General features: G+C 39.8%; 2 protein-coding genes across 3 annotated transcripts; both read right to left on the reverse strand.

Annotated features, from left to right (window-relative positions):
• Nucleotides 1-21,381: 21,381 nt before the first annotated feature.
• LOC107808828 (desmethyl-deoxy-podophyllotoxin synthase-like) lies at nt 21,382-33,093 on the reverse strand. Of its 2 annotated transcripts, XM_075246925.1 has the most exons (4): nt 31,775-33,093; nt 30,867-31,043; nt 22,528-22,596; nt 21,382-21,615 (listed from the first exon to the last, which is right to left on the reverse strand). In XM_075246925.1, the coding sequence occupies exons 1-3, from the start codon at nt 32,696-32,698 to the stop codon at nt 22,552-22,554; spliced, it is 1,146 nt and encodes a 381-aa protein (XP_075103026.1). In that variant the 5' UTR covers nt 32,699-33,093; the 3' UTR covers nt 21,382-21,615; nt 22,528-22,551. The 2 variants fall into 2 exon arrangements, with proteins under 2 accessions (XP_075103026.1, XP_016488877.2); XM_016633391.2 differs by lacking the exons at nt 21,382-21,615; nt 22,528-22,596 and having other exon boundaries at nt 30,109-31,043; nt 31,775-33,090.
• A 17,605-nt stretch (nt 33,094-50,698) lies between these two features.
• LOC107808827 (cis-abienol synthase, chloroplastic-like) lies at nt 50,699-60,287 on the reverse strand. The gene is made up of 15 exons (XM_075246627.1): nt 60,153-60,287; nt 59,940-60,005; nt 59,757-59,818; nt 59,358-59,646; nt 59,057-59,237; nt 58,715-58,929; nt 58,238-58,358; nt 58,058-58,155; nt 57,755-57,972; nt 57,475-57,584; nt 52,420-52,518; nt 52,096-52,311; nt 51,839-51,980; nt 51,508-51,753; nt 50,699-51,262 (listed from the first exon to the last, which is right to left on the reverse strand). The coding sequence occupies exons 2-15, from the start codon at nt 59,998-60,000 to the stop codon at nt 50,945-50,947; spliced, it is 2,376 nt and encodes a 791-aa protein (XP_075102728.1). The 5' UTR covers nt 60,001-60,005; nt 60,153-60,287; the 3' UTR covers nt 50,699-50,944.
• Nucleotides 60,288-60,948: the final 661 nt, after the last annotated feature.

Here is a 60,948-nt window from a genome sequence, read left to right on the forward strand (position 1 = left end):
TTTCTGTCTAGATTGGGCTGTACCAGGGCATCCTGAACCAAGTCTGTACCCAATAGCCTAGCCTCGCTCGGTTCGAACCAACCCACTGGAGACCGGCACTGCCTACCATACAAGGCCTCATACGGAGCCATCTGAATTCTTGACTGGTAACTATTGTTGTAAGCAAACTCCGCAAGTGGTAAGAACTGATCCCAAGCACCCCCAAAATCTATTACACAAGCACGAAGCATATCCTCCAGTATCTGAATAGTGCGTTTGGACTGCCCGTCCGTCTGAGGGTGAAATGTTGTACTCAACTCTACCCGAGTACCCAACTCATGTTGTACTGCCCCCCAGAACCATGATGTAAACTGCGTACCCCGGTCAGAGATGATAGATACCGGTACGCCGTGAAATCTGACAATCTCGCGAATATATATTCGAGCCAACTGCTCGGAAGAGTAGGTAGTCATCATAGGATTGCAATGAGCTGACTTGGTCAATCTATCCACAATCACCCAAGCTGCATTGAACTTCCTCTGAGTCCGTGAGAGCCCAACAACGAAATCCATAGTGATCCTCTCCCATTTCCATTCTGGAATCTCTAACTTCTGAAGCAATCCACTCGGTCGTTGATGCTCATATTTCACTTGTTGACAATTTAGACACCGAGCTACATACTCCACTATGTCTTTCTTCATCTTTCTCCACCAATAATGTTGCCTCAAGTCCTGCTACATCTTCGCAGCACCCGGATGTATGGAGTACCGCGAACTGTGAGCCTCCTAGAGAATCAATTCACGAAAACCATCTACATTAGGCACACATAGCCCTCCCTGCATCCGTAATACACCGTCATCTCCAATTGAGACTTCTTTGGCATCACCGTGCTGAACTCTATCCTTAAGACAAGCAAATGTGGGTCATCATACTGACGTTCCATGATACGGTCAAAAAGAGAAGACTGAGAAACCACACAAGCCAAAACTCGACTCGGCTTGGAAACATCCTATCTAAAAAACTGGTTGGCCAACGCCTGAACATCCAAGGCTAAAGGCCTCTCTGCTACCGATAAATATGCTAAGCTGCCCAAACGTTTTGCCTTATGACTCAAGGCATCGGCCACTACATTGGCCTTCCCAGGACGATAGAGAATAGTGATATCATAATCCTTAAGCAACTCCAACCACCTCTGTTGCCACAAATTAAGATCATTCTGCTTAAATAGATGTTATAGACTTCGGTGATCGATGTAGACCTCACAATGGACACCGTACTAATAATGCCGCCAAATATTCAAGGCATGAACAATAGCTGCTAACTCAAGGTCATGAACCGGATAATTCTTCTCATGTACCTTTAACTGTCGGGATGCATAGGCAATCACCCTACCGTCTTACATCAACACTGTGCCGAGACCAATACGCGACACATCATAATACACAGTATAAGACCCTGAACATGTACGTAATACCAATATTGGGGCTGTAGTCAAAGCTGTCTTGAGCTTTTGGAAGCTCTCCTCACATTCCTCGGTCCATCTGAACGGAGAACCCTTCTAGGTCAATCTGGTCTTAATAGTTGTTCATAATCAATTACAGAATCGTCAATTAACTTCATGTTAACAAAAATGTCATTTCAAACTTTCACAATACTGATAACGAGACACGAGGCATGAAGACCTCAAAATTATTTACCAGAATTAATGAGTCACATTTAACGTCACCTGGGTAGGAACCTATCTCGTAGGTTTTAACTCAATAATTACAACACAAATTTGGCAAGTATGCACAACGGATTTCATATAAGTATTTTTAAATAAGCCTAACAGGCATGAATCCCTATTAGTACTATAGTACAAATTGGATTTCACAAGGGAGAACTTAAACACAAGATTTTTCCTCACAAGGATCTCGTCCTTATATAACTTCCACCGCAGCTCGTAGCCCGGTTTAAACATATCAGTTTATTTTAAAAATGCGAGGATCTCGTCCTCAGTTCTGAATCACAAGTAATATGCACATCGTGTCAATCGAAACTTTCCATTTTCTCCTTCTAAATAATTTCCGTTAAATAAAATCATAACACATAATGAACCCCACACCGGTAGGGCATATAATTCACAATTTGTAATTAATTATTCGGAATTTACATCAAAAATTACCGAAATGAGTAAGAAAAAGCCATATTTAGCCTCGGAGCTCTTATTAGTGACCAACACGAAATGATAGGCGTAGTTATCTCCATAAAATCTCCCAACAGGGGTATAAGTAGATTATAGAATTATGAAGCTCACTCATAAGTGGAGCACCATAGAAGGACTCGTTTCGATACTGAGAACCGAATCAAGTTAAGGAAATTATTTCTTTATATTATATCAAGCTCGTATCTATAACGACACCAACTGATGCAGCGACCTCTGTTATACCATAAAAATATATCAACGGTTGGGTCTCCACTTCTAGGACGCCTTCTACCCGCATGTCCTCCACCCCTAACTAGTCGTATGGGTAGTGTAGTAACGTCAATGAGGCACGTAGCCTGAGTGCTTTGATGAAATATGTCTCTCCCAAGTTTGGGACAATTTTCTCATGATGTGCCTAGTATCACCGTATTCATAACAACCCCTTTGCGGGTTAGGCTTCTCATATTGAGTCTGTGCCAGATAAATGGAATAACCATTGTAGGAACTCATGTCGGTGGTGCATTAAAAGAACTAACTAGAGCACCCCGAGTAATCCGATGTGTGGACTGGGCTGGCCGACTGCCCGAGCCCCCTCAATAATGATTTATACTTGCAGAGTAGAATCCACTGAATCCCCCAGAACCTCGAGACGTCTTGGTCTCCTTAGTTTCCTTTTTTCTCACCCCGAACACATTCTAATATCTTGGTAATTTGTACAACTAGCAGCAATGAAGTATCAGCTTGTAGCTCCCGAGTCGTACAAAATTTTATGATCATAATTGAGTTCTTTAATGAGTCTTTGAACTCGCCATCTAGCTGTAGGAAGCAAAGTAGGAGTATGACGGGCTAACTTATTGAACTTGATGGCATATTCTGACACCGTCAATGGTGACCTGACGCAACTGTTCAAACCCTATGCGCCACGCATTACGGAGAGTCCGAGAAACAAATTCCTTCAAAAGCATTTCTGAGAACTGAGCCAAGTGGGCGGTGTTGCATTGGCTGGTCTGCCTCTTCATAGGCTTGTCACGAACACTGGAGGAGAATTATCTCTCCCAAGGCAAATTTCTTCTTTTGTTATGCTGACTAAACACTGTTGAGCTGACCAATTTCTTAACATACTCTTCGATTCTTCTTTGGGGTAACCCTTACCCCTATTTATATACAACGATCACAAAAGTAGAGCTCCATACAGACAAATCTTATCATGAACCACATAGTCCAGACTCTCGTCAACAAGTGTAGTTCCTATGAAGTACCCCAAAATCCGCAACAGTGACGTCCACGCTGAGTAGACCTTCTACAAATTTAGAGTTGTTTCTATAACTCCTTTGGTATTGAAGTATAGGATTATTAAGGAGGCGAACATACCGCAAGTCCCAACTTTATCCTCTACAAAATTTCAGGCCTCAAACATGTGTAAATTTATAGAGAACCTTTCAGTACCACATATATACATTTCAAGGAAAAACTGACATAACATATGACTCCGCAATCCATCCATTGATAGTGGACTCCCCCCATTCGGCGCGAAGTCATAGGTCACAACGTCTGATGATCCATAATAATAACCTTCACAGCTTGTATAAATCAACCAGACGCCAACGTCTGTTGCACCCACGCATGATTCACTAGGTGATCTCTCAATACGCTCGCATCTTCAGTCGGAACCACACGTTGAGGCAATGTTTAAGCATCTCTGGCTCCCTCATAGTCCATCTACGGCATCTCGAACCGTCGACAAACAAATGATACCGAGTGCGCAATGTCATATACGAGTGGATACAAAGGAATATAAGATATATGTTTCAAGATAAATCAATGTCGCACGATAAGGAGTCAAATAAGTGAATAATTCCTAACAGTTTCATAGCCTCTTGAAGATAAGTACAGACGTCTCCGTACTGATCCGCAAGACTCTACTAAACCTGCTTGTGACTCATAACACATATGAACCTAGAGCTATGATACCAACTTGTCACGACCCCAAATTCCCTCCGTAGGATGTCATGATGGCACCTAGTCTCTAAGACTAGGTAAGCCTATCAATGCGGAATAATAATAAATATCTGAAATAAATAAACTACAATTCAAACAATTTAAACTCCCAAAATCCGGTAGAAATAAGTCACAAGTTTCTAAGAATTTATTCTCTATGTCTATATACATTAGAGTCTAAAGCAAATAAGGAAGACAACATAGTAAGATAGAAGGGGACTCCGGAGTATGCGGACGCTGGCAGATATACCTCGAAGTCTCCTCGTACAGCTAGTTTACTAATGCGTGGTCTAATAAGTGGTACCTGGATCTGTACAAAAAGATGTGCAGATGCGTAGTATGAGTACACCACATCGGTACCCAGTAAGTGCCAAGCCTAACCTCGGTAGAGTAGTGACGAGGTCAGGTCAGGCCCTACTAGAGAATAAATAATGGCATGGTAAAATATTTAAACAATATTATAAGATAAAATGACAATGAAAATGAATCAAGTAGTATGTCACATTTAACTACATCAAATAATGGCAAATAAATACCTCGTGAATACAAAACAGAATTATTTCTAACTTGAAGAAAATCACAACAATAATCAAAGGCAACTGCGGCCATAAATCAATATCAATAAGGGCACTCCCGAGGTACCGCCTCGTAGTCCCAAATCATAAATAAATTCACAATATCTCATTTCCTTATATCACCGCGGGAGCCTTCAAAATTTATTTAAAGAAAATATTTTTTTTTCCGAAACAGCATCCCGCGTTTTAGCCACCCTTATCATACCGCATGACTTCTAGTAGTCACCCCTACTAGCCACGGGTATCAAGCCACCTTTATCTCACCGCATGCGTTTCATCACCCAGACCTTATACCACCGCATGTGTATCAATATCACAATATATCACAATTTGCACCTCAAGTGCCCAATATTTCAATTTTCCACGAAACAAATCTCACGAAAATATTCAAGAATAAATAATTCAGAAAAATAATATTCCAAAATTTTAATACGTTGCTTCAATATCAAAATTAAAAATGTCAAATACTTTATATTAATAATATTTAATTTAAAGAAAATCAACCTTCAAATAATGCACAGTATGAAAGAAACCAAATTTTAATTAAACAAGCAAAACAATTAGCAGGAAAAAGGCAAACAAATTTAAAATATATATCACAGATCAATGATGAAGAATATAACAAGATAAAATAATTTAATAAATACGCAACAATGATCTACACAATTTAAAAATATAATCTTTCACATTTAGCCTGTGTACACACTCGTCACCCCATGTACACGACTTTCAACACATTTCAATAATCACATTAATATCAATTCTAGGGAAAATTTTTCCACACAAGGTTAGACAAGTCACTTACCTCGACTTTCTCCAATTTAACCAAGTATTGTGCTTTTTTCTCGATTTTCCGACTCCGATCGACTCGTATCTAATCATAATTAATTCGATACAGTCAACAAAAATTATAGTAATCAATTTCATAAGAAAATATTATATTTTCATTAAAATCCGAAATTAGCTCAAAATTTACCCGAGGGGCCCACATCTCGGAAACCGGCGAAACTTGTAAAATCCGACAACCCATTCAATTACGAGTCCACCTATACCAATTTTACCAAAATCCGATAACAACTCGACCTCCAAATCTTAAATTTTTGTTTTTGGAAGATTTTGCAAAAATCTTGATTTTTCTTCCATAAATTCACGGATTCATGATGTAAATGAGTATGGAATAATGAAATATAATCAATATAGGATAAGGAACACTTACCCCAATGTTTTTCCGTGAAAATCGCCCAAAAATCGTCCAAGAACCGTACTCCAAAAATCCAAAACGAAATGAATGAAATGACCATTTTTGGTCCTTAAGTTTCTGTCAATCCGTCACTTAAACTCCATTTTCCGTCACTAAAAGTCCATTTTTCGTTACTAAAAGTCCATCAGAAACTGCTCTACCAGCCTTCCTTCAATTGATCATAACTTTATGTACAAATGTCCAAATGATGAATGGTTTAACTTTCTGAAAACTAGAATCAACCGACTACAACTTTTATGTTTAGCAACTTTTCTAAGAGATATAAGCTTCCAAAGTCGGCTCCATGCATCAGAATTTCTGGCAAAACTATTCTACCAGCCTTCATTCAATCCATCATAACTTTCTTTACAAATGTCCAAATATTGAATGGTTTAACTTTATGGAAACTAAAAATAAACGACTACAACTTTCTTGTTTTGACTATTTTTCGATTCCTTATGAATTACGAGATATAAGCTTCCAAAGTTGGCTCCACACACCAAAAACTTCTGGCGAAATTTCTGCAAATTTCCAGCAACCTTCTTTGTCCGAAATCCATTCTATTTACCTTCCGAATTCCACCCGAGACCTTCGGGACCTTAACCAATTATTCCAACATGTCCCAAAATACAATACGAACTTAGTCGAGGCTTCAAACCACATCAAAACGACTAATCGCACCTCAAATCAAAATTTATGAACTTTAAACTTTTAATTTCTATAAACAACACCGGAACCTACCAAATCCAGTCCAATTGACCTCAAATTTTGCACGCAAGTCATAAATGACATAACGGAGCTATGAAAATTTTCAGAATTGGATTTTGACCCCGATATCAAAAAGTCAACTCCTCGGTCAAACTTCCCAAAAATTCTACTTTCAGCATTTCAAGCCTAATTCCACTACGGACTTCCAAATAAAATTTCGATCACGCTCCTAAGTCCAAAATCACCATACGGAGCTGTTCGAATCATCAAAATTCTATTACGGGGTTATTTGCACATAATTCGAGATTCGATCACTATTTAAACTTAAACTTTAAATTTTTTATCAAAATTCCATATCTTGGGTTAGGGACCTCGGAATTTAATTTCGGGTATACGCCCAAGTCCCAATTCATGATACGGACCTACCAGAACTGTCAAAATACTGATCCGAGTCCGTTTGCTCAAAATATTGACCAAAGTCAACTCAGTTGTGTTTTAAACATCTAATTAACATTTTAATCCATTTTTCACCTGAAAAATTTCCGAAAAATTTTACGGATTGTGCACGCAAGTCGAGTAATGGTAAATAGTACTTAGATCACATAATTAATTATTAAATTTAAAAATGACATTTTGGGTTATCACACTAATTTTCAGGTGATCAGCAAGCATGCGTCTTCATAATTTATTCGAGCATATATGCATGCCACTTGGCTAGGCCAGGTTTTCGTGCTTTTATTAACGAAACATATATTTTTTTTAAATGGTGCTTCACTTATCTTCTGTCCTAAAAATATATATATATATATATATATATATATATATATATATATATATGACGAATAGAAACATAACTCTAAGTATGCGAAATGGCTCTTCGTTCTATGTGGACTGAAGTGTATGCAATCGTTAGGTATTCCCATAATTAGCTAAAGAACAAGTGGAACGAAGACAAAGTAAACAAGGGCTGGGACGTACGCTAGGAGGGAGATAATATATTATACTCTACTAATCTACATACTTTTAGTGTAACGTGACTTCTTGAATTTCATATGCTATCTATTGAAAGCATCCTATTGAGCCTCGAGGGATATAAATACTTTCTACTTTCTTGGTTCACTTTTAGTTGTTCATTTTTGACTTTGAACTAAAAAAGATAAATGAAGTATATATTTTATAATTTTATTCATAATAATGATTGCATTTTTAAAAATCTTGAAAAATGATTTGGGGAATGGACAGCTAATGATAAGGGTAAAACAGGAAAAAAATATTATTTTTCTCTTAATTTAATATGAGATTTATACATTGTAGGTCACTTCTTTAAGACTATTAACATAAATAAAGTCACTTCTTATTTATTCAAAAAATAGCAGTTTCATTTACAAATATAGCAAGTTTCAAAGTCCATATATTTAATCCCAGATTCTTAAAATAAATAGAGATGCACTAACATCTGTTTTGCCTTCAGAAAAAGAATCTTGGTGTAGTTGTACCCATATTTCTAATCCATAATGATGAGTTATGGACTTACGGCTCATCTCTCGTTACCATCTAATCCATTAGTTCTTCTATTTTATTTTTGATTGTATATTTTAGTTTAAGGGGCTCAAAATTAAGGTAAGTGGTGTGGGGTTGCAGAATTTGGTACGAAGAAGATGATTTACTCGGCCATGGTGATTAGCGGAGACGATATACCACATGTATAAATATTATTTTCTTAAATATACATAATTTATATATATCTTTTATATTTTTAGAATATATATAATGCACAAATAAATATATAAGTGGTATTATGTATCCTACATATATAAATAAATATACATGAAGCACAAAATAAGTCAATATATAGAGTATTACAAATAACATACCTAATTTATTCTAAGATTATACGTTATTGTTAATTATACATAATGATATCCCTAAAAAAATTTATTATACCATAAGTGATTTATGGTAAATTATACCATATGTAAGTGAATAAGCATGCATAGTTTATAATGTACATATACCACATATATAAACAAATAAATAAATAGGTTGTATAATATATTTTTGCTAGGTTTTAGTTGTAGAAAAGATCCATCCATGTATGGAAGGAATCATTGCAACAAATTAGGAATAAATCATATGGGCCAAATTAGGAGAATATTTTTTATTAGCTATAAAATAGGAAATGATTGGTAAAAGCGTGATTCATGGTCTACGACTCCATTATGGATTGGCATGTAAATCTTTTGCTGCTATTTTTGTTAATTCATTAATGGTATTAAGATTTTGTGATATTTTATTAAATACTAGACAGTTATGAAACTTTAGTGGACAAGTAAAAGTAAAAATATATTTTTAGTATAGTGGATTAGTAAAAGTGAACGGATGGAGTATTTTAGACAGAAGTCCAATCCTACTTGTTATGGAAAAGTTATGTGTTTATCCAAATTCAATTTACCCATTTGAATTTGGATAGGAAGTTCTCACGACCCAAAATCTCACCCGTCGTGATGGCGCAAATCTCAATACTAGGCAAGCCAAAAATCTCAATAAACCACAATTTCTCTCAAGATTAAAAATATAATATTTAAATACAATACAAACACTCTCCAAAACCTGGTGTTACTAAGTATATGAGCATCTAATATGAATACAAGTCTGGAAAATATAGTCTATAATAGTCTGAGACCAAATACAGTGAGCAAAGAGATAGAGAAGGAGAGACAAGGTCTGCGGAACACGGCAGCTACCTCAAAATCTCCTGAAAATTAACCGCACGAAAGGATCAACACCCGCTATGTCCGGAAATACCTGGATCTGCACACGAAGTGCAGGGTGTAGTATGAGTACAACCAACTAAGCAAGTAACAATAATAAATAAGGAATTGAAGGTACTAACGAGCTACACAGTTATGGTTCATTTCCAGTAATTCCAGCAAAGAATAGACATGCTATCAAATCTGGCAGTTTAATGTCAAATCAATCTTTATACAGTTCCTGTTCATGTAATCCGTATATCAACAATCTTTCAGAGATTTCACAACAATGACAGATAGCAACTAAGTGCAACAACAAATGGAAATCAAGTACAACCTCTTAGGACAACAATCACTCACTGGGCTCCTAGCCCTCATCACTCCCTGGGCTCCCAGCCCTCATCACTCACTCTCAATGGGTACCCGTGCTCACTGGGGGTGTACAGACTCCGGAGGAGCTCCTACAACCCAAGTCCTATAATCTGCACGGATAACTCACGTGCCATAATATAACTATCTGGATCCGCACGACCAACTCACGTGCTATAGTATAATATAAGGATCTGCACGGCCAACTTACGTGCTGCACGACCAACTCACATGCTATAGTATAATATAAGGATCCGCACGGCCAACTCATGTGATGCACGGACAACTCACGTGCTATAATATCAATATCTCACAATCAGGCCCTCGGCCTCACTCAGTCATAAATCTTTCCAGTCTCTCGGGCTCTTAATATTCATGAAATCAGCCCAAACAATAATAATATGATGTATCAATAATAATAACAGAGACTGAGATAAAATATGCAAGTAAAAGCTGAGACTCAGTACATATAGCATTTTGCAGGCAATTCAACAAGTACGCGACCTTTGTGGGTCCCAACAGTTCTATCACATAGCCTAAGCATGATTTCTAACATGATTTACAGTCAAATTTTATCAACACATAGAGAACATATAGCTAACAATAAATTATTCAACTTTACAGTTTCCCGGGATGGACCAAGTCACAATCCCCTCGGTGCACGCCCACACGCCCGTCACCTAGCATGTGCGTCACTTCCAAAATAATCACATGATACCAAAATCTGGGGTTTCATATCCTCAGGACCAGATTTAAAATTGTTACTTATCTCAGAGCGTGAAATTCTTTACTCTGCTATGCCTTTGCCTCGCAAATCAGCCTCCGAATGCCTCGAATCTAGTCACAAATAATTCGTTTTAGACGATAAAATTTATTGAAATTAATTCCATAAGAAAATACTAATTTTTCATTAAAAATCTGAAATTTAGCTCAAAAATTGCCTGTGGGGCCCACGTCTCGGAACCCGACAAAAGTTATAAAATCCAAAAGCTTATTCAACCACGAGTCTAACCATACTAATTTTACCAAAATCCGACATCAACTCGACCTCCAAGTCATCAAATCTTATTTCAAATCCCTATGTTCAAAACCCCCGATTTACACCTCAAAAATATGTAATCTAGTCAGAATTTTCGATGATAATTCAATATTATGGAGTAGAAATGATCACAAGGGACTTACCTCAAGTTTTCTCGTGAAAACCTTGCTCAAAATTGCCCAACCCGAGCTTGAAATGCCCAAAAATGGCAAAAGCTCGAAACCCCTCTGTTTTTGTACTGCCTAGAGGTTTTCGCACCTGAGGCAACTTGGCCGCTTCTGCGCCAACCGCATGTGCAGAAAAAGTCCCGCATCTGCGCACCTATTTGCGCTCCTGCGCAAGCCGCTTCTGCGTGCATCCCTCCGCATCTGCGCTCACGCAGGTGCGGAATTTCCCTCGCACCTACGACCACTGCCACACCGTCCATTTTACCGTCTGCGCTTGCAGGCTCGCTTCTGCGAGCTTGCACCTGTGATGAAATTTCCGCAGGTGCGATTTCAGCAGAGGGCAGAAACTTCAGTTATTTCTTCTAAGTCTGAATTTGATCTGTTAACCATCCAAGACTCACTCGAGCCCTCCGGGACCTCAGCCAAATGTACCAACAAGTCTTAAAACATCATACGAACTTAGTCGAACCCTCAAATAACATCTAACAACACTAAAACATGAATCACACATAGATTCAAGCCTAATAAACTTTAAAATTTTTAATTTCTACAAACGACTTCGGAACCTATCAAATCACGTCCGATTGACCTCAAATTTTGCACACAAGCCATAAATGACATAACGGAGGTATTCAAATTTTCAGAATCGGATTTCGACCCCGATATCAAAAAGTCAACCCCCTAGTCAAACTTCTCAAAAATTCAACTTTCGGCATTTCAAGCCTAATTCCACTATGGACCTCCAAATAATATTCTAGATACGTTCCTGAGCCCAAAATTACCATACGGAGCTATTGAAATCATCAAAATTCAAATCCGAGGTCTTTTACATATAGGTCCATATCCGGTCTATTTTTCTAACTTAAATTTTTAATTATGAGACTAAGTGTCTAAAATTAGACACGAAGAAGAAATAAACTAAGTATGATATCGATAAAGGGATCTGAATTCCTTCCGGACCCAAACCAACTAACCTGATAAGTCATAAATCAATTGCAAGGCATAATTTGAGCAGTAAAATAGGAGAACGGGGTTATAATATTCAAAACGATCGGCCGGGTCGTTACAGAAGTGGTATTTTAAATACCCATGTAATAAACCCTTTAGGGATCAAAATAATCTATATTATTATAAAAGCATGAATACAATATCGTTTTACAAAAATAACCTTATAATATTAAGCATAATAACTCATAATAAAAGGACATAATCAAAATTCTAGATATTAGCCTTATAATTCTATCAGTTTTAGGACATAATACTACACATTATGAATCCTACATGATTACTTTTAGGAATCCTATTAGTATAATTACTTTCCGGCTGTCTAATTCATATAAAATTGATCAAGTAAATATCTTTAGTCATGTAATCCAATTAATTTTAAGATATACTTCTTAAAAAATCTTATTACTAATTTAATTTAAAAATATGTTATAATGTCCTATTACTAATTTAATTTGAGAGTGTATTATATTTTTCAAATCCATTTAGAAAAAGGCAGAGCCTATACTATTATAAAAGCATAAATATAATATTAATATACTAAAATAACCCTAAAATATTCAACATAAGAACTCACAGGGGCATAACTACAATAACTTATTTTTTGGACTACAATACCTTATATGCTAATTTTTAATATTTAATATTTAAAATTAATAAAATTGGTTTATTAAATTATTAGTAAAAATATGTAGGAAGGTTTAATAAAATCAATTTCATCAGAATCTTCCGTGTTGATAATACATTACCACTCCATAATGTCCAATACCAAAAAAATTAAAAAAAATATTAAATGGACTGCATAAAGAGTTAAAATTGAGAAAAAAATACCCCCGCCGTAATATATTTTTATATTATATTTAAATTATGTTCCTACTCAAATAATAGTTTTATTATTAATTTTCCATGTAATATAAAAAAATACTCAATTATTAAACAACAACTAAGAAAATATTTAAGAATATAAATATGTGAGAAAGAGAAAAAAATGGTAGGGAAGAGTTAATGCCACTAATGATTCTAGAGACATAAAGATCTAGAAGTGAAATGTCATATCAATCTTTTACTCTTTGAAAAATAAAATTTATGGTGGATAAAATTATAATTAAAATTAAATATTTAAAATAAGAGATGAACTAATATTAAGATCTGAATTAAAATAAAATTAATTATTTTATGTTAAAATTAAATAATTAAATTTTTTAATTAATTATTTAGCAAGAGAATCCAATTCTATTATTTTTTAAATTTATCATATGAGTAAAATTCTTATTCAAGTTTTAAAAAAATAATTATGGTACATAAATTTATTCCATAAAAAGAGAGTTAGAACACAAAGTAAAAAAGGTTAATATATTATTAAGAATCAAAATGCTATACAAGTGTATGAGAAAGCACAATCAAAGCTAAATCCTAAACAAGAACAAGCTTTCAAAACTATATTATAAAGAGTCGACTCTGCTATAAGAGGATTATTCTTTGTAGATGCCTCTGGCGGAATCAAAATAATATTTCTATGTCACGCATTACTTGCAAATATCATATCAAGGGGCATGACACTGTTAGCAATAATAACAAGTGGTGTACCAACAACGATGTTATTGTGAGGCCACCCACTTTAGATTTGATATACCTCTTCAAACAACTTAAATAGCAATCACAAATATATCAAAGCAGAGCAATGGTGCTAATTTATAAGGAAATCAAAATTGATAATATGGGATGAAGCACTTATGGCTAAGTGTCAAACGGAGTTCTAGAAATATATTGGATATTAATGAACCGTTTGGTTAAAAATTAATAGTTTGGGATGTAATTTATGTCAAGTACTACCAGTAGTTCCAAAATCGATAAAAACAGAGACTGTAAAAGCGAGCTTGCCAAAGTTATACTTCTGGCCTCAAATGAAAAAGATTCAACTGACAAGAAATATAAAGTAAGAACAGGTTCAGTATTTAGTGTCTTCTTGCTTCGTGTTGGAAACGAATAAGAACATCCAATAAAAGATGAGTTGGTTCTTCCTAAACACTTGGTTATCAACCCCAATGGTAATGATAGTGCATTTAATAAGAGAATTATTTCTATCATTAGATTAAAACGCAATTTGTGCAAATCGCATGATAGAATTAAAAAGATATCTTAGCTAACAGAAATGAATATGTTGATCAATTAAATAAAAGGTTGATTGCAAACTTTTATAGTAAAAATAAAATATTTTTCTGTTTTTGGCTCAGCAGAAAATGATACCAATAATTACTATCAAGAAGAATACTTAAATATTTTAATATCAAGCGACATTCTACCCTACATGTTTATTGTCAAGTTTATTATTTCTTACGTATGTTAGTGTCACCGTATATATAATAGACTAAGTTGATCTTCCATTGTATATAGGTTGATTTTGAAGAAAAATATCCTCGTCATGCTACTGAAAAACTTAAATACGTCGAATAGCTTATGTAATATCACACATATGGTATATAGAAGTTTTGACAATAACGTCACACATGCAAAAATTATGATACTGGTCAATATGCTTCTAAGTTATTTTTATCCCTGAATTCAACTTTCGTCCTTCGAAACTAAGGAATATCCTTTTAAATTTGTGTGAAAATAATTTTTAGTATGTTTATGTTTTGCAAATAAAATAAATAAAGCACAAGGATAAACATCCTAAATATTAGACTATATTGACCGCAATACATTTTCTTGCACGAACAACTGTATGTTGCACTTTCAAGAGGGATATCAAGATCGACAACAAGAGTTCTGGTTAAGGCAGAGCAACCAAAGCATTAGGAAGGAACATACACAAAGCAATATTGTCCACAAAGAAGTGTTCTTTAAGATACCATCACATTAAATACTTTTAAACAATAATACATAATTATCTAACTAACATGGCAAACTTGATTATTTGTGTAAGTTTTGATAATGTCCTTTTATATTAAATTCATGTATTATGCTATTGTAATAATATTTTTCAGTATTTAGATGATTGTTGTATTATTTTAAATAAAATTTCTCTTATTAATTAAATTTTATTGATCATTCATATAAATAATTATTTAAATCATCACGTATCATTATTAACGTGCAACACAGTAACTCTAAAATAGCTTTTAAAGAGCAAAAAAACACAGCACAATTTTGACAAAAGGGGCGGCAACCAAAGCGAAAAAGGGAGATTTTTGGGTAAATTACAACTTATCCGAGTTTCGTTCTTGTTCTGCTGGTTAAGTTGTTTAGAAGCTGATAGCTAGAATTAATATCATTGTGAAAGTTGCACTTTCATACAAGAGCCTTCTTTCAGAATTGGCTTGAAAGATTATATAATAACTCAACCCTCGTTTTGGATATTCGTGCTTTAGATTGTATTTTGAATATGTACAAATGTTAATATATATAATTGTTTACCTTAAAGTTAAATAACAATTAAACTTATAATATGGTTCTAAAGACACGTGATTTCACTTAATACCAATTGATAAATATGAAGATTAGTGACACAAATGAACTATAAAGTACAACAAACCACTGTTAGAATGGAACTCAGCCCTCGAGTTTGGATACCCTCGAACTAGTTGATGCAAGAACAATTAAAATATAACAAGCTCATGAACAATGGTATAAATGAGAAAGAGAATTATATTGCTTTGATATCTGTGAACAACTTTTTTTGGCAAATGATTAGAACCCCCCACCCCCCCTTTATATAGTAGAGGAATTCCACTTATGGTATAATTCTTATTACAAAAGAAAATCCCATGATTGGCTAATTAACCGCTTCTGATTTGATCCGTTCCGAGATTTACGCCATGATTCCCGACCAGTCACGGATATCTCGCCTTTCTGTTAGTGTGCTATCTTCGATCTTATTCGGTGTCTGTCTCATTTGGTTTCGATCGCTACTAGCCTCGATGTCGACAGGTACCTCGATTCTGAACTCGGTACCTTATCCTCGTGACTTAGTCTGTTCCATTACGAGGTCGTCCTTCGATGAAACCTCCGGGTCTCGGTCAAATAGTTAAATCAGGTAGGCCCGATTTTAACTGCATACATATAGTCCTCTCATTTTTTGGAGTGTAATGACAAGAAACGAATTGAGCTTTCGATTTTCTACCTCAACATGTCATGACATCATCTTCGTGAAGTAAGCGACGGAAGTGACCGAAATGTCCCGTCGGTACAGTTTCCCAAGTCATTAATGAGTGTCAGTTGGTAGTCGACCACTAGTGCCTTTGAACCGTCGCCGTGAATCGAATAAATAGACCACTTTCTCATTGAATCAAACTTTACTTTCGCTTCCTTCTAATCTCCAAAGCTTTTGCCTCTCTTAAGTTCTTCCCTTCTATAAATCTTCAGGTTTTGCTGTTAATCCTTTCTCAAATGTCAAGTCCTATTATCTTCCTCTTCTTCAAACTCACACAAAAATGGCAAAAACATCGAAAACGGAACCACAAAAAGAAGCTGCTTCATCTTCTCAACCGGCCAGCGGAAAAATGCCGGTGGAACAATATCTTGAGGAAAGTATTCCTCGGGGGTGCGTGCTAAACTCCGATTTCAAGACCGATAAATCTCGTCGATTCCTGGTCGATGCGAGCTAATGTCGAGGTATATATGCTCAATAACTAAGGGATACCTTAAGAAGGTAAAGAAAGACTGCAACTGGGAGGGCAAAGAGGTGGTGATCCCGACCCCCGAAGAAGACATCACCACCCATGTGGAAGGGTTTCTAAGTGTTTACACTTACCCTTTCACGCTGGGCCCCCTCGACCCCATCGTCGTTGATTTTTGCCATCAATATCAAATAACCCTAGGCCAAATCCATCCTTCCTTTTGGCGAATTGTTATTCTATTCCGATTCTTCGTGAGCAAAGTCGAGGGGATCCCTTTCACCCTCGATCACCTTATCAGATTTTATAGCCCCCGCCTCTATCGAGGTGGGTTAATAAAACTCCAATGTCAGGCTACCAAAGTGCTGTTCTCGAGCATAGACGAGGACAAGGATCGAGGCTAGATGGGCCGGTTTGTCCGAGTGAGGACTTCCGACCTAATCCCAGCCGAGAAGATGTCATTTCCTAAGAAATGGAACATGAATCGTAAGTACCGTCTCATTGTTAGCTTCCATGTATTATTTGTTCCTTTGCCTTTTCTCATTGATGTCATTTTCCATGATGTAGCGGTTTCTTGGATGCCCATGCGATTCCCGACCTCGAGAGCTGGGTTTGGAATCTGGCCTCGGCCTCTACATACGACGAGCGCTCATGGCACGATTTATCAAAGGGCCGATGCGAGGCCAAGACTCATGGTAAACCTATTTTTTTGTGTATTTGATGATTTGATTAAGATGCCCTTCTTCTACTTATTCAGTTTTCTCTTGTACAGGCCTAGGCAAGGATGCGGTCATGAGGCCCCCGTCTGATGAGGAGGAGACTTCGACCCCAGTTCCGAAGCCGGCGAAGGATAAGAAGAGAAAAAGGACCTCAACCTCCAAGGATCCAAAGCCTAAAAATAATCCGGTTCGTAAGCCGAAGAAATACATCATTGCCCTACCTGCGGATATGATTCAACAGCTAAGGGAGGAAGAAGAAAAAGATGAAGATGATGGCTCTGAACTGGTGGCCCGAGCAAAGAAAACCATCGAGGCCCCAAAGTCCACTGAGTCGGTAGTGGTTGAGGAGATTCCGCCCCGAGCCGAGGGGGTCTTGGAAAAGGACTCGGGCAAAGTTCTCGAGTCATCGAAGATCGAAGATTCCTCTGACCAAGATGTGCAAAAGGCGGGTATGTCTGAAGGGGCCGGCTCCGAGGCCCTTCACAGCGAGGAGAACGCCCCAAGTGGCTCACTTGGGGCAATAGATATTAGAGATTTGCCGATTCTCCCTGCGTTTTCCGAGGAGGCAATTCAGGAGGCCCAAGCTATAAGGACTCCCGAAGTAGACGGGGCCCATGGAAGGGAGGCCCCCTTCCATGGTTACTTTATCGGGGTTGAGGATGCTACCGACCTGAGTGAAGCATCGAGTGTCTTCGATGAGGCTCAACAAGCCTTGAATCGGGTGAGTCTCAACTCCCTTTGTAGATATCATACTTAGTTTATTTCTTCTTCTTCTTCTTGTCTAATTTCCTTTCTTTTACCGTATAGGCTTTGACAATCTATTAGGAGGTGTTTCTAAAGTCTCGAGCAGAGCTGAGCCGATGTGAGGTCGACCTTCGAGGGCTCACGGAGGAGAGAAATGCCCTTAAACTTCTCAGTGGGCAAAAAGAAGAGGAGATCAAAGACGTCTGAGCCGAGTTGGCCAAGGCTCACCAAGATCAGACCGACCTGATCGAGCAGGTAATGAAAATCTTAAAAGCTCATGGGCTCGATTCCGGAACGGCGGCTAACATTTCAATCTCACATCTGCAGCACAAGGTCGAGAGGATCAAGTAGTTTCGCGAGGAGGTCAACATGATAAAGGCGGAGACCTTGGGGTGGAAAGAAAGTGTGGACCACTTTGCTGCTGAAAAAGAGGCTGCTCGAGCCCAATTGTCATCTGTCACGACCCGAAATTCCCACCTTCGGACCGTGATGGCGCCTAACATTTCACTTGTTAGGCAAGCCAACGTTAGAATAATATTATCCATTTTTAAAATAATTTTAAATTTATTAATAACAAGAAAACAAATGCGGAAGCAAAGTTTGAAATATAGTGAAATAATCCATCAAACAACGGTGTCTAAATACCATCCCAGAATTGGTGTCACAAGTGCACGAGCTTCTAGAATAAATACAAATAAAGGTCTGAATAAAATAAAGCTGTCTGGAAATAAACACACAGCCAAAGTAAAATAGATGGGGACTTCAGAACTGCGGACGTCATGCCGTTATACCTCAAGTCTCCTCTGGTAGCTGAAATCCAAGCAAGTCTATGGTACGCCGCTGGGACCAACACCAAAATCTGCACAAGAAGTGCAGAGTGTAGTATCAGTACAACCGACTCCATGTACTGGTAAGTGCTGAGCCTAACCTCGACGAAGTAGTGACGAGGCTAAGGCGGTTCACTTACCTTAACCTGTACGCAATATTAGTAACAACAACAATAATAGATATAAATCAAGTAATTCATTTATAATAATTGAAGGCAACTCAGCAGTCATAACCAATTATCATTTCCATTAATTCTGTTGCAGCGTGCAACCCGCTCTCACAATATATTCACATTCAATTCTGTTGCAGCGTGCAACCCGCTCTCACAATATATTCACATTCAGTTCTATTGTGGCGTGCAACCCGCTCCTCCAATATATTCATTTTAATCAAGTCTGTTATATATTTATTTCAATCAAGTATATATATAGACTTTTTAATAAGCCTGTTGCGCCGTGTAATCCGATCCTCCAATATTAACTTTTCATAAGTCTGTTGCGGCGTGCAACCCGATCCTCCAATATTAACTTTTCATAAGTCTGTTGCGGCGTGCAACCCGATCCTCCAATATTAACTTTTCATAAGTCTGTTGCGGCGTGCAACCCGATCCTCCAATATTAACTTTTAATAAGTCTGTTGCGGCGTGCAACCCGATCCTCCAATGTATCCATTTCAATCAATTCTTATAGAAGAAATTTCCTCTATAAATGCAACAATTAATATAAAATTATAAGACAATAAGTATACAACAATTATGATTTAATTATGAAACAAACAATGACAAATATTAAATTACTATAGAAATTAGGGAGAAAATAGGCAGTGTAATATTTAATATGCTAAATGTCAAATAATAATTAAATCACATAATTCAAATAACATGTAACAATTAATGCAGGAATTCAAGAATTAATATTTGACAAAGAATAAGAGAGAAATAATTATTATAATAATTAAATTATGATTTTTCAAGTAGGCAGGCAAACAAATAATTTGACGACGTATAGACGCTCGTCACCTCGCCTATACGTCGTTCACATGCAATTCACATGACAAATAAATTAAGGGTTCTATTCCCTCAAGTCAAGGTTAACCACGACACTTACCTCGCTTTGCAAATTCCAAATCAATGATTCAACCACAGCTTTTCCTTTTAAATTTGCCTTCGAAAGCTTCAAATCTATTCACAAATAATTCAATATATTCAATACTAATCATAGGAATTAATTCCATATGAATTTATAAATTTTTCGGATAAAAATCCGAAATTTATTAAAATATTCGGCAATGGGACCTACATCTCAAATCCCGAAAAAACTCACGAATACTGAACACTCGTTCTGATACGAGTTCAACCATACCAATTTTTTCCAATTCCGATATCAAATGGACCTTCAAATCTTAAATTTTTGTTTTTGGAGAATCTGTTGGTCTGCCAAGAACGTAAGACTGCCACCATCTACGGACTCTGCCCTCTAACTGAAAAGTAGCAAAGTCTACACCATGAGACTCCAATATCCTCATGTTGTAGAGTTTATCCGTACACCGATCAATGAAATCCTGGGGATCCTCATGTCGCTCACCCCCAAAGACAGGAGGATGTAGTCTAGTCCATCTGTCCAATAGTTTCTGAGGATCAGCGGTTGCAGCTGGCCTGGGCTCAGGTGTAGCTACTGCCACTGGCTGGGCTCCACCCACAGGTAGTGCACCCTAGGTCTAATATACAGCAGCTGCCTGTCTATGAGCCTGTGCGGTAGGGGTCTGTGCTCCGCCGCCCGCCTGGGATGTGGCTGGGTCTGCCGGAAATAAACCGGCCTGAGTCATATTGTCCATGAACCGCGGCATATGACCCATAACATCCTGGAATCCCGGTGCAGATGTGAAATCCACAGGAGCTGGCTCTGCCACAGGCACCTCATCATGTTCCTCAACAATGAGGTTCTCTGCTGGACCCACTGGCGGCATAACTGGAATAGTCTTGGGACGTCCTCTCCCTCTACCACGGGCTGGAGCCCTCCCTCGGCCTCAACAACTGGGGGAGTAGCTCTTCCCTAGTCTGGAACCTTATTAAAGTGCGTTCTCACCATTTGTGAGAGAATAAGAGAAGGATATTTAGTACTACATCAATTGCACGATGGAATATGAAGAAAGGTGGTTTCCTAGCACTCTATAGCCTCTCGAAGATAAGTACAGACATCTCCGTATCGATCCGCAAGACTCTATTAGGTTTGCTCATAACTTGTAAGACCTACGTGAACCTAGTGCTCTAATACCATGTTGTCACGACCCAATTTCACCTATAGGTCGTGATGGCGCCCAACATTATAGCTAGGCAAGCCAATAAATAAATTAAACATATATCAATTATTTTCAGAATAATTTTCTAAGTAATTTTTATTATTTTCTAGGAATATTAAAGAAATTTGAAAAGATACTGATTAACTTAATTCCAAGAAAATAATACAAATCCAAATTCTACCAATGTGTGTGCCAAGACCTGGTGTCACATGTGTATGAGCATCTAGTAGATTATACAAAACTCCAAAATCTGTCTGAAATAAAAATAGACAGAATAAAAATGCAAGAAAAGGCACTGGTAGCTGTAGAACGGCTCAGAAAGGCAGCTCACCACTATGCCTCTAGATAACGTGGATGTGCGATGATAGGTCCTCCACTAGTGCCTGTCTCAGATCCTGCATAAAAAGTGCAGCAAGTGTAGTATGAGTACGTAAACAACGTGTACCCAGTAAGTATCAAGCTTAATCTCGAAGTGGTAGAGATTAGATAGTCGACTTTGACACTGACTAAGGGTCGACAATATTAAATAGAATAAAATAGAATTTATTTAACTCAACATGATTCACAAAGTCAACAATAATTTTATTTAATCAGCAGAAATAATTAAATTTGTTCAAATGCAACAATTCTCAATACATTAATTAAATTCCTTCAATTCCAATAAATTTCCAATTTATCAATTTGCCTCATTTACAAGAATAACAATAATTCCTTAACAAACAGAGATAATAATTCGTTAAATTTCAAAGATTTCCAATTCATCAATTAGCTTCACAACTTGCAATAAACTATCAAGTATCGCGTAGTTATTATTATTAGGCACGATTTCTTTTGAGATCGTACGGCCTGATCCAGAGTGTCGTGTACACTGCCGAGGGACGTGCGACGCGATCCATAGATGCATCTATCCTGCCGAGGCGTTCGGCTCGCTCCACAAGAAAGGAGGACATATTATTTTGTATCTCCGGAAGGAGAGTATATTTATTATAAGATAAATCCGGGAGGAAGAACAATTTCTCTTAACAATTAATTAATTTAAACAGAAGATCAAGCACATGAGATTCACATCCTTTAATATTTTTATCTAACAATTCACATCATATATATATATATACACACACAAAGAATATAATTTACACAAGTAATTCATGCTTTGAGTCCTAAACTACCTGGACTTTATCATTAATAATAGCTACGCACGGACTCTCATCACCTCGTGCGTATGTAGCCCCCACAATTAGCAACAATTATTACTTTAATTACATATGGGGTAATTTCCCCCTCACAAGATTAGACAAGAGACTTACCTCGTCTTGCTCCAATTTAATCCACTAGTAGGCCTTTTTCACGATTATCCAGCTCTGTCTGGCTTGAATCTAGCCAAAATAATTCGATACAATCACTAAACCAATTATAGAAATCAATTCCATAAAAAAATACTACATTTTCAATAAAAATCCGAAATTAATCAAAAGTTTGTTTGTGGGTCTCACATCTCAGAATCCTGTGAAAGTTACGAAATCCGATAACCCATTCAATTACAAGTCCAACCATACCAGTTTCACTCCAATCGGACTCCGGATCGACACCGAAATCTCAAAAATTTATTTCTATGAGATTTCTAAAATTTTTCAAATTTTAATCTCAAAACACTAATTAAATGGTGAAAACAATGATATATTTGTGTATATAGATCAAATCCGAGTTAGAATCACTTACCCCAATGTCTTTCCTAGAAAATCTGACAAAAGTCGCCTCTACTCAACTCAAGTTCGTCAAAAATGGCAAATGGGACGAAATTCCCTCCTTTATAGATCTGCCCAAGCAGCCTTCGGAACTGGGCCTCGATCGTAGCTTCAATCATGGCCCTCGATCGTGGCTTCAATCATGGCTCTCAAGCCTGGGCCTCGATCGTGGCTTCGATCATGGCCCTCGAGCCTGGGCCTCGATCGTAACTTCGATCATGGCCCTCGAGCTGGGCTCGATATCAGGGCTCGATCCTGAGCCTCGTCCCTGGCTTTGACACTAGCCGTCGACCCTGGGCTCGATATCTGGGCTCGATCCTGGGCACGATCACAGCCCAGAATATCCAGTAGAAGAGAAAAATTACAGCAGCTTTTTAAGTCCAACTTTTGATCCGTTAACCATCTGAAATTCACCCGAGGCCATCAGGACCTCAACCAAATATACCAACAAGTCCTAAAATATTATACGAACTTATTTGAAATCTCAAATCACACAAAACAACGCTAATTCTATTTTGCACTGATACATTGTGCACTGAAAAGTCCTAAAACATCATACGAACTTATGAATCATACTCCAATTCAAGCTTAATGAAACTTAAGATTTTCAACTTCTACATTAGGTACCGAAACCTATCAAATCAAGTCCGATTGACCTCAAACTTTGCACACAAGTCATAAATGACATAACAGAGTTATGAAAATTTTCGGAACTGGATTCCGACTCCGATATCAAAAAGTCAACTCCCCACTCAAACTTCCAAATTTAAATTCCTATTTTAGCCATTTCAAGCCTAATTTAACTACGGACTTCCAAATAAAATTACGAATACGCTCCTAAGTCCAAAATCACCATACAGAGCTGTTGGAATCGTCAAAATTCTATTCCGAGGTCATTTTCTCAAAATATTGACCGAAGTCAAACTTGGCTTTTTAAAGCCAACTTAAGGAACCAAGTGTTCCGATTTCAATCCAAACACGTCCAAATCCTGAACCAACCATCCCCGCAAGTCATAATTTAATATAAGCACATATAAGGAGTTTTATTTAGGGGAACGGGGTTTTAAAAGTCAAAATGACCGGTTGGGTCATTACAGCTTTAATAAGCGCCTCTAGAAAACTAAAACCATATTTCCAATGTCATCTAATATGTGTTGTGTCAACTTATCCTCTTAGAAACGTTTTACACAAACCCGTACTTTCGGGTCGACTGGCCAAATTGGCCATGGAAATCAGTGGGTACGATATTGAGTATCGACCTCGTACCGCCATCAAGTCTCAAATTTTGGCAAACTTCGTGGATGACTTCACGCCGGCCCTCGTACCCGAGGTCCAAAAAGAACTACTGATAAAATTGGGTACATATTCGGGGGTCTGGACCCTATTTACGGACAGTGCTTTGAACGCGAAGGGGTCCGGACTAGGCATCGTGCTGAAATCACCCACGAGTAGTATAGTTAGACAATCTATCAAAACTACACTATGGACTAACAATGAGGCCGAGTATAAGGCCATGGTTGCAAGTCTTGAACAAGCTAAAAGCTTGGGAGCGGAGGTCATAGAAGCCAAATGCGATTCCCTCCTCGTGGTAAACCAAGTTAATGAGACTTTTGAAGTTCGAGAAGATCGAATGCAAAGGTACCTAGATAAACTACATGTGGATTTACATCGATTTAAGGAATGGACATTGCAACATGTACCTCGAGAACAGAACGGCGAGGCCGATGCTTTTGCCAATCTAGGTTCGTCGGTCGAAGACGACGAACTCAACTCGAGGACTATCATACAACTCATGAGATCGGTGATAGAAGAAGGCCACACCGAAATAAACTCCACAAGCTAGACCTGGGATTGGAGGAACAAGTACGTAGAATACTTAAAAAGCGGGAAGCTCCTATTGGATCCAAAGAAGTCGAGAGCTATGCACACAAAAGTAGCACGGTTCACTTTGTTCAAAGACGGAACACTATTCAGAAGGATGTTCGATGGACCGTTGGCAATATGTTTGGGACCTGGGGATACCGACTGCATCCTACGAGAAATTCATGAGGGCACTTGTGGAAATAATTCCGGTGCTGAATCGCTAGTCCACAAAGTAATCAGAGCAGGGTACTACTGGGCCGATATGGAGAAGGATGAAAAGGAGTTCCTTCGAAAATGCGATAAATGCCAAAGGCATGCGCCAATGATTCACCAGCCCGGAGAGAAGCTCCATTCGGTATTATCCCCATGGCCATTCATGAAATGGGGAATGGACATCGTCGGCCCTCTTCCATCAGCCCCAGGTAAAGCTCAGTTTATTTTATTTATGACTGATTAATTTTTTAAGTGGGTTGAAGCACAAGCTTATGAGAAAGTCAGAGAAAAAGAAGCCATAGACTTCATTTGGGATCACATCATATGTCGATTCGGGATGCCCTCTGAGATCGTATGAGATAATGGAAAGAAATTCGTCGGCAGCAAAGTGACTAAATTTCTCAAGGATCACAAGATCAAAAGAATCCTATCGACACCTTACCATCCCAGTGAAAACGGACAAGCCGAATCAACCAACAAAACCATCACTCAGAACCTCAACAAGAGATTGACCGACGCCAAAGGGAGGTGGAGAGAGATACTGCCCGAGGTTCTATGGGCATACCGCACAATATTAAAATCTAATACTGGAGCAACACTGTTCTCGTTAGTCTAGGCGCCGAAGCTCTAATCCCGGTCAAAGTCAGAGAACCTAGCATCAGATTTCGATGTGCAATGGAGGATTCGAATAACGAGGTCATGAATACAAGCCTTGAATTGTTGGACGAAAGATGCGAAGCCGCCCTGGTCCGATTGGCCGCCCAAAAACAACGGATCGAAAGGTATTACAATCAAAGAGCCAATCTTCAGCATTTTAACATCGGGGACTTGGTGCTAAGAAAAGTCACCCTCAACACCCGGAATCCCAATGAATGTAAACTAGGTCCAAACTAGGAAGGGTCATACCAGGTTCTCGGAATCACCGGGAAGGGATCCTATAAGCTCGGCACGATGAATGGCGAATAACTACAGAGCAATTGGAACATATCGTACCTAAAATGATACTACTGCTAAGGTACGATCCCTTCTATTGTCATTTATATTTTAAACTAACTTTTGAAGGTGTTAGATCGGAAACAGCTGTGGCCTCCTCGGCGCGAAGTCTTTAGGTCTGAAAGCACGCGTTGCACTCTTTTTCCCTTAGACCAATTTTGTCCCAATTGGGTTTTCCGACGAGGTTTTAAACGAGGCAACCATTAATCGTGCTAACTTAGAACAGTTCAACAGTATTCAAGGTTTCTTTACAGTCAACCTCGAATACTGCGGGGCATTACCCTCGAATGTTAACTTTGTTGCGAGGTTTTAAACGAGGCAACCATTGATCGTGCCCGCATAGTTTGCTCGAGCCCTGACACAGAACATGTACGCATGTATAATCAACTATAATGAGAAGTAATTTACTTGCCTATATTTCATGCCTTAGAAAAAATTTTCTACTTTACAATTTCATACTCTCAATCTATTATGAAAACAGGCTTAAGGGCCTATCATAGCCACAGTTTGGATAATTACCCCCACGCTCGGGGACCGCCGTCCGAAAAATAAACGAGATCGAATTATTAAAACTTCAAAGATCATAAGACCTTTTAGGAAACTCTCGATCTTTATAGGCCACGGCCACGGCCACCCCACTCGGGGACTGACATTTCGGGCAAGCTTGAATTAAAATGAGAATATAAGCCCAAGGGGAAAATCCCTAACTAAAGAGGCTACGGACAAATTCATGCGGTTCAGAGATGTCCGAACTCCGTAATAAAATAGGCCTTCGAATTCTTTCATAAACCAGTTAGATAGGCTACCCCCGGCAAAATCATAAAAGGTTTCGATAATATCAAGCCTCGAAAACTCTATTGAATACAAAATTGTTCGAACTATCGAACAGTTCCTTATTTCATGCTAAGGCATTACAATTTTGCAAATGCAAATGATACAAAAACCTTTCAAGCCGAAAAGGGAAGAAAGCCATAAATAATCTTTTTACAAGGCCATATCGGCCTAATATAAGAGCCTAAGGGCTATTTTCGCTTTGAGTTCGACCATCCTCGCTCAAATAAAAAACCTAAGGTTTTCCTCACTTCAGGTTTGATCAAACACTCACTTGATCATAAAGGTTGTACTAGTTCGGTTTCGAACAGATTGTCCGAGCCTCGAACCTTATACGATTCCATAATTTTATAAGGCAGGAAAAAAGGAAAAGTGACAACTGATTCATAAGCCATGGAAAGGGAGAGGTTTCATATATTCGTCAAAATATTTTACAAGGGCCATATAGCCCGAACAAGAATTCTTTACAAAGGTCAGACGGCATCGACAGAAAAACAAAATATCACTAAGCCTAAGCAGCATGGTCCTTGTCGGAGGAAGTATCTTCGCCCTCGGAATCCTCTACACCAGACCTACTCAAATTCTCGGAGTCTTCCTCGGGATAAACCAGCTTCCGAGCATTTGTTTCCTCTGCCCTGGCAACCTCGATTTCAGCAGATATATCAAAACTTTGATCACGGGCCCCCTCAAGAGCCTCTCTTCGAGCCTGCCACTTCTTATGGTCCACCATGCTCTTGGCCTGCTCTAGGGTGGCTTCTGTATCGACTTTGTATTTGGTCGCATTAGCTTGGGCCTTAATATCACCGCCGCCTCAGACCTGGCCTCCTCGAGCTCTTTGGCCAAGTTGGCCAAAATAGGATTCAAGCTCCTCGACTCTCTTTGCCTGAACCAAGGCATTCTCCCTTACAGCCCGAAGCTGAGACTCGGCCAACCCCAGCTCTGCTTGGATGGCCTCCTTCTGTACAGCCAAAATGTCCATACACCCCTTGAACTCTTCAGCCTCGGCTCGTACCTTATCTATTTGCCTTTGGAGGTCCTTGCTCTGTTCGAGCCTCTGTCGAACCTGCAGAATTAGCTCATTAGTTGTTATCTCCAACTCATCCTCACTATCATGAAGGACTCAGAATACCTGCTCGGCCATCTCAGCATGCTCATCTCGAGCCGCCACCAAGTATACCTGAAGCTTGTAGGTATCACATTTCTCTGTAAGGCCCTGAACCTCGGCCTTACACTTTTCTCAGATTCGAAGAAAAGCCTCATGATGCAACAACGAATCCTACAATAAAGGAGGAAAAATGTTAGAATTTTCTACAATTCAAAGTTATAAAGAGATAATGGAACGACCCTCGAGCTTACCCGATTCAGAGCATGTTGGGCCTCGTTGAACAAGCAAGTGACTTCCATTTCATCCATCTTGGCTTGGTCCTCTTCGGTGACCAAGCATCGGAGATAACTAGCCACCCCTACGGGGGCAGAGAAAACTCGAGCATCCTCCGGGACGGAGATGATAAGTTGCCGCTTACCCCCGGGATCAACACTGGGGGCGGGGAATTGGCTGGTCAGTTTAAAGCTCGAGGAAGCCTCACTCGAGCTCTTCCTCGGTACATCCAAGTCACCCAGACCGGTGACATCCTCTACCTCAGCAAAATAACCATGGAAACAATCTTCCTCTCTGTGGGCTCCTTCCCCGTAACAAGTCTCCGCAGCCTGAGCGTCATGTATCATCGAATCAGAAATTGGAGGGAAGGAGGGGGAGTCCCCGATCTTTATTGACCTAAGTGGGTCGTGCGAGGCATTGCCTCTGTTCTGGGGAACCTCGAGCCTGATTTTTGCACCAGCATCGATTGCCTCCTCGGTAGCATTCCCACCTCGAGGTGAAGTATCTTCGGCTTTTTCTGGATCGAGCTCATCAGGCCGAGGCAAAGCAGTTTCGGCTCCCGACAACCCAGTGGTTCCTTGAATCTCAGTACCAGCTTGCAGACGAGTCCCCAGTCTGGAATCTTCTTCTTCATCATCTCCATTTTCAGCCTCATCCCTCAGCCGTTTGACTGACTTTATAGTTAGGCGGATGACTTCCCCCCAGGCTTACGGGACCTCCTAGCCAGTCTTTTCTTTTCCGGGCCCGAAGATCTCGGAGCCTCTTTTCTTTTCTTCTCTTTGGCCTGATTAGGGGCTGGCTATGGAAGAAGTGCCTCTTCTTCAGCGGAGGGGGGCCTCATTGCTACGTCTTTCCCCAGGCCAACAAAAGGAAAAAGATGAGTAAGTCCTATGTGAAGCCCGAATGAAAACCGTTCTAAGAAAAGAAGATTACCATGGTTACGGGCCACCCACCGACCCTTTGATAACTCCATCCAAGCATGCTCGGAGTAAGACTTTTGCGACAGTAAACCCTCGACCCATTACTTCAGGTCGGGGATCACTTCCGGCACGACGGCCACAAATACAAAAAAAAAACTTAGATGAGGAAAGAAGATGAGAAGTAAAACAAAATATTCAAGGCAAAGCAATACTTACGATTCATGTTCCATTTTTCAGGGAAAGGCATGTCCTCGGCAGATATCAGGTCTGAGTTCTTTATTCGGACAAACCGAACTATCCAACCTCGATCTCGGGTCTCATCTATGCTCGAGAACGGGGGTTTGGTGGCTCGGCGGTAAAGCTTGATCAAGCCTCCTCGATAAAGTCGGGGGCTGTAGAGACGCATAAGATGATCAAGGGTAAATGGATGCCCCTCGATCTTGCTTGCAAAAACTCGGAGGAGGATCACGATCCTCCAGAATGATGGATGAATTTGGCCAAAAGTGACATTGTACCTCTTGCAAAAGGCGACGATGACGGGGTCCAAGGGACCTACGTGAAGGGGTAAGTATAGACACTCAGATACCCCTCCACATGAGTGGTGATAGATTCCTCGAGGGTAGGAACTACTACATCTTTGCCTACCCAGTTGCACTCTTCCTTCACCTTCTCGGGGATGTCTTCGGTGATTGTACATATGTATCTCGACATCGGTTCGCATCGACCCGGTGTCGAGGGTGTATTCTCTACCTTAAAATCGAAAGCAGTGGGCACCTTGTCGGAATGAAGTCCTCAAGGGGATGCTCTGCAGCGGCTCCATCGCCGACGGGCCTTAAAGAAGAAGCGATTTCCTTGTGTGGAACGGTTTTTGAAGTCTTAGCCATTCTTATAAGTGGAGAAGAATGAAATGGAGGAAGAATGCTTGGTGTTTTGCGATGAAACAAGTAAGGAAATTGAAACTACTTATAAGTTTAATTGTTATCCAATTTAAGGGTAAACACACTTACATTTTACAACACCAACAAAGTTATAAATTAAATGTACAACATAAGTGCAATGTTTTGTCGTGGTGATCCTGAGAAAACAACATTGAGAACTAGATTATGAGACTAACTTTTAGCAACTCATAGGTACTCCTTTTGAATTAAAATTTATAATGCTCGAGTAGATTGATTGAGATAGTTGGGTTGTATTTCGTTCTAGTAGTACGAGTCGTCACTAGAATTCAACTAACCACTGAACTAATACGAATCCGTCGTCCTATTTACAGGAACGTAAGGGGAGGCAATCAAGCACAACTTAGTTTTTCTTTCAAGACTCGTACTAAATTTCTCAGTCATGTCTAATTCTTGAGGACTCATCCCACTGGGAAGTTTCCAGTCAAAATGATAGAGCAATAATGCTAGAGAAACTTCCACACTCGCCATTCCAAAGGATATTCCTGGGCATATTCTTCTTCCTGCACCAAATGGCGTGTACTCAAAATGAGTTGGTACGCTTTCAATTGGACTACCATCAAACCTATCCGGATCAAATGTTTCCGGATTTTCCCAGTGTTTTGGATCTCTTCCAACTGCCCATAGATTTAGTAGCACTAAGGTTTTATTTGGTATTGTATATCCGTCGATCTCACTCTCCTCCCTGGATTCTCTAGCGAATGAAAGAGGACCTGGGGGATGAATTCTTAGAGTTTCCTTGATTACCATTCTCAAGTACGTTAGCTTTTGAATGTGACTTTGATCGATCCTTTCTGTTCCCAACTTGTAGACTTGTCTCACTTCAGCTTGTGCTTTCTTCATCATTTTCGGATTCTTTACCAATTCTGAAAAAGCCCACAACATGGCTGTTGCTGAGGTTGAAGTTCCAGCTACAAACAACTCCTGCCAGTGCATTCATTCAAATTTATAATAAGGACGACCCCAAGAATACGAAACGCTTCATTTGTACCATTTTTATAGGAAGGTGTTTGATTGGACTCTAAATTCAAGAAATAAATGAAGATTTTTAACACATAAACTAAATATATGGAAGATACCAAAATCTCTCTTACTACCAATAATTACATGTGTAGTGGTTAGGGTTTCACGTGTCTTTTCATTTTGTGTCTCCTAATAAAAGATAAATTTTTATATAAAGTGGGGTAAAATTAGGATGCTAATAGTAAATATTTAAAAGAAAGTGCACATGTCATATAGAATGGACATTAATAATAACATATGAAATAGTATAAAGTAAAAATAGTTGGCGGAGCCCCCCCACATATATATATATATATATATATATACACTCAGCATTGTATGGGTGCCAGTCCAACTAATCCACCAACTCCGTCAATGATAGGTCATGATAAACCAATGGTTATAGATTCAAAATCCACAAACGGAAAATATAAAACACATGAAGTCAAGGTTCTAAGATTATTATTTCTCTTTACTTTATCGCCCTCCTACTTAAGCAATCAACGGCTCTCAGATAAATCTAACAAATTGTAGTACAAACTTGATGCACATAAGTTATTTATTCTGTCCAATAGACTTGCGATTAAAGGAGAAGAATTAATGAGTGGTAACAAAAAAAATGGGAGAAATTAAGACAAGAAGAGGCTACTTACAAAGACTGTAGCATTGATAACATTCCTAGTAATAGGAATCGGAAAATCTTTGCTTTCCTTAAGTCTCAGAAGTACATCCACAATATCTTCCTCTATTTGCTTGCCATCACCATCACCATCAGTTCCTCTCTTCAATTCATGTTCACGTATAATTTGTTCAACAATATGATCAGCCTTCTGATGCATTTTCGTTAATTTTCGCTTTAGGCCACTAATTAATTGAACTATTTTCCAGGAAGGAAAAAGATCAGCTGCACTGAATATTCCCGCGAAGCTTACGAATTCTTTCATTACCATTAAAAATGACTCCTGATCTGTACATGCTGTCCTACCAACAGCAGCTTTACAAGTGATAGCAAATTGCAACAAACTCAGTCTTTCATTCAAGTCAATGGGTTTCCCTACTTCTGCAGCTGCAATTGACTTAACCAGATCACGCACCTCGTCAAACATCATAGGAACAAACGAGTGGATCCTCTTCAGACCAAGGAGTTCCGAGTTACAAATTTTGCGCATCTGTCTCCAGAAGTCACCGTATGGAGCGAATGCCATATCAGAAAAACCGTACATCATTATCTTCCCAACGAAAAGCTCTGGCCGGTTAGAGAAAGTGAGATCATGTGTTTTGAAAAATTGTCTGGAAACTTCAGCAGATGAAACTACAAGAACCAAACGTTGACCGAGCTTTAGGTGCATCAAAGGTCCGTACTTAGCTGCTAATTTACTCAGAGCAACATGTGGTTGGAACTCAGATGATCCGAGGCAGAGCAGTTGGTGCAAGTTCCCGATCAGTGGGAGCTTCCTCGGCCCTGGTGGCAATTTCTGCTTACTCTTAGCATATTTGTTGTACCCTTTGATTATTATGAAACATAAGGGTAACAGTACAAGGAAAATGGAAACGAAGAAAGATGTCTGGATTTCCATGGGAATCTGAAGAAAGATTGAGAGGTTCACAAAAACCAAGTCTGCTTAGCTTGCCAGGTTTTTGAGACGTCTTCTTTCTGATTTCCTCACTCCACTGTTATATGGTCATACAGTATAACTTATTTAACTTACATATGCCCACTGATAGCACAAAAGATTTTTACATTATCATGTCATTCAAAAGATAAACACTTTATAAAAAAAATGATATGTTAGTATTTTGAAGCTTGATTAATGCGGTTTACATCTTCTGTATAGTTTGCGAGCTATTACACAATAAGCAAGTTACTCAGTGCGCACTCAAAGAGTAGCGACTCCGGGTCCTTGGGAACTTTTCCCTGATAGTGTAAAATAATTCATATTAATAAACTAGGGGACAATCAGATAGCACCGAGCGGAGCAAAGGGAAGGAGACTAATTTAAAATTTTGTTTTGGTGTATGGCCAAATATATTGAAGAAAGTATTGGGAGTTGAAGATTTATAAATTTGTAATGGTGAGCCACGCTTACTCAAATTTAATATTTCTCGTTCCTAACCGATCGAATCTTCTGGTTTCACGTGGTGTGAAGATTAGATTAAAATAAAAAGGGCTGTTATGACTACATTAAATTGTGTGTACATTTTAAGTTTTTTAAGAAGCTTAAATAAACTAAGCTTTCTTCTGAAGAGGCTTACCGTGAAACAAGTAAGTTGTAAGTAGCTCATACAAATAGATTGAAAGCAATCGGAAAGGATTGTAATCAACTTATTACACGCAACTTGCTTTCTTATGTAAATAGAGAGTAATAAATTGTTTCAATTTGAAAAAATAATAATACATTACTTTGTCTTTCTCTATATATTCACTCTCTTCACTTGCTTTATATCTTATAGCACGTTATTAGCCTCAGTCTCTACTATTATTTCTATGATGATTACTTCTGTTTACCCTCAAAATCGGATAACAATTTAATTTATATGTGGTTTTAAGAATACGTGATCTAACTTGATACAAATTGAGAAATCATATTACTATTGAAATTAATGATAGAAAAGTAAATGCAAACCACACAAGTTGAACAATCTTGGCGTTGAAGGTTGGTCACCCTCGAGTCAAAAATGCCTTAATCGATACCGAAACAGAATGATGCGATAATAAGAACTAGTAATACCAATATATTGCTTTGGGATGCGTGTTACAATATGTCCAATGAATTATCATACCCCCCTTTATATAGTAGAGGAGTCTTTCTGTAGGTACATTTCTATAAAAGGTAAAAATCTCTTGTTTTGCTAATTGTCGGTTCCTTGCCGATATACGCCGAGATTCCTACCGTAATATCCGTCCGGTCGCAGATATTTCGGTCTTCTGTTTATTATTTTCGAGCTCGCTCGAGGCTAAGGTCAATTCCGGACTCAACGTTCCTCGAAGACAAGTCTTCCGACCTCAGGTTCTAGCTCGATGAGACTCGAGGTCAATCTCCAGTCCGTGGTCGCCATGTTCTAAGCCAAATTTACAAAGTTGTAGTCGAGCTAGACTTTGATCGTATACAGATAGTCCCCTCAATTTTCAGAGAGTAGACGATGAGAAACGACATGAACTTCTGATCCTGATCTCGATATTTTGTGATAGAAACGACAAAACAGTCAAAACGTCTCGTTAGTTAAGTCTTAATGGCATTAAATGCCTGTCAGTTCCCGGTCGGCCACTCCCAGATATGAACAGTCCTCGAGAAACTATAAATACCCCCTCATTATCTCATTCAAACTTTACTTTCAAAACTTCTGCCCTCGTACCTTAAAAATTTCAATATTCCCAAACATCAATTTTCTGATTACTCCGAAATCGCTTTACAAAAACTTATGTTCTTTACCCGAAATTATCAAGCATATCCTTTTAACTTCCTCTATTTCCTCAACTTTTCAAAAAAAAAAATGGCGAAGACCTCAAAGTCCATTCCCCAAAAAGAAATTCCCTCTGCTTCGCGACTAACTGAAGACGAAAATGTTTCGTCTGCTGCTACTGAGGAAACGACACCAGAGCGAAGATGTTCATTCCTGCGGGATGCCCGACCGGTGCTGATTTCAAGGTCGAGAAAACCTCTTACGTACCGGGTCCATGCGAGTCGGTCTGATTCCAAGGTCAAAGAGGATTTCAACTGGGTTGGTAAGCACGTGGTGGTGCCTACGCCCGAGAAATCGATTACTACCCACGTGAAGGGTTTTTTAAGTGTTTACACTTAACCCTTCATGTTGGGCCCCTTGGACCCGGTCATCATCGCCTTTTGTAAGAGGTACGAGATGACCCTCGGTCAAATTCATCCCTCTTTCTAGAGGATAGTGATTCTCCTACGCTTCTTCGTAAACAAAATCGAGGGGTGTCCCTTTACCATCGATCACCTCATGCGTCTGTACATTTTCCGACTCTATCGAGGGGGATTAATAAAACTTGCCCGTCGGGCCAGTAAGGCCCCATTCTCGAGCATAGAGGAGGATCGGGACCGAGGCTAGTTGGGCCGATTCATTTGAGTGAAGACCTCGGATTTAATTTCGGCCGAGGAAAGGCCATTTCCCAAGAAATGGAACATGAAACATAAGTATAACCTTGCCTTTAAGATTAAGTTTATTGCTTTTCCTTTTCCTCCCTTCTTATCTATGTTTTGTGGTGCAGCTGTTGCTCGAATGCCGGATGCAGTTCCTCGACTCAAGGAGTGGGTCGAGGGCATCATGTCATAGAAGCCCTATTCCGAGCGCGCGTGGAGCGAACTTTCTAAGGGCCGGTAGGAGGCCCATTCCTACGGTGAGATTCCTCTGCTGAATGCATAACACTTAGTTTTTTTGCCGCGCTCCTTCTCACTTTTTCTTCATTTGCAAGTCTTCCCAAAGATGTTGAAATGAGGCCTCCATCCGGTGATGAAGACATCCTCCCCGAACCATCTGCTCCGAGGCAGTATAAAGAGAAGAAAAGAAAATGGGCTCCGAGTTCCCCGAATTCGGAGAAGAAAAAATCGAAAAAGACGTTGGTGCGCAAATCCAAGAAAAGTACCAGCGCCCGGGAGGTTCCACCGGACTCACTGAATCGACTGAGCGACGAGTCCGAAGATGAAGAAGAAGAAAAATCTTCCGAGATGATGACCCGCGTGAGAAGCGGTATCGAACTGCCTCAAACCAGGGTGGCCGATGAGGAGGCAAAGGCCGAAGCCTCCGATCCAGGGAGGGACGAGGCCATTTTGCCCTGAGCTGGGGAGGTCGACAAGGAGACCACGACTGGTACTCCTCGAGCAGAGTAAAGTGCCTCGAAGGATGCACTTGGGGTGATAGATCTCTCCAGGTCGCCGTTATTTACCAACTCCATGATCAACAAGGCTCATACACTGAAAGAACGCTCAAATGAGGGTTCTCAAGGGGCGGCTGATTCTTTCAAAAACTTCTTCGACAACTTAGATTCTACTGCATCGGGGGATGTCACCGGGCTGAGTGACTTACCGGTACCAAAGAAGGTACCATCTTCGAGAGCCAGCAGGACTTCTTCGAGTTCGAGATTAGTAGACCGGTTCCCAGCTCCAAGTGCAGATCCTTACCGGAAGCGGTCAATCATTATGTCTATCCCGTAGGATGCCCGTGTTCTCTCCGCCCCCGTGGGGGTTGCCTGCTATCTTCAGTGCTTGGTGACCGAAGAGGACTAGGCCAAGATGGATGAGGTGGAAGCGCCATGCTTGTTCAACGGAGCTCAACATGCGTTAAATCGGGTAAATTCGAATGCCTCTTTATTATGTACTTAGATTTAAGTCGCAAATAATCGTAACATCTCTCTTTGTATTTGCAGGCCTCGGTGCTTCATCACAAAATATTTTTTCAATATCGGGAAGAGTTATACTAACACGAGGCTGAGACTCGGGAGCTTACTGAGAACATGGACGCTTACAAACTTCTCAGTGAGAAACTCCAAGCTGAGCTAGAAACGGCTCGGAGGAGCATGCTGACCTGGTCGAGCAGGTAAGACAAGTATTTGATGTTAGTGACGATGATTCAGACACAATGGCTAATGACCCGAACCTGCAGGTTCAAAAGAAACTTAACCAGATCGGCAGCTCCAGGCGGCGGTGGATACGGTGAAAGCTGAGGCCGAAGAATGGAAGAGAAACATATACCTCCTGGCCTTAGGATCCTCTTAAACATTTTTTTCTTTTGTTTTTTTAGGCTATTTTGGCCGTTGTAGAATTTTGTATTGGGGCTTTTTGGCCCTTGTAAAAAGAATTTTTGATAAATATATAAGGCTTTCTTTCATTTTTACAACTTTCGAATTTTTCCCTTTGCTTTATTATTTGTATTTACAAAGATCGAAATGCCTTAGCATGAAATAATTAGGTTATATTCGAAGGTTCAAACAAACCTTGCCTTTACATTATTCTGTTTTAAGGCATCTTGGGGGATCGATTTTACTGGAAACTTTCTCCAAAAGTAAGTAACTTAGATTATAGTTTACTGAGGGTAGCCTTTAGAACTGGTTATGAAAATTTTCTTTTTGAAAGCCTTATTTTTGTTACGGGACCTCGGACATCTCCGAGCCATTTTAATTTAGTCGTGGCCTTTTTAGTTTGGGTGTTGCTCAGTGGGTCGCCCCAAGTTATCCGGGCTTGCCTAGGATAACATTCCCCGAGTGGGGATAGTCGTGGCCTTTAAGATTCGGGCGTTGCCTTATATGTCTTATGCCCCAGAGCTCCGATAGCCCGGACCATCCGATTTTGTTTTCGGACGGGTAGTTTGCGAGTGAGAGTGATTGTTAGAACTCGGATGAAGGTGGCCCTTGGGCTCGATTACTTTGGGGTATCGGACATAGGTAATTTTTTGAGAAATGCAAGAATTATTTTTTAAAAGGACAGAATATTTATCCGCAAGAAGGAGACTTCTTTTTATTCTTGGCCCTTCGATTGTAATACCTCTCGATCCGCTATTTTTGAGCATCCAACCAGACGAGGGCGGCTTCGCGCCTTTCGTCTAATAGCTCCAGGCTCGTACTCATGGCCTCATCATTCGATTCCGTTGTTGTATATCGGAATCTGACACTTGATTCACCGACTTTGACCGGTATTATAGGTTCGGCGTCGTAAACCAGCGAGAACGGGGCGGCCCCTGTACGAGGTCGTATGGTATGCCCATGGGACTTCGAGTAGGATTTCTTTCCATTTTCCTTTGGCATCGGTTAACCTCTTTTTGAGGTTTTGGAGTATAGTTTTGTTGGTCGATTCGGCTTGTCCGTTCCCATTAGGGTGATAAGGTGTTGACAGGATCCATTTGATCTTATGATCCTCGAGAAACTTGGCCACTTTGCTGCCGATAAATTGTTTCCCGTTGTCACATACGATTTCGGACGGCATTCCGAACCGACATATGATGTGGTCCCAAATGAAGTCGATGACTTCCTTCTCCCTAACCTTCTCGTACGCCTGGTCTTCAACCCACTTAGAAAAATAGTCAGTCATAAATAGTATAAATTGAGCCTTATCGGGTGCCCATAGAAGAGGGCTAACGATGTCCATTCCCCACTTCATGAATGGCCATGGTGATAAGACCAAATGCAGTAGCTCCCCGGGTTGGTGAATCATCGGAGCATGTCTTTGGCATTCATCACATTTTCGTACGAACTACTTCGCGTCTTTTTCCATGTCGATCTAGTAATAGCCGGCTTTGATTACCTTTCAAACAAATGATTCAGCACCTAAATTATTTCTGTAGGTGCCCTCGTTGACTTCCCTTAGAACGTACTCGGTATCTCTTTATCCCAGACATATTGTTATTGGGCTATCGAACTTTCTTCTGAACAAGGTTCCGTCTTCATACAACCTGATTCGGGTTGCATTTGTGCACAGGGTCCTCGATTCTTTGGGATCTGAGGAAGTTTCCCGCTCCTCAAATATTCTACATATTTTTTTCTCCAATCCCAAGTCAAGCTTGTTTATCAGCGTGACCTTCTTCCACTACCGATCTCATGAGTTGTACAATTGCCCCCGAGTTGAGCTCGTCGTCTTCGACCGACGACCCTAAGTTTGCAAGGGCATCGGCCTCGCTATTTTGATCCCGAGGTACGTGCTGCAAAGTCCACTCTTTAAACCGATGTAATGTTACCTGCAACTTGTCTGGGTACCTTTGCATTCGTTCTTCTATGACTTTGAACGTTCCATTAACTTGGTTCACCACAAGGAGGGAGTTGCACTTAGCTTCAGTCACCTCCGCCCCCAAGCTTTTGGCCATTTCGAGACCTGCAATCATGGCCTCATATTCGGCCTCGTTGTTAGTCAATTTCACAGTTCTAATGGATTGTCTAACTATATTGCCTGTGGGTGGCTTCAGCACGATGCCAAGTTCAGACCCCTTTTTGTTTGAGGCGCCATCCGTAAAGAGGGTCCAGATTCCCAAAGACGTCCCCGAGTTTACCAACAACTCTCTTTCGACCTCGGGTATTAGGACTGGCGTAAAGTCGGCCACGTAATCTGCCAAAATTTGAGACTTAATGGTTGTCTGGGGTCGATACTCAATATCGTAGCAGCTGATTTTCTCGGCCCATTTGGCCAATCGTCCCGAGAGTTTGGGTTTATGCATTATATTTCGCAACGGGTAAGTTGTCACAACACATATAGGATGGCACTGACAATATGGTTTCAGCTTCCTGGAGGTGCTTAGCAAAGCGAGTGCCAATTTTTCTAGGTGGGGTTACCTAGTTTCGGCCTCACCCAGGGTCCTGCTAACATAATAAATTGGAAATTGCATACCTTGTTCTTCCTGAACTAGGACTCCACTTACCGTTATCTCTGATACTGCTAAGTATATGTATAGTTGTTCGTCTGCCTTCGGCGTGTGGAGCAGTGGCGGGCTCGATAGATATCGCTTGAGTCCCCGTTGGCATTTCGGGGACCATGTGAAGTTGTTTTTCTTCTTCGGTAACGAGAAAAATCGATGGCTCTTATCGGAGGACCTCCAGATGAATTGCCCCAAGGAGGCAATGCACCCAGTTAGCCTTTGCACGGCCTTCACATTGTCCACTACCGTGATATCCTTGATAACTTTGATCTTGTCAGGGTTGATCTCGATTCCTCGGTTGGATACCATGAACCTGAGAAATTTACCTGATCTGACTCTGAACGCACATTTCTCCGGATTCAGCTTCATGTTGTACTTCTTCAATATACTGAAGGATTCCTGCAAATGCTTTAAATGGTCCTCTGCTCGCAAAGACTTAACCAACATATCGTCAATGTAAACTTCCATGGATTTCCCTATTTGTTCTTCGAGCATCCGGTTTACTAGGCGTTGGTAAGTGGCACCGGCATTTTTTAACCCAAATGGCATCATGTTATAGTAGTATGTGCCATGCTTAGTGATGAAGGAGGTTTTTTCCTCATCATCCGGGTTCATCCGTATTTTGTTGTACCTGGAGTAGGCATCGAGAAAACTGAGGATCTCATAGCCGGTCATGGCATCGATCATGCGATCGATGTTGGGCAAAGGGAAAGAGTGCTTGGGACATGCCTTATTTAAATCTTTATAATCTACACATATTCGCAGTTTGTTCCCTTTCTTAGGGACTACTACTATGTTTGCTAACCATTCCGGGTATTTGACTTCCCGAATGGACTCTATTTTAAAGAGTTTAGTTACCTCGTCCTTGATGAAAGCATGTTTGATCTCGGACTGGGTCTCCTTTTCTGCTTGACCGGGTGGAATTTCGGGTCTAGGCTCAGCTTGTGAGTGGTTATCCTTAGCCCCACAGTGGGCACCAAACTGTCTATCCTCAAAATCGGATAACAATTGAATTTATACGCGGTTTTTAGGATACGTGATCTAACTTGATACAAATTGAGAAATCAGATTACTATTGAAATTAATGATAGAAAAGTAAATGCAAATCACACAAGTTGAACAATCTTGGCCTTGAAGGTTGGTCACTCTCGAGTCAAAAATGCCTTAATCGATACCGGAACAGAATGATGTGATAATAAGAACTAGTAATAATAGTATATTGCTTTGGGATGCGTGTTATAATGTCTCCAATGAATTATTAGATCCCCCTTTATGTAGTAGAGGAGTCCTACTCTAGGTACATTTCTATAAAAGGTAAAAATCTCTTGATTTGTTAATTGTCGGTTCCTTATCGATATGAGCCGAGATTCCTGCCATAATATCCGCCCGGTCACGGATATTTCGGTCTTTCGTTTGTTATTTCCAAGCTCGCTCAAGGCTAAGGTCGATACCGGACTCAACGTTCCATGAAGGTAGGTCTTCCGACCTCAGGTTCTATCTCGGTAAGACTCGAGGTCAATCTTCAGTCCGTGGTCGGCACGTTCTAAGCCAAATCTACCAAGTTGTAGTCGAAGACTTCGATCGTATAAAGATAGTGCCCTCATTTTTCGGAGAGTAGACGGTGAGAAATGACATGAACTTCCGATCCTGATCTCGATATTTTGTGACAGAAATGACAAAACAGTCAAAACGTCTCATCAGTCAAGTCTTAATGGTATTAAATGCCTGTCAGTTGCCGGTCGGCCACTTCAAGATATGAATAGTCACCGAGAAACTATAAATACCCCCTCATTATCTCATTCAAACTTTACTTTCAAAATTTCTGCCCTCGTACCTTAGAAATTTCAATATTCCCAAACATCAATTTTCTGATTACTCTGAAATCGCTTTATAAGAACTTCTGTTCTTTATCCCAAATTATCAAGCATATCCTTTTAACTTCCTCTTTTCCTTAACTTTCCAAAAAAATGGCGAAGACCTCAAAGTCCGCTCCCAAAAAAGAAACTCCCTCTGCTTCGCGACCGGCTGAAGAGGAAAATGTTTCGTCTGCTGCTACTGAGGAAACGACACAGGAGCCCCTCTTGAAGATGTTCATTCCTGCGGGATGCCCGACTGGTGCTGATTTCAAGGTCGAGAAAACCTCCTTGGTATCGGGTCGGTACGAGCCGATCTCGAGATATATATGCTCGATCATCGATAGTCTCCTTTCCAAGGTCAAAGAGGATTGCAACTGGGTTGGTAAGCACGTGCTGGTGCCTACACTCGAGGAAGCGATTACTACCCACGTGAAGGTTTTTTTAAGTGTTTACACTTATTCCTTCACGTTGGGCCCCTTGGACCCGGTCATCATCGCCTTTTGTAAGAGGTACGACGTGACCCTCGGTCAAATTCATCCCTCTTTCTAGAGGATAGTGATTCTCCTCCACTTCTTCATAAACAAAGTCGAGGGGTGTCCCTTTACCATCAATCACCTCATGCGTCTGTACAGTCCCCAACTCTATCGAAGGGGATTAATAAAACTTACCCGTCGGGCCAGTAAGGCCCCATTCTCGAGCATAGACGAGGACCAGGACCGAGGCTGGTTGGGCTGATTCATTCGAGTGAAGACCTTGGATTTGATCCTGGCCGAGGACATGCCATTTCCCGAGAAATGGAACATGAAACGTAAGTGTAACCTTGCCTTTAAGATTTTATTTATTGCTTTTCCTTTTCCTCCCTTCTTATCGATGTTTTGTGGTGCAGCTGTTGCTCGGATGCCGGATGCAGTTCCTCGACTCAAGGAGTGGGTCGAGGGCATCATGTCATAAAAGCCTAATTACGAGCGCGCATGGCACGAACTTTCTAAGGGTCAGTGGGAGGCCCGTTCCCACAGTGAGATTCCTCTGCTGGATGCATAACACATAGTTTTCTCACCGCGCTCCTTCTCACTCTTTCTTCCTTTGTAGGTCTTCCCAAATGTGTTGAAATGAGGCCTCCATTCGGTGATGAAGACATCCTCCCCGAACCATCTGCTCCGAGTTCCCCGAACTAGGAGAAGAAAAAATCAAAAAGGAGGCTGGTGCGTAAATCCAAGGAAATTACCAGCGTCCGGGAGGTCCCATTGGACTCAATAAGGAGGCAAAGGCCGAAGCCTCCGATCCAGGGAGGGACGAGGCCATTTTGCCTCGAGCTGGGAAGGTCGACAAGGAGACCACGGCCGGTACTCCTCGAGCAGAGTAAAGTGCCTAGAAGGATGCACTTGGGGTGATAGATCTCTCCGGGTCGCTGTTATTTACCGACTCCATGATCAACGAGGCCCATATGCTGAAAGAATGCTCAAACGAGGGTTCTCAAGGGGCGGTTGATTCTTTCAATAACTTCTTCGACGGCTTAGATACTACCGCCTCAGAGGATGTCACCGAGCTGGGTGACTTACCGGTACCAAAGAAGGTACCATCTTCAGGAGCCAGCAGGTCTTCTTCAAGTCCGAGATTAGTGGACCGGTTCCCAACTCCAAGTCCAAATCCTGGCCGGAAGCGGTCAATCATTATGTCAATCCCGGAGGATGCCCGGGTTCTCTCCGTCCCCATGGGGGTTGCCAGCTATATTCAGTGCTTGGTGACCGAAGAGGACCAGGCCAAGATGGATGAGGTGGAAGTGCCCTGCCTGGTCAATGAAGCTCAACAAGCGTTAAATTGGGAAACTTTGAATTACTCTTTATTATGTACTTAGATTTAAGTCGCAAACACTTATAACATCTCTCTTTGTGTTTGCAGGTCTCGGTTCTTCATCACGAAACTTTTCTCCGATATCGAGAAGAGTTAGACAAATACGAGGTCGAGACTCGGGAGCTTACTGAGAAGAGGGGCGCTTACAATCTTCTTAGTGAGAAACTCCAGGCTGAGCTATAAGCGGCTCGGAAGGAGCATGCTGACCTGGTCGAGCAGGTAAGAAGAGTATTTGAATTTAGAGACGATGATTCAGACATAGTGGCTAACGACCCGAACCCGCAGGTTCATAATAAACTTGACCAGATCGAGCAGCTCCAGGTGGCGGCGGACACAGTGAAAGCTAAAGCCGAAGAATGAAAGAGAAACATAGACCTCCTGGCCTAGGAAAAGGAGACTTCCCGAGAACAACTAGCTTCGACTGAGGTCCATCTCTAGGCTGCAAATGAAAAGGTCTTGGTACAAGCCAAAAATATCGAGGAGATCCAGTCTCAGCTGAGATCGGCGATTTTCGGCCAAGGAACTTGAGGCGGCCAAGTCAAAGATTGTTGTGGTCAAGGCTGAGGCTGATGAGAGGGTGGTCCAGCATAAGGTCGATGCCAAGGCGGCCCAGGACCAAGTGATAAATATGGTGGAGCATATGAAGTGGCAATCCCTAAGGGAGGCCCTTGAGTGAGTTCAAGCTCGGGGTTTTTACCTGTTGGCTGAAATCGAGAATGCCAATGTATCCGAAGCCAAGGCCAGGAAGCTGGCTTTACCGAGGACGAGGATTCCGAGGGGTCTGAATATTCGAATGTGCCTAAAAGTGGTGGGGACCCCAAAGGTGATGACGCGGCCCCCGACGAAGACTAGGCCACTTAGGAACCTCTTAGACGTTTTTGTCTTACTTTTTTTAGGCCATTTTGGCCGTTGTAGAATTTTGTATCGGGACCTTTTGGCCCTTGTAAAAAGAATTTTGGATAAATATATAAGGCTTTCTTTCCCTTTCACTGCTTTTAAATTTTTTCCTTTTCTTTATTATTTGTATTCACAAAGATCGAAATGCCTTAGCATGAAATAATTAAGTTATGTTCGAAGGTTCAAACAAACCTTGCCTTTACATTATTCTGTTTTAAGGCATCTTGGGGGATCGGTGTTACCGGAAACTTTCTCCCAAAGTAAGTAACTTATTTTATAGTTTGTCGAGGGTAGCCTTTAGAATCGGTTATTAAAATTTTCTTTTTGAAGGCCTTGTTTTTGTTACGGGACCTCGGACGTCTTCGAGCCGTTTTAATTTGGCTGTGGTCTTTTTAGTTCGGGCGTCACCGCCCCGGGTTATCTGGGATTTCCTAGGATAATAGTCTCCGAGTGGGGATGGTCGTGGCCTTTAAGATTCGGGCGTCGCCTGATAAATCTTATGCCCCCGAGCTCCGATAGCCCGAATTATCCGATTTTGTTTTCGGATGGTAGTTCCCGAGTGAGAGTGATTGTTCGAACTCAGATTAAGGTGGCCCTTAGGCTTGATACCTTTGGGGGATCGGATGTAGGAAATTTCTTGAGAAATGCAAGAAAATTTTTAAAAAGGACAAAATATTTATCCGCAAGGGAGAGACTTATTTTTATTCTTGTGTAAAACAGTTATACATGCGTACATGCTTTATATTAGGGCTCGAACAATCTATACGGGCACAGTTTGTTTGACCGTTTGTCCCTTACAATAAATCCTACCTATCTAGACCCTTCCATCACGATGTTTCTTTCCTTGCTAAAGTCGATATTCGAGGGTAATCCCCCTCTAGTATTCAAGGTTGATCATGGAGAGAAGCCACAGGTACTGTTGATGCAATCCTTAACACTGATTCTTGACGGGCCTTCTATTCTAAGTTAGCATAATCCATTGTTGCCTTGTTATAAAATTTGCCGAAAAATCCATTTGGGACAAAACCGGTTCAAGGGAAAAAGAGTGCAACGCATGCTTCCAAACCTAAAAATCTGTTCCGCTTCTTGTTGGTTATCTGCAAGTGTTAGTTCAAAAATAAGTAAAAATGAAAAGAATGGGATCGTACCTTAGGAGTAGTATCGCTTCAAGTGAGTTATGTTCCAGTTATTCAGTAGCCTTTCACCGTTCATTGCCCCGAGTTTGTACGATCCTTTTCCGGCGATTTCGAGAATTTGGTACGGTCCTTCCCAGTTCGGCCCCAACTTCCCTTCGTTCGGATTTCGGGTGTTTAGTGTGACCTTACTTAATACCAAGTCCCCGATGTTGAAGTGTCGAAGGATGACCCTTATATTGTAATACCTCTCGATCCGCTATTTTTGAGCGGCCAACCGAACGAGGGCGGCTTCGAGCCTTTCGTCTAATAGCTCCAGGCTCGTACCCATGGCCTTGTCATTCGATTCCTTTGTTGCAAATCGGAATCTGACACCTGGTTCACCGACTTTGACCGCTATTAGAGGTTCGACGCCGTAAACCAGCGAGAACGGGGTAGCCCCGATACTGGACTTTGAGGTCGTACAGTATGCCCATAGGACTTCGGGTAGGATTTCCTTCCATTTTCCTTTGGCGTCAGTTAACCTCTTTTTGAGGTTTTGGAGTATGGTTTTGTTGGTCGATTCGGCTTGTCCGTTTTCACCAGGGTGATAAGGTGTTGACAGGATCCTTTTGATCTTATGATCCTCGAGAAACTTGGTCACTTTACTGCCGATAAATTATTTCCCGTTGTCACATACGATTTCGGACTGCATTCCGAACCGACATATGATGTGGTCCCAAATGAAGTCGATGACTTCCTTCTCCCTAACCTTCTCGTACGCCTGGTATTCAACCCACTTAGAAAGATAGTCAGTCATAAATAGTATAAATTGAGCCTTACCGGGTGCCCATGGAAGAGGGCCAATGATGTCCATTACCCACTTCATGAATGGCCATGGTGACAAGACCGAATGCAGCAGCTCCCCGGGATGGTGAATCATCGGAGCATGTCTTTGGAATTCATCACATTTTTGTAAGAACTCCTTCGCGTCTTTTTCCATGTCGATCCAGTAATAGCCGGCTTTGATTACCTTTCGAACCAATAATTCGGCACCTGAATGATTTTCGCAGGTGCCCTCGTAGACTTCCCTCAGAATGTACTCGATATCTCCTTTAAATGCAAATGCTTTAAATGGTCCTCTGCTCGCAGGGACTTAACCAATATATCGTCAATGTAAACTTCCATGGATTTCCCTATTTATTCTTCAAACATCCAGTTTATTAGGCGTTCACAAGTGGCACCGGCATTTTTTTTAACCCAAATGGCATCATGTTATAGCAGTGTGTGCCATGCATAGTGACGAATGAGGTCTTTTCCTGATCATCCGTATTTGGTTGTACCCAGAGTAGGCATCGAGAAAACTGGGGTTCTTGTAGCCGGTCGTGGCATCGATCATGCGATCGATGTTGGGCAAAGGGAAAGATTCCTTGGGACATGCCTTATTTAAATCTTTATAATCTACACACATTCACAGTTTGTTCCCTTTTTAGGGACTACTACTACGTTTGCTAACCATTCTGGGTATTTGATTTCCCGGATGGACTCTATTTTAAAGAGTTTAGTTACCTCGTCCTTGATTAAAGCATGTTTGATCTCGGACTGGGGTCTCCTTTGCTGCTTGATCGGGTGGAATTTCGGGTCCAGGCTCAGCTTTTGAGTGATTATCTCCGGTGGGATCCCTGTCATGTCGAGATGGGACCAAGCAAAACAATCTATGTTAGCTATGAGAAATTGAATGAGTTTTTTCCTGAGCTTGGGGGTTAACCCCGTGCCTATGTATACCTTCCTATCGGGTACATGTTCGATCAATGTGACTTTCCTCAGCAATTCGACCGTTGATTTTGTAGCATCGGAATCATCGGGACTATAAAAGATCTGGGAACCCCGTAATCATCATCTTTATCGGTCCCCTGTTTATCCGATTGGGTCGTGGCTGGGGTCGATAATTGCTATTTAGTTTCCTGCTTTGTATTCGAATTTGGTTCCTTCGATGTCGCCAGTGTTGATACCGGAATCACTTCTTCGACTGCAAACATTTCCTTTGCTACCGGTTGCTCCCCGTAGATCGTTTTAATCCCTCCTAGCGTTGGGAATTTTAACACCTGGTGAAGAGTCGAGGGCACTTCCCTCATGTTGTGGATCCATGGCCTCCCGAACAGGGCATTATACCTCATGTCTCCCCCCAATCACATAAAACTTGGTTTTCTGGATGGTCCTCGCTGTGTTTACTGGTAATTTTATTTTTTCTTTAGTAGTTTCACAAGCCATGTTGAATCCGTTTAGCACTCGGCTGCAGACACGATTTGGTCCTGTAGGCCGAGCTGTTCTACGACCCTCGATCGAATGATGTTGGCCGAGTTACCTGGATCAATTAACACATGTTTAACTCGAGATTTATTCATGAGTACAGATATTACCAGTGCATCGTTATGGGGCTGCACGATTTCTTCTGCGTCCTCGTCGCTAAAAGACAAAGTTCCTTCTGGTATGTAATCTCGTGTCCGTTTCTCCCTTGTGATGGATACTTTGGTGCGCTTTAACATCGGACCTTGAGGAACATCGACCCCTCCGATGATCATGTGAATGACGTGTTGAGGTTCTTCTTGCTCGGTTTGTTTATTAGAATCCCTATTTCTGAAATGATTCTTGGCTCAGTCACTCGGGAATTCTCGAAAATATCCGTTGTTAAATAACTGGGCTACCTCCTTCCTCAACTGTCGGCAACCTATGTTCTGTGGCCGTGAGTGCCATGATATTTGCACATCTGGTTTGGATCCCTTTGGGCTTGGTCGGATTGTAGAAGTCGAGGCCATTTGGCATCTTTGATGCGTCCAATAGCAGATACAATGGCAGCAGCATCAACGTTAAAGTTATATTCTGATAACCTTGGTGCCTCTTTAGGTCCGATAGGCCTGTCGAAACCGTTCTTGCTCATGAGTCCCCACTGCCCTGGCCTCGGTCATTTCTCCTTTCGTTTCACATAGAACCCCGTCAGGACCCACTATTTCTTCGATCCTCACTGTACGGCTGCTACTGATCCCTGTTCGGCGTTGGTTCACGATTGATATCTCTCTTGACTCTGTCGATGGGTCTAACAGGATAAATGGACCCGGAAGGAGCCCCCAGTTGATCATCTTCGACTCTAATCTTTGATTGATATCGGTTATGCACATCAGCCAAGTGACAGCCAGATATTCTATCATATTCTGCTTCAACTGATGTGAAGCCACCGAACTTCGAATATTGACTCCTTGGGTAAAAGCTTAAATGGCTCAATCATCAGCGACCGGTGACAGGTCGATCTGTTCCATTTAAAACCGAGATACGAACTCTCTGAGCATTTCATTATCCTTTTGCCTTACTTTGAAGAGGTCTGATTTCCTGGTTTCAACCTTGATAGCCCCAGCGTGTGCTTTCATAAAAGAGTCTACAAGTATAGCAAATGAGTCAATAGAATTAGGAGGTAAGTTGTGATACCATATCATAGCTCCCTTTGAGAGGGTTTCTCCAAATTTCTTCAGCAAGACAGACTCGATTTCATCATTCTCCATGTTGTTTCCTTTAATGGCGCATGTGTATGAAGTGACATGCTCGTTTGGGTCAGTCGTTCCGTTGTACTTAGGAATCTCGGGCATGTGGAATTTTTTAGGAATCGGCTTTGGAGCCACACTCAGAGGGAAAGGTTTCTGTACAAACTTCTTTGAATCTAAGCCTTTCAATATCGGCGGCGCTCCCGAGATCTGATCGACCCTGAAATTGTAGGTTTCCACATTTTTGTCGTTTGCTTCGATTTTCTTCTCCCCTAATTCTATTCGTTTTGTCAGCTCCTCGAGCATTTTTATGATCTCGAGGTTATTACCCGGCTCGTTCCCACTCGACCTTTCCGCGACTGATTCCTCCCTGCGAGTGATCTCTCGAGATGGATCGGGCTCGATCCTGCTCGGTATGCAGCTCTGGTTTTGTAACTGAGCTATCCCCACATGTTGAGCCTGTAACATTTCGAAGATCATTCATAGATTGATCCCGGCTCATCCATTATTTTGAGTATTTTGTGTTGTCGATCGAGCTCTACCACGGATGCTATTCTCGGGGTCAATAGGGAGGCTTGTGTCGATAGCCATATGCGAATTAGCATCTAACGGGTCCGCAATTGGAATTCCGACGGGATCAACGGGCGGTACCTCGTTACCGGGCGCTATGTTATTGTTTTCACCATGGTGACCAGACTCATCGTCAGCAGGTAGAGGTTTTAACTGTGTGTTTGACATTTTGAGCTTAAGCCTGAAATCAGAGACATTTCAAAGAATAAGTGTAAAATAGTGTGTGTTATGGAAATTTGTATCAAATAACTACTATTATCCTTAGCCCCACGGTGGGCGCCAAACTGTTTACCCTTAAAATCGGATAACAATTGAATTTATACGCGGTTTTAAGAATACATGATCTAACTTGATACAATTGAGAAATCAAATTACTATTGAAATTAATGATAGAAAAGTAAATGCAAACCACACAAGTTGAACAATCTTGGCCTTAAAGGTTGGTCACCCTCGAGTCAAAAATGCCTTAATCGATACCGGAACAGAATGATGTGATAATAAGAACTAGTAATAACAGTATATTGCTTTGGAATGCGTGTTATAATGTGTCCAATGAATTATTAGACCCCCCTTTATGTAGTAGAGGAGTCCTACTCTAGGTACATTTCTATAAAAGGTAAAAATCTCTTGATTTGCTAATTGTCGGTTCCTTGCCGATATGCGTCGAGATTCTTGCAGTAATATCTGCCCGGTCACGGATGTTTCGGTCTTTCGTTTGTTATTTCTGAGCTCGCTCGAGATAAGGTGGATACCGGACTCAACGTTCCTCGAAGGCAGGTCTTCCGACCTCAGGTTCTAGCTCAGTGAAACTCGAGGTCAATCTCCAGTCCGTGGTCGCCACGTTCTAAGCCAAATCTACCAAGTTGTACAGTCGAGCTCGACTTCGACCGTATACAACTTCTAAGTTGTATTATGCAAATTCTTTTCGAAGAAACAAGGAAACATGTGCACATCTGCTATTTGACCATGTTCATTGGGAAAATCTCGTGGGCACCTCAGTTAATAGACCCCTCATGTGCTTATTAACTCAACAATAGTTGATTCCCCAAAAGATTAATGAATGTGTCGCTCTAGACTCGTCAGAATACTAATTGGTACCTAACTACAGAAGGTATCTATCGCTTACTTTTGGATAGGTATGGAGGAGCGATCTATTTGACCTTTGATTTTTAGGGACTTGCCACAAGTACCAAAGTAAGGTACGTTGATTCAAGAAATAACAGAAATGAGTCTTGAAATTGGAATTTTTGGAAACGAAGAAGGTAAATAGTGAAGAGTTGACAAAACTTAAAAGAAAAATATTTTAAGGAAGAGATCCTACACCTTTTATATATATATATATATAGTCTCCCAATCATGTGGTGACAAGATTTAGCTGTTGACTGACAAATGGCAAATCAAACTTTGAAAACATTCTTAAATACAACTCTAATTATTTCAACAATCTAGGTCTCACTACATTTTACAACATAACTAACAATAAGTTGAAGTATAGAAGACAAAAGGAAATTTTCCAAATGCTCTGTGATCAATGAACACAATTGGTCATAGAGATATATAGCATCAGGATAAGCTAATATTCAGTTTAAGAACAATAAAACTCATTAAAATCTGCTTCGGGTTTCAGCATCGGCCATTTGGCGAGACTCTTAGGCTTGTTTTGGGGATAGGTCGACTGGTTTGTAAAATAATGTGTTTATATTACTCTTGAGTCCCTCTGGGGAGCGAAACTCATTGCCGTTTGAGTATAGAATATGAGCTACTTTGCTCGTGTTCCAAAACAGATCTTTGCATACTTGCGGCAACTGACTGCTTTCTTTCTTATGAAGCACCATTCTCAGCAATTTTCTTCTGTTCATCTCCAGCATTTCTTTTACCTGTTCTACTGCCTCTTCTTCCGAAACCGTTCCTTCACTTTGTGTTACGAGTATGTTCACTATGTTACTTGACCTCTCTTCTTTTTCTTTCTGCAACCAAAAGATATTGTTAAATAGATATTTACTGTGTAACCGGTAAAGTTGCTGCCATTTGACCGGGAGGTCGCGAGTTCGAGCCGTTAAAATAGCCTCCTGTAGAAATGCAGGGTAAGACTGCGTACAATAGACCCTTGTGGTGTAACCCTTCTCGGGACCCCGCGCATAGCGGAAGCTTAGTACACCGGGATGGATGTTATATATTTATAGTGTAACTACCAAATGAATGAAGAACTCACCTTGTAAGTTTGAGTGTCATTAAGGAGTCTACACACCATAGTTGTACATTTGCATATTTCCCCAAGTTCAGCACTTTTTATAACCTCCTCCGAAAGTTTTGGCGCGAGAACATATTGTGTTGTAAAAAGAATAGCTTTGACAGCTATAGTAACACAGGCAATTGACAAATATTCTTCTACACTTGGTGTATTCTCTTCTCTCCACCATTCTACTTCTCTCATCATGCAATTCAGAACATCAAGAAACTGTCCAGAGTATATCACTCCTTTCAATTAGAAGCAAATGAGAGAAATCACTAACCAAAAAATAAATTACCAGACTATAGCGTACCAAGTCAAATATTTGATCTTTCACACATCGACCTTGCATAATCTCTGCCTTGGCTGCAAACTCATTAAATGTTTTGTATATTGCTAAAAATAAAATTTCAACTCTCTCTGAAACGTAGCCTATGGTTGAATACCGATTCCAACTGTAAATAGATAAAGTTATGTAACAATTCTAAAAAATAAAGAAAAACTATGGATTGAAAGACAAAGGAACTGATTTTTTGGAAAGAATAAAGAGAACGAAAACTGTTATAGTACCCTTTTACTAATTCGATTAGGTTGAGCAGCTCCTCTTGGGAAGCCAATTCATCGAAAAAATCATCCAATGGAGTTGTGAGCAAAACGTATTTTGCAAACACGGAACGAGCATCCGAGAATTCAGGCCCGAAGAGTAATGAAGACATTGGCATATATGAAGTGTATATATATTTTGGTGAAATTCCTAATTGGTCTAGTTTGCAATCTTCATACCACCTACAGAAAGTTTGAATAAATAAAAAAACTAAATGATAGTAAAACATATTGGGGAGCAATTAGCGTCTAAGTATGTCATGTTCGATTCAAGAAAGCTGGTAGTGATACCTCTTGAGTTCTTGAATATCTTGCTGGTGTACGGTTTGGCATATATTAAAATCATGCATAGAGAATAGTATGAAATCCCTGTTGTATATGTTGGGGGACCTAAGAGAAAGAAAACAATAAATTGCATTGTTAGAAATGGCAGGAACCTATAAAGCAATTTTATAAAATGACACCCGGAAACTACTCGTAAATGAAGTTTAGGTATAAATCAATCCTAAAAGCTAGCTCATAAGGTGAAAATACACTGAGAACTAGACATTAGGAACATAGACAACGTGATATTTGGAGCCCAACATTGGGTACACAGAATAGGGATAATGGTTTGACCTTGATACCATGTAAAGAAAATGAGCCTACCTCAATTCTACAAGCTAGCTCATGAAGTGAGAATCGTCGAATATCATATAAGAGACTGTAATTATGACCAATATTTAGCTAATGGAGTCGATCTCACATAACCATAAGTATCTTTGCAAAATGTAGATTTTGTTGACAATATTCTTTGGGACCTAAAAATATTGTATTGTGTGGTGGACATCATTTGCACAAGTTGTATCTCTTCTTTTACACCTAAGAGGCCAAGACTTTTTTGCCTATAAAAGGGAAGGTCATTAGTTCATTTTAGACACACCAACAAGACTTAAGTCTTCATTTCTTGTTTCTTTCTTTTCTCCTTTATTAAGAGTATTTTGTATGAGAGTTAGTATTGGGAAGCACTTGTGTGAACCCTTTCTTTGCAGTGATCTTGTGAGTTATTCTCTTAGGGTATTTGGAATTAATTAGAGTATTTACTCTAATTTTGTACTCTTGTTGGTATAGTGAAATTGCCCCTCTCCGCTTGTGGACGTAGGTCACTTTGACTGAACCACGTTAAATTTGTGTCTTCTTTATATGCTTTAATTGCCGTTGTTATTAACTTCCATTGTCTTTGTTATTATCATTATACCGTTGTTTGGCTAAATTTTACACTACCCGAGTTCCCGATTCTAACAAATTGGTATCAGAGCCGGATCTAACCGGGTTTGTTTTAGTAGCCAATATGACTTTAACAAAAACTTATGTTGAGAAATTTGATCGAAGTGCTAACTTCGGAATGTGACAATTAAAGATGGAAGCTATCCTAATTCAGGATAGCTTAGATTTGGCGTTGCAAGGAAAGGAGAAAAAGACCGATAAAATGACGGATGAGGAGTTTGCCGTCATAGACAAAAGGGCAAAAGAAGGTATCATTTTAAATCTCTCAAATAAGGTTTTACGTGAAGTTTCTGTAGAAACCACAACCAAAGACATGTGAAAAAAATTGAAAACCTTATATATGAAGAGGACGGTGAAAAATCGACTTTACCTGAAGCAGAAGCTTTATACAATTCGTATGAGTGAAGGTACCTCTATTCTCTCTCATCTTGACACCTTTGATCCCATTCTTATGGATTTGAGTAATATAGATGCTAAAATTAAAGATGAGGATCAAGCCGTGTTACTGCTTTGTTCTCTACATCCATCTTTTAAGCATATATGCGATATTATGCTTTATGCAAAGAATAATATCTCTTATAAGGATATTAAATTTATCTTAAAATCAAAAGAACAGATAGATAGTGATATTACTGGGGAAGCTAGTGGAACTCAAGCGGAAGTTGGCTTATTTGTTAGGAGCAAATCCGACTCCATATCCAGATACTATAATTTAAGAGTGTCGCTATTGTCATATGAAATGTCACATTATCTCTGAATGCTATAAACTGAAAAATAAAGAAAAGCATAAAGAAAGAAAAAATGAGCACAAAAATACTGACACCGCCAAAGCTAGTGTAGCAATTGATGAGATTGAGGGAACTATATTTTTAGCAACTAAAACTAGTTTTAGATTAGACAATGAGTGAATTTTAGATTCCGGTTGTTCATATCATATGTGTTCTAGCAAAGACTTGTTTTCTACATATGATTCAGTTGCAGGTGAAGTTGTCCAATTGAGTAACAATGTTACTTGTAACGTTATTGGCAAATGTACAATTCGGATCAAAATGCATGATGGTGTGGTGAGAACTCTCACCGATATTATATATGTTCCTGAGTTGAAGAAAAATCTCATATCTTTGGGCACTTTAGAATCCCTTGGGTGCAAATTCACTAGTGAAGGTGGAGTTTTGAAAAATTTTCAAGGTGCTCTTGTGATCATGAAAGCACACAGATTTGGTTCGTTGTATACTTTATTGGGCTCCACTGTTGTAAGTCATACTACAGTTTCGGTATCAGACAACTTGTCTGATTTTGATGGCATTAAATTTTGACATATGCCCATTGTGGCTTTTGCGGAGAAGGTGGAGCAAACTTACTATATCAGCTAAAATTACGCCAAGGTGGAGATTTATAATTATGGCCAATATTTTGGCTAATGGAGTTCATCTCACATAAGCATAAGCATCTTTGCAAAGTGTAGGCTTTGTTGGCAATATTCTTTGGGATCCAAAAATATTGTATTGTATGGTGGACATTATTTGCACAAGTTGTATCTCTTCTTTTACACCTAAGAGGCCAAAACTTTTTTTGCCTATAAAAGGGAAGGCCATTAGTTTATTTTAGACACACCAACAAGATTTAGAGTCTTCATTTCTTGTTTCTTCCTTTTCTCCTTTATTAAGAGTATTTTGTATGAGAGTTAGTGTTGGGAAGCACTTGTGTGAACCCTTTCTTTGGAGTGATCTTGTGAGGTTATTCTCTTAGGGTATTTGGGATTAATTAGAGTGTTTACTCTAATTTTGTACTCTTGTTGGTATAGTGAAATTGTTTCTCTCCGCTTGTGGACGTAGGTCACTTTGACCGAACCACGAAAAATTTGTGTCTTCTTTATATGCTTTAATTACCGTTGTTATCAACTTCCATTATCTTTGTTATTGTCATTATACCGTTATTTGGCTAAATTCCGCATTATCCTGTTTCCCGATTCTAATAAATTAAGGTGGAGTTTTGAAAATTTTTCAAGGTGCTCTTGTGATTATGAAAGCACACAGATTTGGTTCGTTGTATACTTTATTAGGCTCTACTGTTGTAGGCCATACTACAGTTTCGGTATCAGACAACTTGTCTGATTTTGATGGCATTAAATTTTAACATATGCCCATTGTGGCTTTTGCGGAGAAGGTGGAGCAAACTTACTATATCAGCTAAAATTAGGCCAAGGTGGAGATTTATAATTATGGCCTATATTTTGGCTAATGGAGTTCATCCCACATAAGCATAAGCATCTTTGCAAAGTGTAGGCTTTGTTGGCAATATTCTTTGGGACCCAAAAATATTGTATTGTATGGTGGACATCATTTGCACAAGTTGTATCTCTTCATTTACACCTAAGAGGCCAAAATTTTTTTTACCTATAAAAGGGAAGGCCATTAGTTCATTTTAGACACACCAACAAGACTTAGAGTCTTCATTTCTTGTTTCTTCCTTTTCTCCTTTATTAAGAGTATTTTGTATGAGAGTTAGTGTTGGGAAGCACTTGTGTGAACCCTTTCTTTGGAGTGATCCTGTGAGGTTATTCTCTTAGGGTATTTGGGATTAGTTAGAGTGTTTACTCTAATTTTGTACTCTTGTTGGTATAGTGAAATTGTTTCTCTCCGCTTGTAGACGTAGGTCACTTTGACCGAACCACGATAAATTTGTGTCTTCTTTATATGCTTTAATTACCGTTGTTATCAACTTCCATTATCTTTGTTATTGTCATTATACCGTTATTTGGCTAAATTCCGCATTACCCTGTTTCCCGATTCTAACAAATTAAGGTGGAGTTTTGAAAATTTTTCAAGGTGCTCTTGTGATCATGAAAGCACACAGATTTGGTTCGTTGTATACTTTATTGGGCTCCACTGTTGTAGCCAATACTACAGTTTCGGTATCAGACAACTTGTCTGATTTTGATGGCATTAAATTTTGACATATGCCCATTGTGGCTTTTGCGGAGAAGGTGGAGCAAGCTTACTATATCAGCTAAAATTAGGCCAAGGTGGAGATTTGTAATTATGATCAATATTTTGGCTAATGGAGTTCATCTCACATAAGCATAAGTATCTTTACAAAGTGTAGGCTTTGTTGGCAATATTCTTTGGGACCCAAAAATATTGCATTGTATGGTGGACATCATTTGCATAAGTTGTATCTCTTCTTTTACACCTAAGCGGCCAAGACTTTTTTTGCCTGTAAAAGAGAAGGCCATTAGTGCATTTTAGACACACCAACAAGACTTAGAGTCTTCATTTCTTGTTTCTTTCCTTTTCTCCTTTATTAAGAGTATTTTGTATGAGAGTTAGTGTTGGGAAGCACTTGCGTGAACCCTTTCTTTGGAGTGATCTTGTGAGGTTATTCTCTTAGGGTATTTGGGATTAATTAGAGTGTTTACTCTAATTTTGTACTCTTGTTGGTATAGTGAAATTGTTCCTCTCCGCTTGTGGACGTAGGTCACTTTGACCGAACCACGTTAAATTTGTGTCTTCTTTATATGCTTTAATTGTCGTTGTTATCAACTTCCATTGTCTTTGTTATTGTCATTATACCGTTGTTTGGCTAAATTCCGCACTACCATGTTCCCGATTCTAACAGAGACAATACCACATTTCCTCAGTGACATTTAACGAATCTATCTTTGAAGTAATTACAATGTAGCTTCGAGGAATTTCTACTTGGATGCGAGTCCTGTTAATTGATTGTCTATCTATTCCTATTGTCCATACTCTTTTTTTTTTTAACAAAAGTCCACCATTGGTGGAATTGTCCATACTACTTTTACATTATTACGATAAATCCAGGCGTGCACATACATTGTTGTTTTAGATAAATAAAAAATGGAGAAGATTTTGTTTTATGGTCCATCACAACTGTTATTTTAATTATAAGACCCTGTTCAAAGGAGATTAGTTAAAAATAACACAAGATATTTGTAAACTAAACATGAGATCTTTGTACCAAATTGTAAGTGAATATAAGAGATTATTTCATCTGAAAAAACGGATAGAAATAATAGCGAACAGAGACATGTATGAGTCCAGAGAACCGAACCTTTACCTGTAAGCTGTTTTTGAAAATTTGAACATATTTACATCATATGACTCGATGTATCGTCTATTTTCGGCTCGTTCAAGGGTTGCACTGAAATTCCTCAAAGCGTGTTCCACCTAACGATATTTAATTTGCTCAAGATTATGATCACTCTCTTTGTTCATGGGATTTAAGCGTGACGATGTATTTAGAAATTGATAGTAAAAAATGAAAAACAATAATGAAATATCTTAGTATCAATGAATATAATCACGAGGTTGTTTGCTCTTAATTAGAAGTAATATACCTCGTTTTGTGACATCCTATCAAGATTATTCTCCTCTAATAACTCCTGCTGCAGAAAAGCTCTTGTCCAAGTACTTATTTCATCCAAAATGTTATCTTTCTCATCAAAGGCCAACTGTGAAGCTTGGTGTAGCTCAAGAATTGCATCCTCACGATTTGTACATTGTGCATTTAATGAATTGATGAAATGTTCTTGACCTTTGAATCGTGCTAATTCTTCTGCAGAATGTTAGCAAATTAACTACAGGACGTTCAATCGTGCAAACCTCTAAGGCGAGTAATTAAACGATTTTTATCAACAAACCAGAGGAAACTTCGAAGTTGCACATCCGTAATAGTCGAAACGCCATGGCACCATAAGCAACATCTGAAAAAACTTCTTCGTCCTTTTGCGCCCAAAGTCTATTTGTCATTAATCAGAATTACATGTTGATAAGACTAAAAGATGGATTTAAATCAAGGTATATGATCTATCGAAAGTTACCTGTATGTTTCATCTAGAACATTTCTGATTTCTGCTTCGAAATGTCGGTCCATTCCCAGCTTTTGCAGGGTATCGACCATTTGCAGACGTATACGTATTGTCGTAGGATAAATAGTAGGAACTTCGTATAGACGCCCAGGAAAATTAAGAAGAAACTAAATATTAGCAATGGAAAAAGGGGTGGAGATAACATAAAATTATGAGACATAATTTCATGTGAATACTTTTAAAAGGTGATGATCCATTGCTTAGTCCATCTATACCCAGCCCATCTATACCCAAATAACAATTGGACGGGTTAATAACCCGTTTATTTATTTATTGATTTAGTCCATTTCTAATTTCTTATTTATTGATTCTGCGTGTTTTAACCCGTTCATTTGATACCAAATAAAACCTAATACAGAGCTTGTAAAGAGAATCTAAACATTAGGTAGCAATAGTATAATATTTCAGATGATCACTATACATATATACCCCAATTTTTGTGTTGTTTCAGGATTGAATTTATGTATCCAAGGCACTTATCATCATTGCAATGGAAAATCAAAGCAGCTGCAGTAGTGGCTGGTGAGTTGAAAAGTGATCCGTTCTTCTTTTGATAAGTCATCAACTCTTCCCATTGACATAATTTGCCAAGGCCTTCGGCATAGTAATATGCAGGGTTGGTTTTACACTCCCTCAGATCATTCCTGGGTTCAAATTAGCAAAAGACTTTATATGGGTATAATTGATATTTTTTCATCCCATAAATGGTACTTACTAGTAACCTTTATTTTAAGGGTATATACCTTTCCCTTTAATTTTTTAAAAACATACCTTTCCATTGCTGAATCTTGTTTCTGGAACAAGACATTTACGAGGCTTTGGTCCAAAGGCACATTCAAGTTCAGTTCCCCTGCATACTTGATCATGCTAGGAAATATAATATCGAATCCTGCCGCTGAAATTTGACCCTTATTATCAATTGACCAACTCTGTCTTCCTATATAATCCAGTCCTGAAAATGGAAGAATAATAGTAAATCATAAGCAATTTTGAGGAGATGAGGAGAGAGAGGGGATATACTACATATCTATTTCGTTAATTAACATCTTTATGTTCATTTTAACAAAATTACCTCTTTGGACTAACTTGTGTCCGACACTCCATTTGGAGAGAGCAAGCAAACAAGCCAGAGTAGAAGAAAGGGAGTCTTTCACAAGCAATGAGTGGGTAGGACTCAAACCCCAAGATCCATCTTCTCTCTGATTTTCAAGGATCCAATCCAAGCACTGTGCAAAACATGGCTGCTTTGGCTCATCTCTTGAAGGGACCATGGCTACCCAAGCAGTGTCATAGCAAGATGGAGATATCTCAATTTTCCCAAATATTTTTCTTATTCTCTCCTTTACCTCTTGGGGCCGTACCTGTAGTCATTACAATTAATTAGAGGTTAAAAATGTGATTAAATAAACTAAAAGGTACAGTTATCCAAATCCAAACAGTTATCCATTGGAATAAGCTTAAAATTATGTACCGATGATGAAGCATGGTTGCAGTTGCATCTTACTATGGACGGCCTGTGGTGAAATACGTATCCTTTGAATAAAAGGGAGAAAAAAGAAAAACTAAATTAAGAGCATGATCGATTACCAAAACAGACGGACAAATTAATTAATCTAATTTGTTATCGAAATGAGTTATGAAGAACAAAACTTGCCATTTGTGACTTTGTAATCGGAGAGGCATATGGTTTTGCTTCTGCTGCCAATGTGTAACATGTTTACTAGCACCAAGAAAAAGTAAAAGATTTTGAGTTAGAAGAGTGAAAAAAGACTTGAATTAATATTAATGATGAAGCGAACATAGACATGGAACAATATAGTAAAGTATCCAAAATATAGAGGTCAGTTTCGATCTTTGGTATACGCACACGTGTGTTTCTACTTTCTCTGTTCTTTATGAGCTCTATCTGCTAAATATTACTGAGTTGAACCGCTGACCTCTTATCTGGTAAGGACCAACAAAACCAGAGCGCCTAAAACCAGTTTTTATGTCGTACTAACAATAAATAATTAGACCTATTTTGATTTAAGTTGGTCAAAGTTTTGCAAGTTGAATGAAGTGCAGCTATTACATTATAGTTTTTACTGTTCTATTCGGGAGAAATTAGTCCACAACTCCGGGCTACAGTTAGGAAATTAAATTGCTTAAGGACTCTTTCGTTTGCTTGACCGGTATATCTGATCAGAAAAGATGTCAACGAATATGATTTAATTTTACTTTTGTTGCGTGACTCACATTGTTAATCACGGAAAAAATTGAATCTCTTCGTTAGTATCATAACTGGTGATTAAAGTCTCATAAGGTACAGTCACTTCCGCTTCAATTTGCATATAACAACACTTTCAATTAATAAATATTATCAACATAGCTTACGTAACAAATTCTTTAAAAATAAAAACAATAAAAAAGCATGTTCTTGAGTGAAAGTCCTCTTCATGACCCCGTACAAATATACCAACAAGTCCATATATCTAATCCAAACTTATCCAAGGGCTCGAAACACCACGAATAACATCAAAACCAAAAAGCGACGATCAAAATCCTTCTCTTAAGTTCAAGAACTTCCGACTTCCAATCAAGCGTCTGATTCAAGCCTAACCAATCCTGATTCCAACCAAACTTCGCACACAAGTTTCAAACTACTATATGAACCTATTCCACGT

The sequence above is a fragment of the Nicotiana tabacum genome, chromosome 23 (genome assembly GCF_000715075.1).
Source record: "Nicotiana tabacum cultivar K326 chromosome 23, ASM71507v2, whole genome shotgun sequence".
Classification (NCBI taxonomy): Eukaryota; Viridiplantae; Streptophyta; class Magnoliopsida; order Solanales; family Solanaceae; genus Nicotiana; species Nicotiana tabacum.

Bases quoted from the DNA above. Each gene is read 5' to 3' on its own strand.
- LOC107808828 (XM_016633391.2), bottom strand. From the start codon at position 32,698: ATGGAAATCCAGACATCTTTCTTCGTTTCCATTTTCCTTGTACTGTTA. The intron at 31,044-31,774 runs GTAAGTAGCCTC...ATGCACTGGCAG, and splicing joins TTATCAATGCTACAGTCTTT to GAGTTGTTTGTAGCTGGAAC.
- LOC107808827 (XM_075246627.1), bottom strand. From the start codon at position 60,000: ATGTTACACATTGGCAGCAGAAGCAAAACCATATGCCTCTCCGATTAC. The intron at 58,156-58,237 runs GTAACTTTCGAT...AATGACAAATAG, and splicing joins GTTCTAGATGAAACATACAG to ACTTTGGGCGCAAAAGGACG. The intron at 51,981-52,095 runs GTACTATAACAG...ATCTATTTACAG, and splicing joins CTAATCGAATTAGTAAAAGG to TTGGAATCGGTATTCAACCA.